The 72,089-nt window shown below is 44.1% G+C and overlaps 1 protein-coding gene across 3 annotated transcripts; it reads right to left on the bottom strand.

The window, feature by feature from the left end:
- Positions 1–11,790: 11,790 nt before the first annotated feature.
- Positions 11,791–57,384, bottom strand: LOC310692613 (parathyroid hormone 2 receptor-like). Of its 3 annotated transcripts, none has more exons than XM_083473556.1 (13): positions 56,792–57,384; positions 50,795–50,900; positions 46,506–46,616; positions 46,293–46,414; positions 45,254–45,351; positions 43,784–43,970; positions 40,081–40,234; positions 35,098–35,158; positions 25,497–25,563; positions 23,424–23,518; positions 18,634–18,772; positions 13,714–13,755; positions 11,791–12,249 (listed from the first exon to the last, which is right to left on the bottom strand). In XM_083473556.1, exons 1-13 carry the CDS (start codon positions 56,855–56,857, stop codon positions 11,830–11,832), a joined length of 1,668 nt encoding a protein of 555 aa, XP_083329682.1. In that variant the 5' UTR covers positions 56,858–57,384; the 3' UTR covers positions 11,791–11,829. The 3 variants fall into 3 exon arrangements, with proteins under 3 accessions (XP_083329682.1, XP_083329683.1, XP_083329684.1); XM_083473557.1 differs by having other exon boundaries at positions 43,784–43,910; XM_083473558.1 differs by lacking the exon at positions 46,506–46,616.
- Between the last annotated feature and the right edge of the window lie 14,705 nt (positions 57,385–72,089).

Raw genomic sequence — 72,089 nt, 5'->3', positions numbered from 1 at the left:
GATAACCAGAGCATGCACCACTCTGGCGAGACAGTCTGCAGGCAGATAGGGTCTCAGCCTACGTACCAGATGGAGCTGGTAAACAGCTGCCCTGGATACAGATTTGACCTGTGCCTCCATGGACAGCTGTGAGTCCAAAATGACTCCCAGGCTGTGCACCTGGTCCTTCAGGGGCACAGTTACCCCATTCAGGACCAGGGAATCCTCCACACCCGCCCGCCTCCTGTCCCCCAAAAACAGTACTTCTGTCTTGTCAGGATTCAACCTCAATCTGTTAGCCGCCATCCATCCTCCAACCGCCTCCAGACACTCACACAGGACCTTCACCGCCTTCACTGGTTCTGATTTAAAAGAGAGGTAGAGCTGGGTATCATCCGCATACTGATGAACACCCAGCCCAGACCTCCTGATGATCTCTCCCTGTGGCTGCATGTAAATGTTGAAAAGCATGGGGGAGAGGACAGAACCCTGAGGCACCCCACAAGTGAGAGCCCAGGGGTCTGAACACTCATCCCCCACCACCACTTTCTGAACACGGCCCAGGAGGAAGGAGCGGAACCACTGTATGACAGTGCCCCCAGCTCCCAGCCCCTCAAGACAGTCCAGAAGGATGTTATGGTCGATGGTATCAAACGCCGCTGAGAGATCCAGCAGAACTAGGAAACAGCTCTCACCTTTGTCCCTAGCCCGCCGGAGATCATCAACCAGTGCGACCAAGGCAGTTTCAGTCCCATGATGAGGCCTGAATCCCGACTGGAAGGGATCCAAATGTTAGGTAGGGACCTCTGACCATTAGGTCCAGTCATGACCGACTCTGGGGTTGCGGCGCTCATCTCGCTTTTATTGGCCGAGGAAGCCGGCATACAGCTTCTGGGTCATGTGGCCAGCATGACTAAGGCACTTCTGGCGAACCAGAGCAGCGCACGGAAACGCCATTTACCTTCCCACCGGAGTGGTACCTATTTATCTACTTGCACTTTGACGTGCTTTCGAACTGCTAGGTTGGCAGGAGCAGGGACCGAGCAACGGGAGCTCACCCCGTCGTGGGAATTCGAACCGCCGACCTTCTGAAGTCCTAGGCTCTGTGGTTTAACCCACAGCGCCACCCGCGTATTGCCCTCCAAATCCTGGCTATGCCCATGTATCCCCCCCCCCCCAAAATGTAGCACTGGGCAACCTCAGCAAAAATGATGCTACTTTCCCTCTGCAGTTGATGCATCTGTAACATATTGATGCTATTCCAGAAGTCATGTGGAACAACTGGACCAGTGTTCTATACTATCTGGGGAAAATCTCGATCAAATTCTGCCTAATGTATGCAGGGAATGACTTTCCTGGTTTAGCCAGCCATATGTTTTCAATCTCGTTCACAGATTTTGTGTCCTCAGTGCATACTCCCAAATGCACCATGAATTGTGGAAACAAGTTTATAGTAATTGTGGATATTAAGCCTTCAAACTATATTAGGGACCTGCATGCCTGCATTTTGAGCCCACCGATAAATGACAGAGCTGGTGAATTTGTGGGCACCCCAGGTCCTTAATTTCTCATGCCTGCTGTCAGTTGTTCAGCACAACCTTCGGTTTAATTTAACTTAGAGTAAATATAGGGGAAGCAAAATGGACAATAGTGTTGTTGAATAATGTTATTTTTCCTGAAATAAAAAGTTCTCCTTTTCTACAAGTACTGCATTCAACTCCTCAAAAGCCTGTTCTTTGTGAGTCTTATTATAGCCTGTGGCCAGATCAACAACTCACTTTGTGACTGCGAGACACAATAACAACACACTTATAAGAGACGCAGGTGCTTTCCAGAGAACTTTAAATCCTTTGTAGACCACAGAGACCCGGGAGATGAAAAGCGAGGTGGGGGGTTGAATTGCAGAGTGGGATAGCAATGGGGATGCAGTTGAGAGAGGCTACTGAAAATATCCACTGGGACCGGATCTGTGGTAATTTTTGTTTTCCATATATATTTTACTACAGGAATTAACCAGCAGGTTATTGATTTTAAAGGGCATAAGGTACAGCAGTTCTCAAACCTTTTTCTCTGGGCCCACTTTCAGAATAAACAATTTCTTGCACCAAATTGATAAATACATTGAAAAACAAAAGGAAACAACTCCTAGCAGTGCTTGCAAGGAGGTGAAGACCCAGAACAAAGGCTTTAGAAATTACCCAACCACTTAGCATCATATAAGCATCACAGAAAGAGGCAGACTACAAAAAAGAATGAGTGCAGCTTGTCTCCTGTTTGAAAAGATACCTGATAATGCTCGCTGACTGCGTTACCTGGCCTATCAATATCCTAGTCTCTGAAATGACTGTCACAGACCTCCCCTAGTCACACACAAAATATGCTCTTTTGACAGGATTTGTAGGTGAAAACAACTACTGGGAAAGGTTTTTCCAAGATACTTCTGCTGCAGAGGAAATATTTGGTAGTCATTAGGAGAGCCAAGTGGATTCAGCACGGACTGGAACAAAGGACAATGATCAGATCTTCCCTCTGGGGGCAGGAAACTGCCAACTCCCCTTTGTCCTCAGGAAATGACTCATGGGGAGGGCGAAAGGAGGGACCAGCCAGGTGACAAGATACTCAGGTTACCTCCACAACTCCTCCCTCAACCCCTCCTTTTTGTGATGTGTCAATGATGTAGTCATGATGTAGTTGTGATGTAGTTCTTGGGGTGTAGTTTGGGAGATAAGTAACTAATAAAAGTTGGGGTCTTCTTTTGTTCTGGGCTTCCATTTTGTTTCACCTGGTGGCAGGTGGGAGTCCTGTCATGACAGTCTTCAATAAAGACCAAGCCTACTGGCTGCTGTTTTGCTCTGGTATTCCTGGCTGGTGTCCTTGGTTGTTGTTGTTGTTGTTGTTGTTGTTGTTTGTCCAAGGGAGCCCTTGGATTTCTCTGTTAACACCATACATCTGGATTTTTCCAGACATTTGTCCGATTTCTGCTCAGACAATGCTGACGAATGTGGTGTTCCAGATATGTCTGAGAAATTCCGGACGTATGGCAAACCCTACATAGCATGCCATGGCATGACTCTTAGCTAAAGACTCAGACATGTGTTCCTTGTATACATATTCCTAGTATTCAAACATTTGGGGAAGGGCATGCAGTGATCCTGAGATGAAGGGCGGTACAGAAATTTAAATGAATAAAATGCAGTAAGAAGGGAATTCAAGCAGATTCACCTATACTGCTTCATTTCCAATCAGTGCAAAAATCCCTTAACTTTTCATACCACAGATGTTCTAGCTGCCTGAATTGCTCATTTTACCCTCCGCCCAGCTATCTTAAACTCTTTTTCCCTCTCATCCTCCAAGTGTCATCCTTGATAATAAGAAGAAAAAAGTCTGCTATCAGAACATAGCTTTGCTGTCATACCAAGTTAGAGCAAAGATTTTGAGTGTCCCTGTGGCTTCATTGGCTCAGGGTAGGGTGTTGAAAATAACAGCAGCAGCAGCAATTTTTTTATTTTGTAATAGTAAAGGAAAATATTGCTCAGAAACAAGATGGGAAAAGATAACAATCCATAAGAGGTGGTTTTCACAGACGACAGCTGCAAACAGATAAGGAATGGAGAGGAGGCAACAGGGAGGCAACACTTAATCAAAGTGAGCTCAAACCGAGTGCAATTCCGCAGGCATGGCAAGACTTTTCTGGACTAATACAGCCTCAACTTCAAAGTTGCTGTCAGGTTTGAAAGGATTCTGAATCGGGAGCCTTCCATGGCCCCCTCCTCTTACCTTAGAAGAGAGTTGCTGACCTTCTTAGGCTCATAGCCACATTTTGATTTTCCGGCAAAAGCTGTGGCTGCTGCCCTCTCTGGTCACTTTTCTCCCCACCCCAGATCAGCCCATGCCCACCGTCCACCACAGAAAGAGCATACGCTTCATTTCCCCCAAGAGATCTGGGGGGAAACACATAGAACGGGTGGAGGAAATGGAGGTGGGAGCCTAATTCTCAAGGGAAAAACAAATAGTCACCTTCTCCACCAAGAGGGAAGTACAGTGGCGTAGCGTGGGTTGTCAGCACCCGGGGCAAGGCAAGTAATTTGCGCCCCCTAACCCATGGATTTGCGCCCCCCAACCCGTGTATTTGCGCCCCCTAACCCTAACCCCCAGATGTTGCGCCCGGTGCGGCCGGCCCCCCCTGCACCCCCCACGCTACGCCACTGGGGAAGTAGAACTCAGAGGTTTCGCAGGCACCAGGGCAAGATCTCAAGGGCACCTGCGCAAGGGCCATGCAGGGAGCCCCTTGCTGAGATGTGCAAGGTGGCAGAGGGCTTTCCCCCTCTTTTTTAAAGTTTAAAAAGAAGAGCTTGCTGCTCCCTCTGTACTCCCCCCGCCCACACTTCAGAGCAAAGTGCTGCTCCAGGGGTACTCTGGGAAGCATAGCAAGAGGGAAGCAGTGTGCCAGAGCCACAACATGGCATTTTGTTATGTACTGAGTTGAATAGGAGCCAAAATGCAACAGTCTGATTGGTCCTAGAGCAACAGGATTCAGAATGCAGCAGTCTGATTGGTCCGCAGGAGCCACCCAATCTAGCTCCAGGTGGAAGGGAATCCGCAACCTGATTGGCCTACAGGTGAATCCCGGAATTAGCCAATCACGTGGGGCCCATTGTGTAAATAATGTATATAAAGCAGACATTCTGGGGGAACTTCCATTCCTCCTCACCACTATGAGTTCAATAAAGAGCATGAAATCCACTCTCGACTCCGAGTATATTTCACATTCTATGGAGCCGCTTTGCCCTGAAGCTTTGCTAGAAAGTAGAGGCAAAAGGGAAGGAGCCTGAGCAGTGCGAGCCCCTTCTAAAACTTTTGAAAAGAAAAAACCCTTGCCCCCCCCCCCCAGTACATCTATGGTTAACTGGAAGCCCCATCTCTCCCTTCCAAAAGGACTGAGCCACTTCGGGGCTTGAGGGCTCCCTGGGTAGTGCAAGGCCTCTTGTCACATACACCTCAACTGCCCCAATTCTCCCATGACGGTCCTGGAATTGGTAAAGCCATCACAGCTTCTGACTCGTAATCAGGACATCCCGATTTCAATACTTTGTCCCTGCCTCTCTGTCCAAACATGGCGACCCACTCCAAACTTGGTGGCATGGCCTGATGACGCCATTCGCCAGAACATCGCCGGAAGCAGAGATGGGGAGGGGGGCATGGTTTGGAAGAGGCCACGGTGCAAATTCATTAACTGCTGCTTTTGAGGCCAGGAAAGTGCCGGCGCAGCCTGTCTCTTACTCCAAATGTTTTTTGAGTCAGACGCAGCTGTGAGTCTCTCATGACATCTGATTTGGTCCTTTGTGTGGTTCTAACTTGACTTTTCAAAGCTCAGTACTTAACTCAGTAAAGGAATGCTCTGGCCATTGTTAAAGAGTGATGCAGAAATACCTACAGCAACTTTGCAAGAGGAGCATGTTATCATCTCATAGAGCAGAGGATCTATTTGATTTTCATAGGTGTCCTCAGGTCAGGAGCAGCATGTTCCATTTCTATCACCTTGTGAGCCCTGTCCCTCAGTCCTGATGGTCAGTAACAATGGTTTTACCCTGTTCCTGATTATTTCCACGTCTTTTAGAAAAATGGACATGCTGTCAGCAGCTCTGGAGGAAGAAGACTGCTTTCAGCACAGAGGTGTTAACAAAGAGATTTAGCAAAAGAAGTAATTTTGACAAACAACAGGTGCTTGCTGTTTCACTTGCGAATGTATTTGTACTTACCATAAGTGAAATCTTCTTAATGATTCTGAATCATACATCTCACATAGGTATGATTCAGAAGGGAAAAAGGGTGTCCAGCTTTTGTATCCGGGTGCTCAAGACAATTTTGTAGTAATAGTTCTATTTGAGAGTGAAACCAACTTTCCACAGAGGGAGCTGCTTTTGTTTATTTATCTATCTATTGCATCCACACACCTCAAGGGAATGTACAAAATGTAATAAAAAACAGCTAACAGGATGAAGCATTCTAAGGGAAGTTTTTAATGTGTGACATTTTAATGTATTTTTAACCTTTGTTGGAAGCTGCCCAAAGTGGCTGGGGTACAAATACTAAATTATTATTATTGTTGTTGTTGTTACATAGAAAGATAGCAATAAATGTGAAAACTCATAGAGTTGGAAGGGGCCACGAGAGTCGTCTAGCCCAAACCCCTGCAATGCTGGAATCTTTTTGCCCAGAAAGGGGCTCAAATTCCAAAAATACACATTACGTTTTGAAAGCAAATGGCAAACTATAATTGGTTTGGTGGATGCTTCTGTTCTTCCCCTGAGCAATGGAATCAAGGATTTGATTTGAAAAGCAGCATAGTATAACATTAAGTTATACTTAATGTTACATCCCTGCTTCTGTTCTACGTCTGTAGAGAATTTGGTTGCCTCCTGACACAATTTTGCCTCCTGACACAAATGCATCAAGTTTGTTTTGCCATCTCTTTAGCTGAAGAGGAGGGATGGGAATAGGCAAAACTTGGGGGGGGGGAGAGTAAGAACTTAGGTAACACAGACATTTTGACCACACCAATCACCCAAGCCAGCTAAGGCTGAGATGTTTCCATTACCTAAGTTCTTGTTGAATGCCTTTATACAGTCCCCTATAGTTTCTAAGTCCCAGTTGCCTTGTCCCTGTGATGAGGCTAATAGCTAAGTACTTAAATCTTCCATGCACTGTGGCAAATGGAGAGGAAACTAGTCACAAGTCTCTTTGAGTGTCGTCTAAATTGATAGGAAGGAGCACGGATTTAGAATAGTTGATTTGCAATCCTGCTACAACTGTGATACGTTTCTGTCATTGTGACTCAAGGGCTGCTGTTGGGTTTTGCAAAAATAAGAGGGTGTTATTTGCAAACATATTCACTTTGTGTACCTTGTTCCGTACGTTGACCCCATCTATAGAAGCATCTACGTAGTTGCATGACTAGTCGCTCTATGACCAACACAAACAACACAATCCAAATTTAAATTTGGATCTAAGTTCTTGCACCTCATTAAGCAACTCTACTCCAAATCAAAGGCAATCATTTCAATCAATGGCTTTGATGCTCAAGCTATAGGTCTCTTAAAGAGCTACAGAGGGCAGCTCTTTAAGAGACCTATAGCTTGAGCATCAAAGCCATTGATTGAAATGATTGCCTTTGATTTGGAGTAGAGTTGCTTAATGAGGTGCAAGAACTTAGATCCAAATTTAAATTTGTTTAGCAGGTGTGTCAAAAACAATGAACCAATATTATCAAAAGCCTTATAGTCATCAAGAGAGAGGAATGAACCAGCTCTTTTCTTTCCATTCGACTCATTTATAATGTTAATAATCAGTAGGTTACACCCTGAACTTGATTGCATGGGTTTTGCCTACACAATTTCAGCTAAGATCACTTCTTGAGAGTCATGCATGAAGGGAGCAATCATGGTGATGAGATCTGAACCAAGGGCTTTACACCTCGGTGTCATTACAGTACAATCGGCTGTGTCTCACCTCCTCTGTCCACTGGGTGCAAGAGCTTAAAGGCTGTGCAACAAAGGAGTCCCAAACTTGATAGGTAACAGCTGATTCTGGCTGCACAATCTGTGGCACAACAATCTTTGGTAATGTTCTTGCACTATTTCTTGTGCAAGAAGTATAACACCAAGTGACTTTAACTTGGTGCTATGCTGCATACAACCCAATCTCTTTCCCTCAAATGATTTTTTTTTTTAAGCAAAGCAGACAGAACTTAAAAACAAAACAAAATTTAATAGATCTTGTGCACCACTTCACAATATTTACACGGTTAAACAGGTTTATCAACTTCAGTATAGCTGCTAACATCAATTAACATTAATTCTCGTGTATTTGAGTAGGCAAATACCTGCTGAAAATACAGGCGGCACCAATTTATAAACCCACAAACATATTAACAAATCAATAAGCAAACAAAGCTTAGTCAGCCAATAGGGAGCAAACATTTTTCCTGGTTTATGTCCAGTGTTGTCACAATGAAGCATTTTGCGTTTGGGTGGACCCTTGGCAACAGACTGGAGATGTGGCAGGAAAGAGTCTTAGCGTTTTCCCTGTACTTTTTCCTGAAGTGAACCAACCATATATTTGGGAACCCAGCTAGGAAAAGCGCTACCAGGTGAGAGAGATGAAAGGGAGAAATTTGTTGTTGTTGTTTAGTCGCTTAGTCGTGTCCGACTCTTCGTGACCCCATGGACCAGAGCACGCCAGGCACTCCTGTCTTCCACTGCCTCCCACAGTTTGGTCAAACTCATGTTAGTAGCTTCGAGAACACTGTCCAACCATCTCGTCCTCTGTCGTCCCCTTCTGCCCTCCATCTTTCCCAACATCAGGGTCTTTTCCAGGGAGTCTTCTCTTCTCATGAGATGGCCAAAGTATTGGAGCCTCAGCTTCACGATCTGTCCTTCCAGTGAGCACTCAGGGCTGATTTCCTTAAGAATGGAGAGGTTTGATCTTCTTGCAGTCTATGGGACTCTCAAGAGTCTCCTCCAGCACCAGAATTCAAAAGCATCAATTCTTCAGCGATCAGCCTTCTTTTTGGTCCAGCTCTCACTTCCATACATCACTACTGGGAAAACCATAGCTTTAACTATACGGACCTTTGTTGGCAAGGTGATGTCTCTGCTTTTAAAGATGCTGTCTAGGTTTGTCATTGCTGAAAGGGAGAAATAGCAGGAGGCAATTGAGTTAAGCACTCCCTGTCCTGACTGCTGCTTTTTTTCTCCAAATCACAACCTTCACTCCTCTCAAGAGTTTGATGGAAACACAGGTTCCAAGACCTGGGCCTGCTGCCAGAGGTCTAGTTTCATGCTCAAGCACATGCCTCCCCCAAAGAAATCAATTAGACATAAACTTACTAAAATCTGGGAGGCTCGTTTCCACTAATGTTCTACAAAAGCACCCCTGACAATGTGAGTCCAAGCTTGTATTTCCCTTTCATTTACGTTCTGCTTTTTCAACAATGTTGTTTCCCCCCCAGTAGCTGTTGTCTTATGTGTATTTTATCTGAAGAACTGTGGTCTTTTACACTTTTCTTTCACCTCTTTTTTTCCAAGCTGATGTTTTCACATTTTTAAAATTTTAAATTACATTTTAAAAATGAGCCGAGGGAGAGAGATAATGTATTTTCAAGTTTCTCCGCTGCAGATCAAAGTCGAATCCTCATCATACTTTTCCTAGAAAGCTTTGTACTTTGTTCTTAGTATGAGGACTGTAGCTCGGTGGAAAAAGCAAACGTCCTACATGCACAAAGCTCCTTAATCAAGTCCAAACATCTCCCAATAGGCCTGGGACAAACTCCTGTCTGAAACCCTGGAAAGGTGATGCTAGATGAATCAACCGTCAGGCTTGCTATAAGGTTGGCTTCTGTGTTCTGATTAGATGTTCTGGGCTGTAGCTCTAGGCTGAAGCAGCTGCTCTGAAGGCAAGGGGTCCCAGGATAGGACAAGTGGTGGATAAGACAAGAAAAATGTTGAACTGTGGCAGCTGTGGAAAATTCCAGGCACATTCCACCATATGTAGTGGGCATGCAAAATAACAAAAGCAATCTGGGAAATGATTTATGAGCTGAAAAATGTTTTAAATAACCTTTGTGGAAAAACCAGAAGCTTTTCTATTGGGCGTTTCTGGTGCAGAAAAACCAAAGGAAAGACTATTTAAGTATACGACAACAGCAGAGTGGATACTTTTGGCTCGGAGATGGAAAGAAGAGAAAGTCCCACTCAGAGATGAATGGCTGATAAAGATGATGGATTACGCCAAAATGGCAAAAATGACCGGGAAGATCAGAAATCAAGAAGACAGAAATTTTAATAAGGAATGGGGAAAATTTGTAAGTTACCTTGGAGAACACTGTAAGCAACTAAAAACTTTGGCAGGACTATAACGATACTTATAATGTAACAAGAACTATGGGGAAATGGGGAATTTTTAAGAAAATGGAGAATCTTATAAGATGCAGTTGAAAAAGGAACCCATAGAGGGGCAGAGGAAAGTCCAAGGAATCAGGGAATCCTTTATGATTATGATTGATTTGAACACAAATGTAAACTGCAAAAACCAATTGTAAAAAACAAAGGAAAAGGCAAATTCCACAATGTGGTTGAATAATGGAAGATGCACGAGAGGCCAAATGGGTTTTTTCCCTTCCAACACAGCACATAAGCTATGGCATTCACCATGAAAAGTGAACAGTGCATAAGGCTATCGACAGCTGCTAGCCATGAAGGCTGTGTATTACCTCCCATACTGCAGGCAGCGGTCTCCAAATACCAGTTGCTTGGCAACAAAGTGGGGAAAGCGCTGCTTGCAGACTCCAATAGGCACCTGGTCAGCCACTAGAAGAACAGGAGAAATTGGGCCTTTGGACAGATCCAGCAGGACTCTTATTATGCTCTTATTTAAGATTTAGGTGTGGCTCTCCAAAGCCCTAATGGTTTTGGATCAGGTTATTTCAAAGACCAGCTTCCCTCTCATCAATTTGCCTGTGCTTTCAGATTAGCACCAGAGGCCATTCACACATGTCCATGACTGAGATTTATCTGGCTTTCATGAGAGACGGGGGCTTTTTGTTTGTAGCCCCATAATGGCGGAAGTCTTTTCAGGGTGTGACATGTGTGATCGCCTCCTCCCTTCTTTTGGGCTGGAAGTGAGTTTTAAAGACCGTCCTATTCTGAATTGCCTTTTCCTAGAAACATGTTGGGATTGAAATGTTAACATTTAAATAGATTCGATGATATTATGCTGGTCTGATACTGTAATTTTTAACGCTGTGGTCATCTTTCATGCTTACTACATGTTATTGTTTTAATGGTGGTTGATATGTCGTTTGTATTTCTGACTTGTGTATTGTATTTTCCTTTTCATGGAATCTGCCTTGTGAGGCCATGCCTACAATTATCACAAATAAACAAACATTTGAGGGGCTGGGGAGACCGACCAGATTCATAACAATGAGAGGAAATGCACATATGATACAGTTAAGGGGGAACATTATGGTCGCACACATCTTTGACTCAGTGCTGACATTTGTTACATGTTGGAAGGGATGTGAACATGAGTTTGGCTTTGCTGCAACATATCTGATTGGCAAGGACTTCTGGCCTCATTAGTGGGGATAGGTATGATGGCTGTGATATTGCATTATTTGGACTTCATATATAAGTTTGTGTGTGTGAATGGTGTGTGAAGCTTCCATTAATCAAAATAATTCTCTTCTGCCTAAACTCCACTGAATTTCGACTTCACTGGTGCCCCTGATGTTTTTAAGGCAGAAAAAACCTCTTGCTAACACAGGGACATCATGCAGTGCATAAATGCTTGTGAGGCTCCTGGGTCATGAAGAGCTCAGTAGAAGATGTGCTTTGCATGCAGAAAACCCCCTGCTCTCTATGGTGAGGAAGCCCTGGTTGCAGCTCTGAGAGAAGCTTTGGCCTGAGGCAGCAAAGAGCCCGTCAATGACAGTGGGCTACACAGATCTGAGTCAGCACATGACATGAGCTGCGTTTGAGGAAGCTTTTGATGAAGATGAGCCAAGATGGCGGGCTCTGATGCAGAGCTTAGTAACTTGGGTAGGAGAAGACGGGCCTGCCCAAGGAGTGTGGTGGAGTCTCCTACTTTGGAGGTCTTTAAGCAGAGGCTTGACAACCATATGTCAGGAGTGCTCTGATGGTGTTTCCTGCTTGGCAGGGGGTTGGACTCGATGGCCCTTGTGGTCTCTTCCAACTCTATGATTCTATGATTCTATGATTCTATGATTCTATGATTCTATGATTCTATTATTTTTAATTCCCGGCCTCTCTTTCATGCCTCTCTGGCTTGCTAAAGTGCTGCCTCTACTTCAGCCCTGCTCTCCGTCACCTCCTTGTTAAGGGAGCCTGCGCAATGGCCCTGTAGTGTAAAGGGTTCCTTGAGAGAAACAGCATCCAGCTTTTTCTCCTCCTCCTCCTCTTCTTTTTCAGCCTCTTCATGAGCCCACCAGTGCACACAGTCCTGTTCAGAGTTGCTCCTAACATACCCGGGCAAAGTTATCTGGGTGTCGTTCTGCCGGGTGACGTTTTTGCCAGCCCTGGTGGAAATTACTACCATGCGGGAACTGGCCGCCATCTGAGACTGGCTGCTGGTGCTGTGCGTCATGTTCATGTGGACAGAGCCATAGCGATAGCTCCCACAAGGAGCCGCCCTCTCCCAGTCCACAGCCAGGTGCCACCTAGCCCAGGTCTTCTTGATCTCAGCCTGCACCTGGAGGGGAAGGAAATGGCCAGATCAAAACGCAAAGGAAGAGTTTTAGGCCAATGTCGCGTCTTCTTCTTTAAAAAATAATTTTGAATATAGGAACAAACATACAGCTCCCCTCTTCCTCACCATAACAACTGCAACTACGTCCAGTTGTGTTAGTAATAATAAAATGAAACATTCATTCAGTTAATATTTGCTTGGACTGCCAAATTAAACTTGGAGCCATGCCTTCTCTTCAGCAGAAGCATTAAGGGGCAAGTGGAAGCTGCGGTGAGTGGGCAAGGTAAAGGTAAAGGGACCCCTGGCCATTAGGTCCAGTCGTGACCGACTCTGGGGTTGCAGCGCTCATCTCGCTTTATGGGCCGAGGGAGCCGGCGTACAGCTTCCGGGTCATGTGGCCAGCATGACTAAGCCGCTTCTGGCAAACCAGAGCAGCACACAGAAACGCCGTTTACCTTCCCGCCGGAGCGGTACCTATTTATCTACTTGCACTTTGACGTGCTTTCGAACTGCTAGGTTGGCAGGAGCAGGGACCGAGCAACGGGGGCTCACCCCGTCACGGGGATTTGAACCGCCGACCTTCTGATCGGCAAGTCCTAGGCTCTGTGGTTTAACCCACAGCGCCACCTGAGTGAGTAGGTAGGAGAGCACAATAATATATGTTTTGGAGGTATATACAGTATATTAAAAAAACTATGCAACAGAAGGACAGAGAGCCACACCAGACACAGAAGCTCTGCTGAAACAACAAGAGCTGGTTATTTATTTATTTAGCTCTTATTTCTAACACCATGAGGTCTAGAAACATTTTTAAAAATAGAGAGATCTTATCTGGAATCTACATCAAATATTAGTTCCAGTCACTGCACAAAACAACGACCTAAAAACATGAAATTTAATTATTGCGTTGCGCTTTGTGGGAACTATTTAAGAGAGGAAAAAGTTATTCAAGTGTTTATATGTCATGGTCATTACTCAAATCTCTCTGTCTCGCCTTCTTTCCCACCCTTAGCAAACTTGAAGAATAATGCCCAGAGGGCAGTAAGTTAATTAAACCAACTAATGAGGTGCAAGAAGAGTCCTTACTGGTTTTTAACAAACTGCACTTTCTTGGACAGAACCCAAGAGTGCCCTACTCAAGAAGTAAAACCAGTGCAATCTCATTGGAAGCATTTTGTAAGAAGAGAAATCAAAATTATAAATAGAAGCTGGGATCCAAAGCAACACGCACAGTCTTCCTCTCATGCTTTACAGGTCATTTCAATCACACATATATAATTATGTGTTTCTTTATACCTAAACATCTGCCTTATTAAAAATGTGTGTGTGTGTGTGTGTGGCTTGGAACAGGTAGCAACTTCTTAAAATCTCGTTCACTGTCCCAAATGCACCTGCTGACTAGGCCATGCCCCCCCCCCCATTTCACAGCTAGGAAGGCCACCTGTCCCAATTCATCTAGTGACTTACCTCTCCATTACAGTAGCAGTAGAGGATGGAGACAAAGAAACCCTGCAGGAGAATAAAGAACAATGAAAGAATATCAGTCATTTCACCATCTCCACTTTGAAGCAAGAATTACACATGGATGCAGCTGAACTGAAATTTGTGAACGAGGGGCTAAAAAGTGAGATGCCATATTTTAATATTTCAGTAATAAGTACTATACAGTGGTGCCTCGCAAGGCGAAATTAATTCGTTCCGCAAGTTTTTTCTTCTTGCGAGTTTTTCGTCTTGCGAAGCACGGTTTCCCATAGGAATGCATTGAAAATCAATCAATGCGTTCCTATGGAGACCGTCCGGGGACAGAGGGGAAGCGCCGCGCGCCTTCCCCTCTGTCCCTGGACCTGTTTAAAGCAAGGGGCGGCGGGGAGAAGATTGCTAAAGTGGTACCTCAGGTTAAGAACAGTTTCAGGTTAAATACGGACCTCCGGAACGAATTAAGTACTTAACCCGAGGTACCACTGTACACATTTAAATCATTTTCAATTTGTACACATCTGAGATTACTTAAATCCCTGGACTCCCCCCCCCCCGCCCCCATGGTTTCCAATTTTTTCTATTCGTTCTATTGCATCTAATTACATTTTTCAATTTCATGTTTATCCTTTTTTAACTTAAGTCATATTACATTATAAGTGGTATTACAATTCTGCTAGCATTTTTAGATATCTACAGTGGTCTTTAAGATACTCTATAAAAAAATTCCATTCTTGACTATTTTTTTATCATCTTGGTGTCTGCTCTTCAGTTATCTTCGCCATTCAGCTTAGTCCACCATCTTGGTTATCAAATTCTTCTTTGGCTGGGACTTTCTCGTTTTTTGGTTCGGTGCTCTGGTGCGAGTGGGAGATTTTGTTTCAAAGAACTGGTGATGTATTCTTGCACCCCCGGTAGGGTGCTGATTCCATGGGAAAGGCTCCAGCTCTGTTGCTGAGTCCTTCAAGTATTCTCCTGGGTGCAAGAGCCAGTCATGGAGAAGCGGCTCCTGTGCCAGGCCATTGGGGGCATCAGCTAATAGGGCATCTGAGTATCTTCCTTGCTTATGGTGTCAATTGGCTTAGGGCCAGCAGACATACAGGAGCTGCCGTTTGGCTCAAAGGATGCTTATATATATACAGTGGTGCCCCGCAAGACGAACGCCTCGGAAGACGAAAAATTCGCTAGACGAAGGAGTTTTTCGTTTTCTTAGCCGCTTCGCAAGACGCATTTCCCTATGGGCTTGCTTCGCAAAACGAAGCTTGCCCCGCAAGCTCCAGGGATAGCGGGGAAGTGCAGCGCATCTTCCCCGCTGTCCCCGGACCTCTTTTGAACCAAGGGGCAGCAACGGGGAGAGGCGATTCTCCCCGCTGCCCCTTCCCTTGCTTTAAAACAGGTCCGTAACCTGAAGCGTATGTAACCTGAGGTACCACTGTATGAACATTGTTATAAAAAAAACAAAAATAAAGTATTAAAAAACAAAAGCAAAAGACGAGACATTCCAGGATCAAATCAGAAGCTGGGAATGGCTTCCATGATCTGGGATGTCTCACTAAAAATGGGGCAATTGGCAGGTTTGTGCAAATCAGCCCCAGTCCACATGTGGATGGGTGATTTAAATGTTGCCGCAGCCATGTAAGAGCGATTCACAACAAACGAGTGGGCTAAATCCAATGGGTTACAAAAAAACCCACAACAACCCACAAACCCTGTTGTCATTAACACATTTGTGATAATAGCATTTTCTAAACAAACAAGTTGGAGAGAAGACAAATTTTGGGAACTGGTGGCCGGGGTTTAAATGAAGTGAGATCATCACAGGAAGTCTCAATTCCTGCCTCTGATTGGGTTAAATATTTCTCCAATATACGTGGTGGTCAGTCTGTGTGTAATGCCAGTAGTGTGTAATGATTTTTCAAACATTCCTAAAACACAACTAAACTCCTGTATGAGACAAAGGCCCTTATTTCCTGCCTGAAATCGAAGAAAACTCCTGGATAATATTTGCTTCCCTCTGAGCTCTACAAGGATTGCATTTAATGGTGGAGACCTATCCTGGCTGACTTATTTACCTGCATAAACAGCCCAGGCTAAATGCACTGGATGCAAAATGGCATCGTTATTCATGTAGAACAAGCGGGCTTCAAAGGACTGAACAATGTTTTACTCTGAACCATATTGTAAGGAAATACACAAAGAAGACGAAACTTTATGCAGCTTCCATTGATCTTTCTGCTGCATTCAATTCTATTTATCGAAAGAGAATGGGGGAGAAATTTCAAATTGCCAACGCTGACTGTAGATTTCTGCTATTGATTCAAGAACTATACAGGAACACAGGAAATACAAACAAGTCATCTCTTCTATTATATTGTAACTTAAAAAAACAACCTGATGCTTATTGTTGTAATCATCTCAAGTGATCTGCTTTGTGAGTTTCACCTGAGGCTGCGTTTGGACCGCACATTTAAAACGCATGGCGCAGGAGTAAACTGCAGCCCATCAGCGGAAGCCCTAGTCAAGGACTTCTATTTTCCCACCTCTCCTCCATCTGTGCCTCCAGAAATTCCCAGCATCCTTGGCATACCACAGTTCCCAGAATTCTTTGAGTCATGCCAGGCACATCAAATGTATTATGATGTGTATGCCGCATGAAAAGAGGTATGCAAGAGCCTTAAATAAACAAAAACTTGAGCAATGCATTGATCTTACTCTATTTCCATGGTGTTGCCACTCTTTTTTTAAAAAAAATATATTTTATTAAGGATTTTCTTGTTTTACAGAAGTGTAGTGCCTCGTATTATTTTTTTCATGTAACATTTTTACAAATCCGTTTCATTTGTTGAGGCATTGGGGGAGAAGAAAAAAAAAGAAAAGAAAAAAGAAAGGGGGGGTGGAGAGAAGGAAGATGGATAGGGATGGGGTCGGGTGGCGGTGTTTCTATTATGTTTAATGTATGTAGAGTTTGGTGTCAGCGTTGCTTGTGTTGTTCACTTGTATTCCTTTGGTGGTGAGAGAGGTTGGGGTTGGCCTAGGGTGTGATTGTTTGCTTGTGATTGGTTGTGGTGATCTTTGTTTTCGTGTGTGGGTGAGGTGGGTGGGTGTTTTGGATCAGGTTAGCCAGCTTGATTTGTATGCTGTTGGTGGATTATTGTCATTGTCCTGTTGGGCTGTGTATGTGATAAAGGGGAGCCATACCGGGGTGAAGGCGTCTTCTTCTGTTTGTCCCCGTGTCAGTTTCAGTTTATTAGTTAATTTTTCTAGTAGGGCTGTTTCCCATACTATTTGGTACCATTGGTCCATGCTTACTCCTGACAGGTCTCTCCAGTGTCTAACACCAGAAACCAAAAGAATCCCAGACTGATGGGAAAAGGGAGCAGGTTTTATAAGAGACAAACAGAATCAGAGGGGTAGATTGTCACAGGGCCTTCCTGTGGCAATCCACAAAGAAAACAAGAAAACAACGGAAGAGTTTTGCAGCACCTACTTTGAAGGACATCTTTGCTGCAAATGAACACATACAGCTGCAGCTGAGTTAGGATGATCAAAGGCTGGCTCCTTCAGCACTTTACAAAAAAACAAAACCAGACTCACAGGAAACAAACACGGGGCTTATATAATAGCTTTAAACATGTGTCACTTTAGCAGAGAGCAAAAGAGAAGGAAGGAAGAAGATGCAATGTTTGGATTCATATTCATTTTGTCTTCCCTCTTCTGCATCTGTTAAAAATTTCAAGGTGCATTTAAAGCACAAGTGCTGACCCAGTGGCCTTTCAGAGGTTGTTGAACTCCAATTTGAATCTGCTCCAGCCAACATGGCCAATGGGTGAGGGTGATAGGAGTTGAAGCCCAGCAACCTCTGGAGCTAGACACGCCACTCATCCCCGCAAAAATCAGTGAAAACTGGTTGCATGAGTTTGCAGCAGAAGCCTGCTCTGCACAGCACTGATTGGCTAAATCTTCCTCCAGTTCCTGCAGCAGTTTTGCGCAACATTATTACAATGGGGAGCACTTTTTCTTTTTTTAAATCACTTTATTGCTTTATAATTGGGAAAAATCAATAAAATACCAATTAAAAAACCCCAAAACAACAGGTAGCACTTCTTGTTTTAAAATGGTGGCAAATGAGCGTTTTATGGGAAACTTTAAAACATTTCTGAAGGAAGCCACCAAGCCAGCCTAAACTGGGAAGGGCTGATGATGGGGCAGGCATGGAGAGAGAAAGAGAGACCAGTCACTAAATCAGCACTGGAATCGTTGGTATTTACACCTGCCTTCTGCATAGTAAAAGATGCTGAGCTCACCCTGCAAAGCGGGGGGGGGGGGGAGCACAGCAAATGCAAACTCTTAAAGTTAACCTAGGCACAAGATTAATTGCATGGATGCAATTAAAATGCATCTTTCTTTAAAGGTAAAGATGCAGACGTAAATAGCAGCTGCAGGCAAGGAGGCCTTATGAAGGTGTGGGACTGTGGGAATGGGAAAGGCCGACACCGTCTTGGCAGAAATCTTTCTGCAAGCTGCTATTTGCATCAGAAGGGAAATACCTATTTCCAAATGCAAATAGCAGATTTTGGGGGGAGGTGCAATTTTTACCAGGACCACAGCAAGAAAGAGAGGCGATGTCCCCCCCCCCCCCCAGTCCCAGTCTTGTTCAGCCCCTCCTGCAGTTGCTATTTAGGTTTAAAGAAGCACAAACGTCCCAATTAAGTTTGGCACTCTCCCAAAATGGTTCCAGTTCTCCAGCCCTCGGAGGTACACGAGGTCTCCTTGCATATTCCAGAGTCTTGGACAAATACCTTCTTGCCATATTCAGCTGCCTGTGAAGGATTTACTGCCTCCCAGCAACAACCTCCTCTCCAGTTAGCATAAGTGAACAGTTACGGCTTATAAGCACCAACATCAGCACACCTGGAATGAGTTGAAGAAGAGCTCGCAGTGCATACGGATCTCCCAGCCCAGCCCGGTGAACGTGTGAGGCAGGCATGCGAAGACAAAGTAATGCACGCCAAAGACAAGGACCAAGATCAAGGTGGATTTGGCTAGTTTTCTAGAAGAGTGAAGAGAAGTTGTTGCCGTTATCATCATCATCAACCTTTATTACGGTCCAGAGACCCAACAAATCATTACAAAGCAGTACACAATTCATACAGCCTACCTCCAGGTTAAACAAGCATTTTGTTTAGAATATAGGTATCATTTGTTCTTGCAACCACCGATAAAAACTTTGCCATTGCTAATGTTCTAGCATTTGTCTGGTCTTTCTCTGATTTTCCTGGGAAAGGTACCAGCAAGGGTAGTATCAGTTCAGCCCTGGCTTGCTCATATTTTGCACAATGCAACAAAATATGTTTTATGGAATCAATGTCTTGAGCACACGAGCAAAGTCTGTCCTGGTAGGGAACTCCTCTCAACCTGCCATCCAACACTGCAGAAGGAAAGACATTTAGTCTGGCTTTGGTGAAAAGCCTTCGATAGTTTGGTACTGTCAGGTTTTTAACGTAAGATGTTAACTTAAAGACATACCCATATTGTACTCCTACTGCCAGCGGACTACAGAAGAAGAAGAAAAAGAGTTTGGATTTGATATCCCGCCTTTCACTCCCCTTCAGGAGTCTCAAAGCGGCTAACATTCTCCTTTCCCTTCCTCCCCCACAACAAACACTCTGTGAGGTGAGTGAGGCTGAGAGACTTCAGAGAAGTGTGACTGGCCCAAGGTCACCCAGCAGCTGCATGTGGAGGAGCGGAGATGCGAACCCGGTTCCCCAGATTACGTGACTACCGCTCTTAACCACTACACCACACTGGCTCTGCGTGTGATCGAGATCGCAAGTCACTGTGTGCATTTTCCCATAATCTTTGCTTTAACATCTTTTGGGCACCTTCATAACCCAGGTAATACAGTGGGGGGGGGGGAGGGAGACAGACCAATAGAGGTGGCTTTTTTAGCCATGGTTTTCTGCCATTTGCTGACCAATTCCTCATTGGTCAGGTGTTGGTACAAACCCTTCCCTAGATTAAACACTGAAATCCTGAGCCAATGTTTTAGGGCAGTCCACCGTTATCACCATCAGTCATTCCGACAAAGTGCTAGATGCTGCACAGAAAAGTGTCATAGCCTACAATCCCTGAAGCTGCCTAAATCTCCTTGAGCAGAATAGGATATAATCAGCCTAGCTCTCAACAGAATTGCAGACATGCAATCTTATTCAGTAGGAGTTGCCCAAGGACCATAGCATACTCCAGTCCCCTGGAATTTCATCGCCTGTGAAAACTGGAGGGTTTCTTGGTGCCCTTGGGCTTCTTTTTCGTTCCTTGTGTTTCTGACTGTCCGACAAGAGCCCCTTAGACGTTCCCTGTCCCTAGAACCAATTCTTCTATCTGCTCTGGAGATCAGAGGCCTACTTTCTCACATAAGTACTGGGCGCCTGTAGATCCTATCAGCAACAATGGCTCCCACTATCCTTGGAAGCTCAAAGCCCTGATGATCTACAGCGATTATCTTTCCTTCCTGCTGCCTGTGCACAGGGAAGGCTAAGAGAAACTCACTGACTCACTGGTTCTTGAGAGAGCACGTCCCACAAAGAGCAAGGCTTTTTTTCACCAGAACTCAGTTCCAGCACCTCTCAGGTGGGTGCCACTGCCTTAATAAGAAAACAAGGGAGATGTTTGTGCTGAGCTCCTGCACCTCTTTCTAGAAAAATTGCACTGATATACACATATACATATACATATGCACATACATCTCTCTTTTGTGCTGCAGAAACAAAGCTGATTTCTCCCTGCCTCCTTCTGCTTTCCTTTCTGCTTCTCAACCATCATCTTTAGTATGAAGAAGAGGTCTGAAATAATGTACTGAAATAACTCAGTACATTCCCAGAGACACCAACAGCTTATTACAGCGCAGTACAGAAAAACTACGTTCTGCTTGGCTCTCTCTTCCAAATAAGAACAGTGGATTTGTAACTGGCTGACTGACCGAACCCAAAGGGTGCTCATCAATGGTTCCTCTACATCCTGGAGAAGAGTGACTAGTGGGGTGCCACAGGGTTCTGTCTTGGGCCCGGTCTTATTCAACATCTTTATCAACGACTTGGATGATGGACTCAAGGGCATCCGGATCAAATTTGCAGATGACACCAAACTGGGAGGGGTGGCTAACACCCCAGAGGACAGGATCACACTTCAAAACGACCTTGACAGATTAGAGAACTGGGCCAAAACAAACAAGATGAACTTTAACAGGGAGAAATGTAAAGTATTGCACTTGGGCAAAAAAAATGAGAGGCACAAATACAAGATGGGTGACACCTGGCTTGAGAGCAGTACATGTGAAAAGGATCTAGGAGTCTTGGTTGACCACAAACTTGACATGAGCCAACAGTGTGACGCGGCAGCTAAAAAAGCCACTGCAATTCTGGGCTGCATCAATAGGAGTATAGCATCTAGATCAAGGGAAGTAATAGTGCCACTGTATTCTGCTCTGGTCAGACCTCATCTGAAGTACTGTGTCCAGTTCTGGGCACCACAGTTCAAGAAGGACACTGACAAACTGGAACGTGTCCAGAGGAGGGCAACCAAAATGGTCAAAGGCCTGGAAACGATGCCTTATGAGGAACGGCTAAGGGAGCTGGGCATGTTTAGCCTGGAGAAGAGGAGGTTAAGGGGTGATATGATAGCCATGTTCAAATATATAAAAGGATGTCACATAGAGGAGGGAGAAAGGTTGTTTTCTGCTGCTCCAGAGAAGTGGACACGGAGCAATGGATCCAAACTACAAGAAAGAAGATTCCACCTAAACATTAGGAAGAACTTCCTGACAGTAAGAGCTGTTCGACAGTGGAATTTGCTGCCAAGGAGTGTGGTGGAGTCTCCTACTTTGGAGGTCTTTAAGCAGAGGCTTGACAACCATATGTCAGGAGTGCTCTGATGGTGTTTCCTGCTTGGCAGGGGGTTGGACTCGATGGCCCTTGTGGTCTCTTCCAACTCTATGATTCTATGATTCTATGACTGCAGATGAAGCTGTCTCTGCAGTTATTGTAGGCTCTCTCAATTAGTATGGCTACTTCAACGAGAAAACAGAAGGATACACTTTGAGTTGTTGCTCACAGTGGCGAAGAGGGAGGTTTGAAGGGGGAGGGGTCCCAGAGACACAAAGTCCATTTGCTAATTGAATCGCAGTCCCCTAGGGTGCATTTTAAAGAGATCAGTGCCAAATTAGGAGTCCAAGTACGGGTCAGCTTTATTCTTGCCCCCCCCCCCACTTTCTTTCCTTCCATTTATATCCCACCTTCCCTCCAATAAACAAAGCAGCATACCTGGTACTTCCTCCCCCTTTTACTCTCACAGCAATCCTGTGAGGGAGGTTTGGCTGATAGATGGTTTGAGGCCACCTCAGTGAGCCTCATGGCTGAGTGAAGATTTGAACCCGAGTCTTCCCACTTCTAGTCAGGCACATGGTAACTATACCATTTTGTTAAGGCTGAATGTTAAGGCTGGATCTCTATGTGAGCATCCTGGCATCCTGAATAAGGCCACCAGCTTGGACCAGCTTCGGCCCACCTGAAGCTGATACAGGCTCGTCTTATCTTGAGCCCAAGCAGAGTAGTCCACACAGCAGAAGGATAAGCAGTATGTGCCACATTCTTAACTTTATTTCCACTCTATGCTGAGAAAATACAAACATGCATCTTGCCTCTGTGAGAGCAGAGAAGCAACTGTCTCTCTAACAAAGAAACAAAGTCCCGAGAGAACAAACAGGAAATCAGTGAACGTCACATCCAGTCTCCCATTCCCGTGGGAATCCAACAGTAACTTGGACTGCGGAATGCAAAACAATGCCTTGTGACTGCAGTTGCTGCTCAGTGAGGGAAATAGAAACCAACACATCTTATAATCAAACCTTGGCCTTTAAGTCTTACCAGCCATTGCAGGCAGCCATCTTTGAAAGCACCAACGAACCAAGAATGCCCCCATGATATAGAACAAGGCAGTGTCATTCCCACGGGGCCATTCTCAATTAGAGACACTGCAGGGCTGTCTTTTTGTTGCAGTTCAGCCACCACCTGAACCTCTGGCAAATCCCTTTTTCATCAGTAAAAAGAAAGGCTCGCCACCTCTAAAAGTGACAGATATCTATAGAAGCTATTCCCTCCCTCTCCAAGAAAGGTCAGAGCTGAATACTTCAGCCCAGGATAACACTCACATTAAGGAGTTTATGCTCAGGGAGGCTTGCAATGCTTAAGATGAGTGGAGAAGTATTCTATCTTAAAAATGCTTCTAGCCAATTTTTAAACAGCTCTCCTTTTTCAGCCTTCTTGAAATCTGCCTCACATCAGAAGTATACAGCTGACAAATATTGATTATATTCCTAATTCATACTTGAAAATCTTCATATAAATATATATGCATCTGATTTAAAATTATGATAAGTGATGTTTGAGAGCCACTCTTGGAGCTGGATGCCTCTGGGAATGATGAAATCAATTAGCATATAAGTTACATTAATATATACATTGAAGAAGTGAATTATTCATATGGGGAGTTGGCAAAACTAGTATTTTCTCTGGGGATGTTTTCAGCATAAGAAATAAGTTATAGCCCTTGACGTATTCAGAAGTAGTATTGCATTCTGACAGTTCCTCAGCTCTCTGAGGGGCAACTGGAAAACAAAGACACAACTTAATTTAGTAGAGGCTTACCTATATTGCTTCCTTACGTCGTAGCCAACAGCATTTGTCTCCCAAATTTTTGTCGCCAGAGCCCGTACAGTATTGAGGAACAGAATAAAGTTTAGCTGTAAAACAGTTTACAGGTGTGTGTTATTATTCCCACTATCCCTTTAGAAATATCAACTGCTTGCCTCTATAACAGCGGAGGCAGACTTTGGTCTTCAGTCTTTCAAGTTTCAGCGGTGCCCTGTGCAAGGTCAAAATTTGCCCCCCCCCCCATGCCTTCTATTTTACACCTGCACTAAGTCATAGTTGTGGTGCCCTGTAGCGCTGTGCCCCCCCCCCAGCAGCTTGGCACCCAGTGTGGGGAACTGACTGTGCTGCCCTAAATCTGCCTCTGATAACTGGAAGGTTTTGAGGGCATCGTGCATCTGGAATTTAGGAGCAGGAAATGATTCCCCATTCATTTCCATTTCTGTTGAGATGATTACATCGTTAAGCCAATCCAGGCTGACAAGCCCAGGCTCCAAACTGCCCAGTTCCCGACATTACTGCACTTAACCTTCCCCAGTTTCTTCCCAGTCCACCCCCCTTCCATTGACTTGGCATCATGCCCATGGGCTAATGTGTGAAGTGGAAAACTGGAATGAGCAGCACAGAAACTCAATGAAGCATTTGAGTGAGAATACGCCTCTCCAACAGATGCAGTTAGGGACGCTCCCTGGGTGGCATCCGTTAATATTCCAGGATCATAGCTGTCAACTTACAGATTTGAAAATAAGGGACCAGCAGCCTCAAAAATATGGGATCAGCAGCCAAAATAAGGGATTTTAGTCAACCACCTCCTTTCCCCCATAACAGTCAATCGAAGGAGCCTCCAAAACAAATCCAAAAGCTCCCCCCACAAGATCGCCACCCGCCATTGTACTCAACCAGCTCCTTTCCTTTTCCCCCACCATGTGCCCCCGCTCTAGACAAACCTTTTCCCCTGCAAGGGTGAGTGGGCCGTCGATGACGTATCCATCCGATTCCGAGCACAGGTATGTTCAACTTCTGAGCCCCTCCAAGCCAAAGGCAGAAAGCCCAGCCAGCAGCCAAACGAAGCCTCAAGTGGTGGTTCCCACAGCGCAGCAACCCAGCAAAGGGGATGCAGCAAGGAAAACCACCATCACCTCTCCACTGGGAAGTGCTGAGCAAAGGTGAGTCCCCAGGCAACGCAGCCGATTTGATTGGCACAAGGCATGCAAGCTCCACCCCCCCCAGTCGTTCTTAGACTCCTTATTGGGTGAGCAACACAGCCAAGCAACACAGTTGGAGCCTCCCTCCTCCCTGGCTGGCCAGCAGGGAGGGAGGGAGAGGAGCTGCTTCCTTTGAAGCCCAGGAAATTTAAGGGACATCATCAATAAGGGACAGCAGCGGGAAACGGCGCTGGAATAAGGGAGTTTCCCGCCAAATAAGGGATGGTTGACCGCTATGTCCAGGATGCAAGTCCAGATTGTAGCCTAAAAGCAAATGGCAGGTCAGGGCCAACATAATCCAAGCTACAAATATTCTGCAACCAGATATTAACACACCTGCAGCTCAGTCCTGCCAAAACAGACCACAGCGAGCCTCAAGCAAGCGGCCATTCAAGCTGGCCCGGCCTGTTCCCATAACAAGGACACATTGCCCTTGCTAGTATTGCTATTGACCATAGCAGGGCAGAGATCAGCAGATGAAGCTTTTGCTGGCCATGGCGGTGCAGTGAACCAGGAGAAATCTCTTCCTGTTTGCTCCACCACCACCTGTGTAACTTCTAGAGCAATGACTTAAAGAAACCTTTCTCAAGTTCCCTTTAAGAAACAACACCAAAAAGGGAGAAGAGTAAGGATTTCAATGAGTCTTCCCTCATCAGGACCCTGGGATGGTGGGATGTCATCCCCCCCACCCCCACTGAACCCTCATAGTCAGTAAGAATGATAGGAAGATGCAGAAATTGCTTGGCTCCCTATCTATTCTTTGTACTGGTTGTTTACATCACCCCTGAACTACTGCCATCAATTACGGATAGACAGAGGCTATTTTCAATGTTCACTAAAAATAAATACATATGAATAATCCTACCCCAATCGCTACTAAAACTGGAGCTTGGTAAATCCATTTTATATCTCCAGCACTGAGTTCCCAGCACCTGCGAAATCAAGAACATTTCTACATCAATCAACAGAGCAGGAATAAGTGGCCAAACAGTATATTCTTTCCATAGTTGGGTAAGGCTCTATTAATTATGGAGGGTGCACAGAAAAAGCATTTCAGGCTTTTTAAAAAATCGGCTTTAAGATTCTTCACTATTAACAAACAAATGCAGATTTTGGGGAGCAGTAACAAATGAGTATCACACAGGGTGGAAATTGCCACTCTCATTACAATTCAAGGCAACCCATTGAATAATTAAAGATTATGAAGATGAGGCCCAGTTCTTGGAAACAGCAAAATGGTGTAAATGGCCCCCCACTCTGACTATGCCACTTGAATTATAAAGCAATAAAGCCCAGTAACATGCTGCTCACACCATCTTTTTCGTGAGAACTAGGCTTAATCATAGTCTTCTGAGCCTAAATGCCACATTCAATTCATTGTGTTGGGTTTTCTATTTTTATATTTCAAACATTTATGTCCTGCCTTTCAGTGACCGGTCAGCATTCCCAGGACAACTCATTAAATAGTTTGTTTCTTTGTTTTGTAATACAAAAAAAGGACAAAGAAAAGAGCAGCTTAAAATAATTTCGAAGGTTGGCAGAATAATTTCAAAGGTTGTCAAGCCTTTAAAATAAAGAGGTATTTGCCTTGTCCTGAAGTCCTAGCAAAGAAGGCAGCAGGCCTAGAAGCAAGGCTCAGGAGTTTGGCAACCAAGAAGCAGATGCAAACATCACAAGCTTGTAGAGCAAAACCCAAGGTGGAAAAGATTTCCGGGCTGGCCCGCCCTTCACAAAGATGTCCTCAAATAAACTGAGGCCTGCTCCCTGCAAGGGATCTCGTCCAAAAGCAAGCTTTTACTTCCAATTTAATTTTTCCTGGGATCATGTCTTCAAAGCAGTACCCTAGCAGAAAGAAACACCCCCATTTCTCAGCTACGAGACTGCTTTGAAGATCCGTCCCAGGACAGAAATGGGAAGCCTGCAACCCTAGATGTTATCAAACTACAATTCCCACAATCCCCAGCCACCGGACACGCTGTTTGGGGAAGATGGGAGGTGGAGTCCAATCTGAATGGCTACTGTTATGTACTGAAGTTCTCACCCTGGGCCAGCAGGGGGATACTGTAGATAGTTTTCACTCAGGTCCACATATGCAAATAAGGGATTGAAAGTGATGTTCAGTGTTTGGATAGTTACAGAAAATGGTTACTGTTGCGTTCTAGTGGAGCTCTATATAAGCAGGCTGGCTGAAGCCTTCAGTTCAGTTCTGTTCTGGCCTGTGAATAAACAAGATCTGTTTGAAGAATCGCTGTGTCGTCTGATATGTTCACCCACAACTTAACAGCTACAGGCTCCCCATTCCAGATTTCCAACATAGCACAGGAGCGCAGAGCACACAACAGGGTCTCATATTGACAGGAAACGAATCCCCGACTCAAAAATTCATTTCTGTTCAAATGTGAAAAATGCTAAAAGAAAGTTCCCTTTTAAAATCATTTGCTGCAAAACCCCTGGGTGACTTCCAGCCATTGTGGCAAACTTGATTGTCATATACAGAGGAGCAGCATCGGTTGGCTGGCTCAGGGATCTCACTGGATCGGTTTCCCATTGAAATGCTGGCATTCTCCAAGTGCTTAGTGGAGCAGAAAAGAGGCATTTTGCAGCTGAAAACAGAACTTTTGTTTTAACCCAATCCAACACCTGTAGCAAAAGGCTGAACAAATGGAACTTGGCTTTTTTTTAGGGATGGTGTGGGTGTTTGAGAGTGCATGTGCTCAGAAAGGTGAGCCTCTTTGCTTACTGAATCATTAAAATAGCCCCAATCCAAGATGGGCAAGCCTCTTTCAGCACATTCTTACTCACATTGTAACCTGCACCCACCTCCAGTGTTTGCAAATGGAGATCACGAGGCTAGAAAGCGCTTACAGCTCCAGGCTGCAAATGGCAGCCAGCTCCACACATTAAGGTCCAATAATGGCATACTAGAACCAGCCCTGTAAAATCAAATACAGAGGCAAAAGACTGAAACCTGCTCTCTTGCCAAGCTCTGGCAATCGCCTTAGCAAATTAAAGTTTTCACCTGTGGTTGAAACTGCCCAAGGAAGGAGCAAATTTAATGATCTGGAGGTGGGTGTTCCAAAGGATAGGTGCCACAGCAGAGAAGGCCCTGATGACCTTCTCTAAAGACTAACCACAAATAAATGGAGAATAAGCTTTTTGAGATATGGAAGATGTTGGCTGGTTAGGGCTTTAAAGTTAAGAGCCAGGACTTCGAACTGGGTCTGGAAGCTAATGGATTATGAATCCAGACATATAAATACTAGAGCAATATACAGTGGTACCTTGGTTCTCAAACAACTTGGAACCCAAACACTGCAAACCTGGAAGAAAGTGTTCCGGTTTGCGAACTTTCTTCAGAAGCCAAATGTGCTCCCGTTTTGAGTGTTACATTTCCGTTTTGAGTGTTACACTTCTGATTTGAGTGCCACGCTTCCGTTTTGAGTGTTACGCTGAGGTCTGTCTGTTTTTGCTATTTATTTTGCGCTTTCGTTTTTGTGACTGTGTGAAACCCAGTTCAGCTACTGATTGATTGATTTTGTGACTGCAGTGCATTGTTTATTGCTTTCATTTCATGGATCAATGTTGTGGTTCGAGGACCCGACCCCCGCAATGTGAAATGAATATGCAAGGACATGTGATATAAGGTTAATGGGCAAGAAAAGGCCACAACTTTATTGATTACAGCAGTGAAAAGGTATTGGCTTAGGCATTGGATGTCTAAAACAAGTGGGTTTATTCACCAGTAGGTGGAGCCTGTTGATGCTAATCCAACTATAGGCTCTCCCCTGATGTCACCGAGGGTCGTGCCATGGCCTCCCGCCAATCAAGCATCGGACAGAACACACGACCGCCAGATTCCTTTAACGGAATACCCAAAAATTGAAGGCATAGGCGATGGCCACACCTAGCCCTTCGACACACCACAACACATTATTCCAATGCCTAACCTACCCACCAATACCACGAAAGTTGTGACGATTGCTACAAGGTAGGCGAAAAAACCAAAAAAGCCTAATGCCAAATGGAAAAATTCCTACTAGGCCCCCTAGACAACCAGGGCGACCAACCTAAGGTCCATAGCAAGGCCAATGAACTAAACCCTGAGCTCAAAGGGAGTGGAGGGTGGGTGACTCGCGACGAGATGACGGCAAAGAATGAGGCCGAGGAGAGGCTGGCGCCGCCGCAAAAGGCTGCTGAACACGCCCCCTCGGAGGCACCTGGTTGGGTGTCTGCCAAGGGGCGTGGGCGCGAGCCAGGTGAGAGGAGGAGGCAGGGGGCTAATGCCCCCTGCTAGGGGCGGAGCTCGGGCTCCCGCCCACAACCACTCCCCTCTCTTCCAGGGAGGAGAGTCTGTCTCATTAGATAGTAAAATTCATGTGAAATTGCTGTTTTTGGGGTTGTTTTTAAAAGTCTGGAACAGATTAATCCATTTTGCATTACTTTCTATGGGAAAGCATGCCTTGGTTTTGGAACGGACTTCCAGAACACATTAAGTTTGAGAACCAAGGTACCACTGTAGTTTCTCTTACGTATACCAGCCGTGCCCTGGGAGAACAACTTCTGTGTGATCATGCCCTTCTCTTTCACAGAAGGAGAGAGAACAAATATAGCAGGCCTGCAACCCGCCTGCAATGACTGAATTTTGTGCCCGCTGACTTGTGGTAGCTGAACATTTCAGAGCAATTTAAAAGCCTGAAACATTTCTTTTTAAGCAAACAGCATTTAGTTTAAACCTCAACAGGTGAAAGAGGCGAAAGATTCATATGATCTGAAGAGAGAGGTTGTTTCAGCAAGGAAATGCAACACTTTCTTCACATAATGAAGAAGAAATTGAGGACACATCACATCCACTGGCTAGTAATTGCTCATTAGGGGTGAGTTGTCTGATTAATAATTTTGTATAAGGTTAAGCTTTTCTAGCATAGTTCTGTCTCCAGAGGTACCTTTGGGGCACTGTAATAGCGAGGAGAACTATTATTACTGTTAAAGGAATACTCTTGCTCATAATGTATTCTTGTATTCTTATAATTTCCTTCCCCAGGATGCATTGATACTCTGCAAGAAAACATTTAACAGGGGCATGATCCAATGCTGGAGGTGAAGCGGGAAGGTGCTGCCCTGGTCAGACAGTGTGCACAGTGCTCACCCCCACTTGCCACCCCCAACCAAGTTTTACTTATTGGAGAACATAGGCAAGATTTCCACTGTGGGTGCCCGGCGGGTGGACAGGCAGCCCAAGAGCCCTACATCGGAGGGGTGTTCCTGTTCCAGGAAGCTGGTGCCTGGGCACACATCTGGAGGATTTGGGGAGGGGGGAGTAAGTGACGTGCACCAGGCTGGCTGCCCATCAGCACCCACCTAGCTGCCCAGATGTCAGCCACCGGAGCTGCAGCCATCACACACACTCAATGAGCACCCACAATATTGGACAGAGCCCTGGCACTCCTGCTGGGGACAAACAGCTGCAGCTTCTGGGTTCTGGTGCAACCTCACAACAGCCTTCGTGGGCACACAGATTGGGAGATCCCAGTGGGAGCAATGGGGTAGGGGCATGACCGCAGAAGCACCCTTGGATTCTGCCACCTGAGGCAACTGCCTAATGGAACACTCCTGCAGGCCCCACGGCCTCTCTGGCAACTGGAACAGCTACGCAGCATTCTTGGGAAGGGGTCCTGGTGTTCTGGGACTCACAGCTGCTCTCTTGTGAGCACCCGGTCTTAGCATAGTAAATGTTATGTACTGAAGTTCTCACCCTGGGCCAGCAGGGGGGTGTTGTAGATAGTTATGCAAATGAAGGATCGAAAGTGACATTCAGTGATTGGATAGTTTGTATGCAAATGAAGGATCGAAAGTGACGTTCAGTGATTGGATAGTTTTAGAAAGTTGTTACAGTAACGAGGTACTGGAGCTCTATATAAGCAGGCTGACTGAGCCCTTCAGTTCAGTTCTGTTCTGGCCTCCGAATAAAGAAGAGCTGTTTGAAGAATCGCTGTGTCGTCTGATATGTTCACCCACCACTTAACAGTAAAGCAGCCCAGATGCCTCCTCACCTCCTCATAATGTTTATTAAGTTCTTTAATCTGTAATTAGTAGAAATATTAAGATTAAAGAACATAAAAAGCACGTCTGAAAGGAGCAGCCCTCATACAGAAATCCTGTCTCGTCGCAAGACAGAGCAGAAAGAAAAAGTACAATAGTACCAGAGATGGAAGTCACACAGACAGGCTTCCTTTCTCACAGAACAGAAAGTAAACAAGAGGATCAGATGATCCTTGCAATGGGAGGAGTGAAATACTAACACTGCCTTGGTCTGCCTTGTGGCAACAGGTATCTGCAACGGGACAGTCAGGGGCTTTCCATTTTCTATCTACTTGGGCACATACCATCTGCTGTCAGCAGCTGACATCCCTGGGCACTGCCAGTGCCCCTAAGTCCCAAAGCCCATCGTTGATGCCTGCCCTGGCCCTTCCTGGTAAATGCTAGCTGGTACTCTGAGCAACATAGGGCTGCTGGGTGTAGTCCTGTCGCACTATGCTTCTCAGTGCTGTCCCAGACTTCTCCACCTTGCAGGGCTTTTGGATCCATGGAAGGCCCAAAACAGCCAGAGATCATGTGCCAATGCCACATCCCAGACAGGAGGCGGTTGGCCCCTCGCTCAGCTTTCGCCCCATTCTCTTTCGGCAACTCCTCTTTCTCCACCTCCTCACCGTTTCCCTTTAGTAAGCGATCGGGTAAATTTCCAGCAGTGGGAAATAAATGGAGAGGAGGAATGACTACCATGTGCAAATTAGTTAATGGGTGCTTTAAAGGAAAAGGAAAAGAGGGGATTTATATCAGCTGCTTGTTAGCCGCTGCTGGAGCTCAGGAAGTGGGAAAGGAGACAAAAAACACCTTTCTGAGTGCCGAGAACAGTGAATGGCTGGCTGATTTAAATCCCCTTTTTTATTTTCTTTTTTGATAAACCACCAGCTAATTTGCACACAATGTTCATTAAGTGTAGCATATGGGCGAGCCTGCTCTTTCAACTCAAAAATCACTGCAATGGAATATATGGAACAGGAGAAGTAGAACTGGGTGGGTTACTTGGTGCAGGGAAAAGCGGGGGGGAGGGGAATGTGTGTACTACAGCCCTAAACTCAGATTATTCCTCCACCACCACCACCCTTTCGAAGTGATGTATGGAAGTGAGAGCTGGACCATAAAGAAGGCTGATCGCCAAAGAATGGATGCTTTTGAATTATGGTGCTGGAGGAGACTCTTGAGAGTCCCATGGACTGCAAGAAGATCAAACCTATCCATTCTGAAGGAAATCAGCCCTGAGTGCTCACTGGAAGGACAGATCGTGAAGCTGAGGCTCCAATACTTTGGCCACCTCATGAGAAGAGAAGACTCCCTGGAACAGACCCTGATGTTGGGAAAGATGGAGGGCACAAGGAGAAGGGGACGACAGAGGACGAGATGGTGGGACAGTGTTCTCGAAGCTACCAGCATGAGTTTGACCAAACTGTGGGAGGGAGTGGAAGACAGGAGTGCCTAGCGTGCTCTGGTCCATGGGGTTACGAAGAGTCGGACATGACTAAACGACTAAACAACAACAACAAAATGTGTGCACAGCAGTCATTTCCCTTAAAAAATAACCTTAAATACAAAAAGGGGCGGTGGAGGGGGTAGAAATCATTTTCCCCTGAGGTTAGGAAGGCCCACAGAAGGAAAACTAGTAGGAGCAATCAGAGCAATTGTGACTTTTTAATGTTAACTGGTGACAAAGTGAGAACAAGCAAGCCGAGCAGGAATCTATTTATTTAAACATACAAGGGGGCTTATGCCCATTGTTTGCATCCCTGGCCAGTGTGTGAAGGGGCTCTCTGCACGTACTTCAATAATACGCATGCTGGCTGAGAGCACAGGGGTGTGTTCCTGCAGCACAAAGCAGCAGGCGACAAGGCTGCCTTCTCTTCAGGCTGGGCTCAACTCTTGATTCCGACCTTCCCCTCTAGTCGGAGGACCAGAGGCAAGGAACAAAACTGCTAGCACATTTGCAAAGCTAAGCAGGGTCTGGTGTGGTTTCACATTGGATGGGAGACTGTGTGCTGAGATTTCCTGCATTGCAGGGGGTTAGACTAGATGACCCACAGGGTCCCTTCCAACTCTACCATTCTGTGGTTCAATGATTCTAAGCTATTTGTCCTCAGATTGGCTTCTGAAACCTCAGCTGCTGATAGATAACAGCATCTGTCTGTAGCTTGCAACTCACTCTAGAAGGCTGTCCAAGCAAGGAGCATGGCCTGTGAAAAAGAATTAATTGTCCTTATAACCAGTTATCTTGCTCTCTTTTTAAAGAGAGAAATAAAAAGTTTTCAATTACCTTTTCCTTCTCAAAGCAATCCAGTCTAGCAAGTGCCAATTTTTTATATCAGCAGGACTCCTGACTGATCATACGTGGCATGTCTGATCCTTAGGGAGCTTACTATAATTTTCTCCAGATATTTGCTAATTTATTATTTCAGTGAGGCAAATTTGAGAGAGAGAACGAATGGACTTGGACACATTACAGCCCTAATGAAGCACTGTTAGGCACCATTGATTTAGGTGGGAGAGGTTTAAGTATGGGATCCTTAAATTTTGTATTTTCATCAATGGTCTCATGGCCTTCCAGCAAACGATGCAACAGCCTTTCTGACTCTAAGTAGCTCCGGGTGTGACTAGTCCTAGACAGGAACATGCTCAGGAATCCTCAAGGTACAGAATCTTCAGTCACACAGCAGAGAAAAAGAGGGATATAAATGAAGTAAGGTGGCATTTCATATTGCTTAACTCTGGCTGGATTGCACCTTTGATAGCTACCTCGCGGAATATAATGGCAAACAAAAAACTGCCTCAAAGCCCCACCTTTTTGGCTCCTGATCTAGGTAGGATGATATGCTTGCCCTCTTTTTGTGTGGTCTTCAGCTGGATCAGGAGCCACAAGTTTCCCCCACATGTTAAGCGGGTGGTGGTGGTAAACAAGAAAACTTAGTGTCAGCAATAAGCGGTTGCTGAGGAGAAGTGGGGGGCAAGGGGTGTGTGACTGGGATAATTTTCCCCAGTATAAGGGCTCTACGCTTCCACTTGCCCCATGCCTAGAAAGCAGGGGTGTGAGGGGTTTTGCCTCTGCCCCACTGCTTTCCTCGGGAAAATCCACTCTTTGGTGCTAAATCAGAACAAACAGCAATCCATGGAAACCTTGCCAAAGAGCAGTTTTCCTGAGGGGGAAAGCAGCCGGGGAAGAGGAAGTTTGGATAAGCCCCCAGTCGAGGCAATTCAAGCCAAGTGCATTCAGAAAGCACCACTGCTCAAAGATCTGTCTGAGGGGTTGGAAAGAAACAAGTCTGCAATAAGTGAAATATATCTCACTGCTCCAAATGAGATAAACATATATCGATATCGCTGTGACATTTAAATACGGTGTTCCAGATGCAAAAGAAGAGAGGGCTTTTGCAACCTTAACAGAAGAGGGAATTTCAGCCTCTGTGTCTTGAAAGGCAAGCCAAGCCTGCCTGGAGTTCTCTCCGACACAACCGTGAAAGGTGAAGGAGCCCCTTCCCCGTTCAACGTTCAGAACAGAACAGGGGAAGAATTAAATTTTAAAAACCGGGCTACAGTTTTCAAAAAGCCAGCTTGAAAAAAACATTTAGTAAAATTACTATAAATTTGTTTTATAGTGCCATTGTTCTCCGTAGCTACCTGCAATTTGGTTTTTGAAGGGATCAGAATTAACAAAAAACTTATAGCAATTACGTAGTTGTCAGCAGTTCGAAAGCACGTCAAAGTGCAAGTAGATAAATCGGTACCACTACGGTGGGAAGGTAAACGGTGTTTCTGTGCGCTGCTCTGGTTCGCCAGAAGTGGCTTAGTCATGCTGGACACATGACTCCCTCGGACAATAAAGCGAGATGAGCGCCGCAACCCCAGAGTCTTCCGCGACTGGACCTAATGGTCAGGGGTCCCTTTACCCTTTGCCAAATGATTCCAGGGTAGTTCACACTGATACATGAGCCAACATCAAATATGGACAGTTTACAATGGAACATATATGTAATAATAATAATGTTGACATTTATATGCCACTTATCTTGTCAGTGGATTGCCCAAGCCACTCTTGTAAACCGCTTCGATACACTCTTTTACAATCAAGCAGTGAATAAATTGCACGAAATAAATAACATTACAAAATACTTGCCTGTTTAAAACTTTTATAAATGGAGGCAATGTGGGAGGCCTGGTCTAAACAGGGACCTTGAGCATATTTTCCATTAACAGTCTCAGAAGGGTGCACTGCAGATCTATTTTCTTCAAACCGCTACCTTTGGTTCTATGTCAGTGTATACTCAAAATATATGCAGAACTTGAATGGCAGTGTGCCAGTCATCCATCGATTAAAAAAAAAAGGAAAGCTCAAGTAAACTCTCTTGACAGTGTTCCCTTACCTTGCATCTGCCACGGTTGCCCGGACCACTCCCCAGGCCACCACAAAAACAGCCGGAAACCCTACAAATATGAAAAATTCATTGCCAACTGTTAGAACAGATTTCTCTTGAGGAACAAAAGAATAATTTATAATGCTTTTCTGCTCACTCAGAGGATATTAACTGAAGCGTTTAGAAAGAGCAGGCACAAAAAAACCCAGACAGTGCCCTTTCCCCATGAACAAAGCAGAATGTCTGAAAGGTCACGATCCACAGCAAGCAAAAAAACCTTCAATTTCTGCTGATGACAAACTGCAGCTAGCCTGAAGCTCACCTGCTTCCCATCCCATCTCCTCCTCCACTAAGTTCACATTTCAATGACCGGTAACCAGTTTATATCATCATGCAAAGCCTAAACTATGGTCCGTTTTAACTAGGGTTTATTTAAAGAAGCCAGCTTCCTGACACCTGCTCTAGTGCAGATGAACGATTCGGATTAAAGTACACTACTTTATACTATCTGAATTAGATCTATAAAATCAGTTTTGGCCTTATACATCCCACTTAAGATATTTTGGGTATTCTGATCAATGCACTTTGGAGTAACAAAAAATTCCGGATTACGTGATGCTAAGAATTAATGAACTGTGAGATGGCTATGGAGGTTTCATTCAGAGGTTTGGGTGGGGGAAGCCTAAGGTATGTTTTATTTACAAAACATAAAAATACAAGAAAAGTGTTTATATCAAATGGATTGTAAAAAAACCCCAAAACCAAACCAAAAAAAAAACCAAACACATCCAAGAAATATGGCAATAAAAACCCATACATATCAGATTCAAAAATGCTATAAAATTATTACTTTAAGAGTTATAATGCTATCAAAAAAGGAGAAGAAGGCATGTGACCTAACATGATCATCTTCATCATCATCATGTTTATTGCAGTGCTTGAAGAACTCACCTTTTCAGGTAACTCTAAACTTAAGGGATATAACCATGTCCTACTTTGAAACAGACCCCTTGTACTTCTCTTTCCACTTTTTGAGCACTTGGTTGAAAGAATGTGGTCCATTTCTGAATAATGCTGTTTTGCACGGTATCTCCTCTCTGAACAGATAAGATATGTACCTTCACATCATTATAGCTACTGTATATAACCACTCTGGCACTGAAGGAGGAAGAGGTTTTTCCCCAATAATGAGCAATTGTCACCTTAGTGCCTACTGAATAAATTTATCGCTTCTTCCAAATCCGTGTCACTTAGCACTTGATGATTTAATAACACACCTACTGAATTCAGAGCAATTTCATAACCTGTAATTTGATGAATATAACACAGAACGGTTTTCCAATATTATTTTATCTTCAAACATTCCCAAAATAAATGTGAGTTTGTCCAAAGCTTATTTATTTTGGGACCCACACACCTCAGCAATTATTTTCTACATATTTTAGCTGTTGTTGGCATCTGTAAGAGTGTTATTATATTAGGATTTTATTATTATATAATTCCATTAGCTAATATTGAAACTCCCCCAACATAATAACCAGAGCTCCTTCAAATTAAACTCTAGCAATGAGATTTTGCAAGCACATGAAATATACCTAAATGAGTTCTAGTGGACATTGTTTGGTGCGTGGTTTGATCCTAGTAGTCTACTTGGAAATAAGTTCAATTTATTTCAATAGGACATATTTCCTAGTAAGGTATTTATAACCAGCCTAGAATAATATAATAATAGTGTTTATTTTAAAAGATCTTCTGCCAACATTAAATTGACTTAAAAGAGAGCTTGAGAGTAAAAAAGCGGCCATCTTTTAGCTCTTGAATCAGAACTTTGTGGCTTTAATAGCTCCAAGCTTAAGGGAAAATGCATTTAAAATTTGTCTTTAATGAAATCTGCCTCCAGGCAAATTGAAATTAATCTGTTGTTTCTGGTCGAACAAGAACTTGCAGGTTATGTTAGTGCTTCAGAGTCTCTCAGAAGTATTAAGCAGAGGCAATAGTCAGAAGCAAGGAATGTGATGATCAAATAAACATCTATCCTGCTAGATTCAAACACTATTTTGATTCGGTCTGATTCAGTGTAAGCCAGTTTCACATTATTATGTGTACCTCACCTCCCCAAACAGTGAAAGAACCAGGTGAATTTGGCATTTCGCTTTCAAAGGAATTAAAACTTATAGTTAGTCACGGTCCCTGCTTCACATCATTTTTGGAAACTCCTAGCCTTGCATCCTGACAAAATATAGCAGCCTTAGTTCTGATGGGAGCTTGTTAACGTAAATCACTCGGGGTCTAAGTTGTGCACAGAAACTTCCCTCACATCAAGGCTGCACACAGAAGCACTGACACAGCAGAGACAGGGAGTGGGCTGCCTCCCGCCTTAAGTGTCTCATTATCTAGACAGCTATTCAAGCACAAGCGAGAACTGCGACATGCGCGGAGGCATGGATAGAACAGAGAACAAGGCAGACAGAGGCCAAACAATCCTTTATGAGACACGGATGCTGCTAGCAAACTACAGACCAACAGACTCCTCATTTTCACTTGATGGTGGTAAAGCTGTGTCTGGACTGAACCATTTCAGGCAGCGCCCGAGGTCTCACATGACGGAATGGTCCTGAACTAAACGTAAGGAAGAAAAGGTCCAGGGTTCTCCTAGACATGGCAGGCTTCTCTAGGTGCTTTTCTGCGAAGCAGCATACCATCCTGTGAGCCTCTTGTCTTCAGTGGCAAGTCCACAAAAGGGATTTCACACCACAATGAGAGACCAGAGGGTTGCGGCAGCAGAGGTGGGCTTGAATCCTAAGACAGTTAACTCAAGGAAGTTCACAGAGGGAAGGGATGTTTCTTTTCTTCCCTTCAGACACTTGTGTCCCTAAAGCCTTTCTGCAAGGCTGTGGGCCGTCCTGCACAGGAGATGAGGAAGAGGGAGTTGCTGGACAATGGGTGATTTGCCACAAATCAGATTTGGATCCTGATATACATTATAAAGTCTCCCATCTGATGATTTTTTGGGTTGATTTTTAAAAAAAGATTTGGGCATTGCCATTGTAGCAAAAATGACAAATTATATATGACTCTGAGACTGCAAGGCGGTGCAAAAGATCAAAGATTTCTCACTAAAGTTTGTGTTACGTTGGAACAATAAATAATGTTAACGTTTTGCTCCTATTCACTATTTCTTGAGTACAATGATTATCTGATTAGAAGTTTTAGCATTTGGGAGACATTCTTTTGTGAAATATTCATGAAATAAATTTGTATCTAGGCTAAGGCTGCAATCCTAATTACATGGAAGTAAATCCTATTGCAGTGAGAGATTTTACCTTCTTGGGCTCCATGATCACTGCAGATGGTGACAGCAGTCACGAAATTAAAAGATGCCTGCTTCTTGGGAGAAAAACAACGACAAACCTAGACAGCATCTTAAAAAGTAGAGACATCACCTTGCCAACAAAGGTCCGTATAGTAAAATCTATGGTTTTCCCAGTAGTGATGTATGGAAGTGAGAGCTGGACCGTAAAGAAGGCTGATCGCCGAAGAATTGATGCTTTTGAATTATGGTGCTGGAGGAGACTCTTGAGAGTCCCATGGACTGCAAGAAGAACAAACCTATCCATTCTGAAGGAAATCAGCCCTGAGTGCTCACTGGAAGGACAGATCCTGAAGCTGAGGCGCCAAGACTTTGGCCACCTCATGAGAAGAGAAGACTCCCTGGAAAAGACCCTGATGTTGGGAAAGATGGAGGGTACAAGGAGAAGGGGACAACAGAGGACAATATGGTTGGACAGTGTTCTTGAAGCTACCAGCATGAGTTTGACCAAACTGCGGGAGGCAGTGGAAGACAGGAGTGCCTGGTGAGCTCTGGTCCATGGGGTCACGAAGAGTCGGACACGACTAAACAACAACAAAAATCCTATTGAACTTCTGAGTAAGCGTGCATACAATTGCACTGCATGTTCGTTCCACTTAAGTCCTGTTGAAATCATTGTGACTTAAGTCACAGCACCATCAGTCCTGCACGTCCTGTAAATCTGCTCTGGAGGGTTGAGGGAACTCCCCCAGAACAAATTTAGGGTGTGTGCAGGGAGAGGAGAGTGTTAGAATATTCCGTTCCACCTGAAGAGGAACAGGCATGACTGTTGTGTGTCACATGCCTGTTTACACTCCAGCACAGCTTGCTGGGAACTTCCGTTTGTGTGTATAGCTTTTGCCCTTTTGCTTGGGCACAAAGGAGAGCAGACATGTTTTTCCTTTGTCCTGATGCTGAATAAAATGCCTGTAAATACGCTTTACACAGCCTCTCTCTGCCCTTCCGTTGCGAAGAGTTCTTATCTCTCCTGGCTTGCGTGCCCAGCTTCTGGTGGCTTTTGAAGCTTGGGTCGCAGTTACATGCTGATCCAAGGTTTCGTGACAGCAGTCACGAAATTCGCACGGCTGCCGGCCGGTGGGCTGGAGCCAGATGGGGGCCTGCCAATTGCCCCTGTTCCCTTGGACGCATCCCAACAGAGAGGTAGGGAGTTCCAGTGCACAGCTAGAACTCCTTAGAATCATAGAATCATAGAGATGGAAGGGACCCCGGGAGTCATCCAGTCCACCCCCCCTGCAGTGCAGGAATCTCAGCTAAAGCATCCATGACAGATGGCTATCCTTGCAGTAGCAAAACCGATAAGCTGGGTATCACCCATACCAATTTTACTAGGACCTACCCGAAACTTATTTTGGCTGCAATCCTTGCACGCTTACCTGGGGAAATGTTCTGCAGAACACAGTGGGGCTTCTTCTTCAGTAAGCACCCTCAGCATTGCACTGCCAGTTTGGACCTAACTCACAAAACTGAGAAAATACGTAAACCACCCCCTTCTGATTTTGTGGTTTGCAAAAAGAATTTAAAATAAAAAATAGAAAAGCATTGCCCAAGAGTTAATGTTAGAATGGACAGCACTAATCTAGCTTTAAATGGAAAGATTTCAATGAGAGACAAATGTATCTTACCCCAGCCTGTTAAGATGAAACCCCACAGGTACTGGGTATCCGAAAAGAAAGCCACAAATATTAAGCTGTGCAGATAGAGGCCTTCAACCAGGATCCAGTAGTAGTTGGTCGTCAAGAAGTAAATAAACATCACCACAGTAATCTTGCACCAGACCTGTCAATCGGTTCAAAATAAAGCAGCACAGTTGTGGTGGTCAGGGAAACAGTTAAATGTAGTAGTATACTTGCATATTTATCCTAGTCTTCCAGTTTCAGTGGCCTTATTAATTTGGCATCAAGGCCAAGGCCAAGGCTATGACTCATGTTAACTAACGTTGTTCAGTAAGTTTTACTGTTCTTTGTCGTCCCCACACAAAGAATTGTTTCAATTCTGTATTAAATTGTGAGTCATATGTAATGGTTGTGAAAATAACGGGAGTCTGTTATGTGCTTTAAAAGCTACACAGTTATTGCCAGCTACTTAAAAACAGTCTCTTCCACCAGATCGACACTTTTGCAGCCGTTGTGCTGCCCACCAGTGCCACAATCAGTGTTTACGCAGTGACACAAAAGCTGTGAATTGAAGGCGTGCTTCCTCACATACCCAGACAGACCCATCAGGAAGCTGCAGCTCATTAAGGGCTTCTGTCCATGCCGTATGTGTCTTTATACACACAGCATATTGGTGGTGGTCAGCAGAAAGGGCTGGGCCAATAGTCAAGCTGCTTCCTAGACACTCCCTGTGGACATTTGCTCATGTGGAAGACCTTTGAGGGACCACCCTGAATGCTCTCAATGGATCAGAACTTCTCTATCTATTCTATCACCAATACTGAATGGTGGCAGCTGTTTACCAGCTCCATCTGGTACGTAGGCTGAGACCCTATCTGCCTGCAGACTGTCTCGCCAGAGTGGTGCATGCTCTGGTTATCTCCCGCTTGGACTATTGCAATGCGCTCTACGTGGGGCTACCTTTGAAGGTGACCCGGAAACCACAACTAATCCAGAATGCGGCAGCTAGACTGATGACTGGGAGCGGCCGCCGAGACCATATAACACTGGTCTTGAAAGACCTACATTGGCTCCCAGTATGTTTCCGAGCACAATTCAAAGTGTTGGTGCTGACCTGTAAAGCCCTAAACGGCCTCGGTCCAGTATACCTGAAGGAGCGTCTCCACCTCCATCGTTCTACCCGGACACTGAGGTCCAGCTCCGAGGGCCTTCTGGCGGTTCCCTCACTGCGAGTGGCCAAGTTACAGGGAACCAGGCAGAGGGCCTTCTCAGTAGTGGCGCCCACCCTGTGGAACGCCCTCCCATCAGATGTCAAAGCGATAAACAACTACCCGACATTCAGAAGACATCTGAAGGCTGTTCAGGGAAGTTTTTAATATGTGACATTTTAGTGTATTTTTCATCTTTGTTGGAAGCCGCCCAGAGTGGCTGGGGAAACCCAGCCAGATGGGCGGGGTACAAATAATAAATTATTATTATTATTATTATTATTATTATTATTATTATTATTACTACTACTGCTGCTGCTCACTCATTCAAGGAAAGAGCCATAGCTCAGAGGTAGAATAACCACTTTGCATGCAGAAGATCTCAGGTTCCATCTCCGACATTAGGGATGGGAGAGACCCTCACCTGGAGTCCTGGAGAAGCACTGCCAATCATTGAAGACAAATATGGCACTAGGTGGGCCACTTGTCTGACTTCCTAGTTCCTAGTCTGCAATTCTGTGCTCCAATCAGCTAAAGTAGACCCCTCACAGTCTGGTTTCAGAATCAGCCTTTCTTGTCTTCTAGTGCCAACATAAAATAAATGTAGCAGGGTAGATACCGGAGTCACAAAAATGGCTTTCCCAGGGTGAGGCTCATCCATTGATGAAACAGGTGTGCTGATCTCTGCAATTTACCCAAATGCGGTAAACTCAGCTGCGTAATTTGTGGTAGGCCTTTAAAACTGGGGTGGGGGTGGTTTTCGTTTGTTATTATGGTATGTGTTTTTGTGTTTTTATACAGTGGTACCTCAGGTTAAGAACTTAATTCATTCTGGAGGTCCATTCTTAACCTGAAACTGTTCTTAACCTGAAGCACCACTTTAGCTAATGGGGCCTCCTGCTGCCGCTGCACCACCGCTACACGATTTCTGTTCTCATCCTGAAGCAAAGTTCTTAACCCAAGGTAATGTTAGAGGAGTCTGTAACCTGAAGTGTCTGTAACCTAAGGTACCAATGTATTGTAAAACACAATATACACAGTGTTGCCCTGTGATCTTTGGGTGAAATTTAATTAAGGATAACAGTAGTAGTAGTAGCAGCAATACGTGGTATTGACTGGTCACACTGAAACGTATACAATTATTCCTAAGATATTTTTTCACAGTTCTGCTGAAGCTGGGAAGCAACACTGCAAATAAATTGGCTTAAATGACAGTATTCTTTACTGAACTGTATTCTTTTCAGTATTATTTACTGAATTTCTATCCCAGGATCTCGAAGGAACCCAGGATCCAAGTATGGAATGTATTTATTTATATATATTTACTTTTTCAGCATGTACTGGCTGACTCCTGTGGGGTGACTTGGGCCCATTCTGAACCAGCTGAAATGCAACTCTTTCGGGAGTCCAGCACTGAAGTTTGAGCAACTAGGAAGGCTCAGGGACCATCACTGAAATCAGTAGATTTGGATGCCCGGGAAATATTAATGGCTTCCTGCTACCAACCATAAGGGGCGAGACTCAACGAAGGTGTTGCATGCATATGATGAGTTCCACTCCTGTAACGGAATGAGGTCCCCCTGTGCCATAAATATGCTCTGGAGGGTTGGAGGAATCCCCAGAACAGGTTTATTCCCCCCCCCAATACTTTTTATTGCTTTTTTGTAACAACAACAAATAAAACAAATACTCTTACATTCAAAAATTTGTATGTCTTCTTATTATTGCGCCTGGACTTCCTTCCATCCCTTCAACGGTTTTCATATCTCAAATCTTTTCTTACAGTTTCTTATTTACACTCCGTCCACATCACAAGATTTACATTAATCCTGCTACAGTTTTTAAATTCTTACAATTACTCCGTGTATATTCAACAAATTTACTCCAATCCTTTTCTAACTTTACTTCTTTTCTTTTCGTTCTGAATCTTATAAGTCAATTTCGCCAATTCTATGTATTCAAACATTTTTGTCTGCCACTCCATTAAAGTTGGGATTTCCATTTCTGAGCCACTAAAATTCTAGCAGCAGTCGTTGCGTACATGAATAGTTTGTAATCTTCCTTTTTTAATTCATCCCCTGTTATCCCTAGCAAAAATGCTTCTGGTTTCTTTGGGAAAGTGTATTTAAATAGTTTTTTTCATTTCGTTATACATCATGTCCCAATATTTTTTCATTTTTTCACAAGTCCACCACATGTGAAAAAATTCACCATCTTTTGTTTGACATTTCCAACACAATTTATTACTTACTCTATACATTTTTGCTAGTCCCCAGAACAGGTTTAGAGGGTCCACAGGGGAAGGAGAAGGGAAAGGTCCCACCGGGCATGCTCCACTAAGCGCTACGCTGAATTTCACTCACAGTCTCTGCCTGCTGGGTCACTTTGGCTTCAGCTGCGTGATAGTATTCTCAGATGCGGATTGGGCGCAAGAGAATATTGAACAGTGATTCTGTTAGGTAACGATGGATGAACTTTAGCAAGAGGAGGGGAGAAGTACTTACGTACTGGGACTTGTCCGGGGCTGGAGCCGCTATGATATTTTGCAGGTCACCCATGAGCAGCGAGTCAAGCTCTTTGACTCCGATATGAGCATGAACTACACTGTCTTTTATAAATATGCTGGTACCTCTGAGCATGAAAGAAACAAACAGATGCAGGTGTATATAATTCCGGGTGCAGTGAAGTCTCCTGTGTGCAAGGGGGGAAAACCTAATTAAAGGGAGCATAAGAACTCAGGAAGAGCCCTGCTGAATCAGACCCAGTCCTGCACTCTTGAAAAGCTCTTGAATTTACCGCGTCAGAAAAGGAAACCTCCAGTTGTTTCAAGAGCATCACTGGCGGCAGATATCAGGTGAGCATGCTGCCTGAACAGCAGGTTACAATGGTCTACCAATTGCACAGGTAAGCATTCTAAAATGTGACAGCAATAGGATGGTTTCATTTGTGAAATAAGCGCAGGCCCTTAAGGAGGCGTCGCTGCATGTTAAACATAGCTCCAGTGTATTATGTTCCCTTCAAGTGTCATAACAAAGAGAGAGGCAAACTAAACATTGCATGCAAATGAGTGAAAAGGGGCTCAAACAGTTTTTAAAAAAAAATGAGAAAGAACTTGGGATGCTAACATTTTTAGTAGAGAAGCAGCTCTGTGGGAACTACTTAATCCTTTCTCCACCGGTTGTTTTTCTGCTCAGAATTAAGTCCTCCAGCATCTTTCCCCCACTGGGATTCTAGATGTGTATCTGCCATCATAAATATAGATGCGGCCAGCAGGGAAAAAATTAATCATTTTTCTCCATGCCCTTTCTTGGCTCAAATCTCAGCCTGCTGAGGCAGCTTTTAATGTAATACATATATAAAGGCCTGGGCTTTGTTACTCACAATTGTGTACAATGTTCAGTTTCCCCAATGATATTGACTGGATTCAGGTGTTCAGCCCATGAAAGCCACTCCATTTTATACTGCAATTAAATTTATCCACTTGCCATTGTGAGGGAAAGAATGTGAGTGGCAAGGCATTATGAAATTGCAGACATTATGTCATCTTAAAGTAAAGGTAAAGGGACCCCTGACCATGAGGTCCAGTCGTGACCGACTCTGGGGTTGCAGCGCTCATCTCGCTTTATTGGCCGAGGGAGCCGGCGTACAGCTTCCAGGACATGTGGCCAGCATGACTAAGCCACTTCTGGTGAACCAGAGCAGCGCATGGAAACGCCGTTTACCTTCCCACCGTAGTGGTACCTATTTATCTACTTGCACTTTGACGTGTTTTCGAACTGCTAGGGTGGCAGGAGCAGGGACCGAGCAACGGGAGCTCACCCCGTCGCGGGGATTCAAACCACCAACCTTCTGATCGGCAAGCCCTAGGCTCAGTGGTTTAACCCACAGCGCCACCCGTGTCCCTTATGTCGTCTTAGGACTGGCTAAAAGGTTTAAGAGAGGACGGACAGATTCTAGAGGTGTGATTTACTCACCTGAAGTAGCCCATGATGAAGATCGCCACAGCCAGAGAGCAGAATGAGATGGAATACCCAACGGTGTACATGACATAGAGGCGTTCAAAGAATTCCCTCTGGAGGAAACAGAAGATTTTCTCCTTCAGCGCACAATTGAGAAGTTCTAAAATACGTCCTTTAAGAGAATCCAGTCTGGAGCTAAACTGTTGCCATTTACAGACCAACACAATCCTATTCTGCATGGAGGTAAAGCCAGGATTGTACCTGCAACCCCATTGTGTTACCCATTCTGGGAAGGTATGCTCCAATCTGTACGGCTGTTGTATGATGCTAAACACTTTCTATGCATTGTTTTGGGGTGACCAACATTTCTTCTGAGTGCCCCCTCCCTCACGGTGGTGTTGGAGATTTGCCATGTCCTGGAGAATGACTGAAAGGTGACGTTTCTCAAGTCATTGTAGTTTCTGGGACAGTTTACAATATTTAATCGTTATCAAGATGTATGCACCTTCTCCTTATAGTGCAATCTAATTGCAAGAATTAAGACTAAAATAGACTGAGCTCTTCCCACCCTCTAATTTATGGATTAAAGGGACCCCTGACCGTTAGGTCCAGTTGCGGACGACTCTGGGGTTGCGGCGCTCATTTCGCTTTACTGGCCGAGGGAGCAGACGTTTGTCCGCAGACAGTTTTCCCGGGTCATGTGGCCAGCATGACTAAGCTGCTTCTGGCAAACCAGAGCAGCGCATGGAAACGCCGTTTACCTTCCCGCCGGAGCAGTACCTATTTATCTACTTGCACTTTGTGCTTTCGAACTGCTAGCGTGGCAGGAGCTGGGACCGAGCAACAGGAGCTCACCCTGTCGCGGGGATTCGAACCGCTGACCTTCTGATTGGCAAGCCCTAGGCTCTGTGGTTTAACCCACAGCGCCACCCACATCCCTTAAAATTATGGATTAATTAGTAATAAAAGCCAGTTAGGTTCCCCAACACTCTCAGCACTAAAACACCCTCAAGCACCCACAGCTCTGCTCCTTTGCTGGTGAAAGAGCATGTACCTTTCCTGGGCTGTTTTCTGCTCGCAGGAAGTCAAAGCATTCTGAATAATTAGACCATGTCCGGTTCAAACTTTGCACAGAGACCCACGTTCCATTTGAGCTACAGTGTCGGAAAGCCAGGCCTGCAAGAGACAAGAGGTGCTTCCATGAGAAGCTTCTCCCCAGCTAGGTTTTGTGTAAGATAAAATCCAACGTGAAGCATGTTGCTGGTACCTTTGTGATTGAAGTCATATACATATGGAGGGCACGGGACAGCTAATGTTTTCCCCACAGACCCCCTGGGCCAGCAGATCAGACCATCCCATTCTGGGAAGCAGTTGCCTTCTGTAGGGAGAAAGCAGAAATAAACTGCAAATGAAGAACATGAGAAAAAGCAGGAAAGAGCACAGTGTGTGATCCTCTGGGGTTTTTTTAATGCTTTCAAAATTACTTCCCTCCAAATGAGGCAAGAACAGAGCATTTTCTGCCTAAACGGAAGCTAAAAATATTCTCCAATTTGTCAAAATAAAAAATTCCTTCCAGTAGCACCTTAAAGACCAACTAAGTTAGTTCTTGGTATGAGCTTTCGTGTGCATGCACACTTCTTCAGATACACTGAAACAGAAGTTGCCAGATCCTTCTATATAGTGAGAAGGTGGGGAGGGGTGTTACTCAGAAGGATGGTGGGAATGGGAGATAGGCAGATAGCTGGGAGAGCCTGTTGACGACTCTTAACGACTGTAATAGGTCTTACAGGAAAAGGCAAGGGGTGGGAAGGTGAGAAATGGTTTAGTTATGTATAGTGAGATAAGAATCCAATGTCTTTGTTAAGCCCAGGTCTTTTCATGGTTTTAAGTTTGGTAATGAGTTGTAATTCAGCAGCTTCTCTTTCCAGTCTATTTCTGAAATTCCTTTGTAGTAAAACAGCTACTTTGAGATCTTGTATAGAATGCCCTGGGAGATTGAAGTGTTCTCCTACTGGTTTCTCTGTTCTGTGATTCTTGATGTCAGATTTATGTCCGTTTATTCTTTGGCGTAAGGTTTGGCCTGTTTGTCCAATATAGAGAGCTGAAGGACACTGTTGGCATTTGATGGCATACACAATGTTAGACGATGAGCAATTAAATAGTCCCGAGATGGTATGTGTGATGTTGTTGGGGCCAGTAATGGTGTTGTCCGGGTGTATGTGGCAGCAAAGTTGGCATCTGGGTTTATTGCAGGCTCTGGTGCCAGTGTCTGTGTTAAGTCTGGTTGTAGTATTATTGTGGGTTAGGAGTTGTTTAAGATTGGGTGGCTGTCTGTAGGCAATGAAAGGTCTTCCTCCCAGAGCTTGAGAAAGAGAACTGTCATTGTCCAGGAGAGGTTGTAGATCTCTGATGATGCGTTGTACTGTTTTAACTTGGGAGCTGTATGTGATGACTAGAGGTGTTCTGTTATTTTCTTTTTTGGGTCTGTCTTGCAGCAAGTTCTCTCTGGGTATCAGTCTGGCTCTGTTGATCTGTTGTCTAACTTCATCTGCTGGGTATTTTAGTTCTGAGAAGGTTTGCTGTAGATCCCTTAGGTGAGAGTCTCTGTCTGTAGAATTGGAACAGATGCGGCTGTAACGTAGTGCCTGGCTATATACAATGGACTGTTTGGTATGTTTGGGATGGTAGCTAGAGGCATGTAGATATGTTTGTCGGTCAGTTGGTTTGCGGTATAAGGTGGTGTTTATGCGCCCATCCTGTATTTTTATAGTAGTGTCCAAAAAATGTATTTCTTGCATAGATTGATTCATTGTAAGGTTGATTGTGGGGTGAAAATCATTAAATTTCTGGTGAAAGGTGTCCAGGGTCTGTTGACCATGTGTCCAGATGATAAAAATATCATCAATGTATCGCAGGTACAAGAGAGGTTTGAGTGGGTAGGAGTTCAGGAAACGTTGTTCTAAATCTGCCATGAAGATGTTGGCATACTGTGGGGCCATGCGGGTGCCCATTGCTGTGCCGCTGATCTGAAGAAACAGGTCATCACCGAATTTGAAGTTGTTGTGGGTAAGGACAAATTGGCAGAGTTTGGTGGCAAGGTCCGCTGTGGTTTTATCTGATATGGTGTTCCTTATGGCTTGTAAACCATCGTTGTGTGGGATGTTGGTGTACAGAGATTCCACATCCATAGTAGCTAGTATAGTGCTGTTGGGAAGATTATTTAAAGATTGTATTTTCCTCAGAAAATCTGTGGTGTCACGTACATAGCTGGGAGCATTGATGGCATATGGTTTCAGAACAGAGTCCATATAACCGGAGATCTGGGTATCAGTCTGGCTCTGTTGATCTGTTGTCTAACTTCATCTGCTGGGTATTTTAGTTCTGAGAAGGTTTGCTGTAGATCCCTTAGGTGAGAGTCTCTGTCTGTAGAATTGGAACAGATGCGGCTGTAACGTAGTGCCTGGCTATATACAATGGACTGTTTGGTATGTTTGGGATGGTAGCTAGAGGCATGTAGATATGTTTGTCGGTCACTCTCCAATTTGTGTCAGAATCAATGTGAGCATTCAAGCAGCTCCGATTTACAAAGAAGCAACTTTTCATATTTCATGCAGTTACAACAGCACATATCTTTGGGTCATCTTATTTTGTTCTATGGCAATTTAACAACTGGTCCCTGGACCCTGCAATTATCATCTGAGGCAGCAACACAAGAATGGGCCTTTTCTGTGGTGGCTCCCCACTAGTGGAACGCTCTCTCCACCTTCATTGCATATTTTTCAGCACCAGGCGAAAGCACTTTGGCTAATTAAACAATCTATGGCCTTTTAAACTGGAGGAGTTGTTGTTGTGTGTTTCTATGTTATGTATTTTTGTGTTTTTATATTGTAAACCTCCTTGTGATCCTTGGATGAAGGATGGTAAAGCAATTCAAATAATTAACAAACAAACAAATTAGTCAGAGTGAACACAAATTCCAAGAATGGTCTCAAATGCTTCTAGGTTGATAGTGCCCCCAGAAAATTGCTGTTTCCCCTGGAATTAAGTAAGTTGATATACATTTTCAGTGGACTGAACCAACACCGTTGCCTCAGGATAGTGAACAGAGACCTGGAACAGACTGACTGCCGTTATGCATTTTGTTAACAAAAGCCTCAGCGAAGAGAAATATAAAACAGTTTCAAGATATAGATAAGGAAAAAAATATATTCTGCAGACTCTCTCTCTCTCTCTCCATGCGTCCCTCTGTTTCTTCTGCCAAATATTCCCCTCCAATTGATTCTCACTCTTTCCATTTCTTCCAATTGTTAAGCTGATGCTCCTTCTTTCTATTCCTCTAGCTTCTCCTCATCAAGTCTTTGCCCAGTTGTAGACAATGAAGTTGCTGATTGCTCTTCTGTCCCCTGTCTCCCAGCCTGCCTTTCTCTGAACACCTTCCTCCTCCTCCTCCTCCTCCTCCTCCTTCTGTTATCATTATTTCTTGCACTCTAATGGTAATCGAAGCTATAATGGTATTTTCCCATCCAACCTTAAATCTGCTTTAGAGTTTCTTCCTTTTAGGGAGGGGGAAAGCTCTTAAAGCTTGTTTTGGCTAGCTATCATCTCCCATTTCCTTTATTTTAATTTGAAAATGTAGTTTTATCTCGGTGTTTGGAATTTATTATTATTTCACAGTGCAGTCTTGTGTGTGATTACACAGAACCACACTCTGTTATATTCATTGGGGTTCGCTCCCAGTTTGCATAGGAATGTAGTCTTACTCTCAGGTCCTATTTATGTATGCGACGACAGCGGCAAGAATGTTATATGCCCAGGGATGGAAGGAGAAAGAACCACATCGAAATAAGAATGGATATTGAAACTGATGAACTATGCCAAAATGGCGAAATTGACTGGGAAGATTAGACACCAAGAGGACAATAAATTTAGAAATGAATGGATTAACTTTATAGAATATATGAAGGAGCATTGTAAACATTTAAAAACGTTAGCAGGATTGGATTAGCACTTGTAATATATTCTGATAAAGGGTATTGAAAAAGGAGATTTAATAGATTGGATAAAAGAATTTAGTCGCAGAAAAGAGAAGAGACAATTATTAGAATGGGGGGGAAGACCGGGGGTCGGAAGAACCCCTATAAAGATATGGAATTTGTTATGAATTAATGCAAATAATACCGTATGCTTATAATATATATATATATATATATATATATATATATATATATATGTGTGTATATGTGTGTGTGTGTGTGTATGTATATGTATATGTATATGTATATGTATATGTATATGTATATGTATATAATAAAAAGGAATGTGGTTTTACTCTCTTTTGATCTTCATTGGATTGAAGGTGATTGGGGGGAAGCACCTCAAACTGCAGTTTTTGTCAAGAAACGCTAGGCATGTTGTGGCTAACATGGTGTGTATGAGGCTTTGGAAACTAGCAGTGGGAGCACATTGGATGCAGAGTAAGCAAGAATGTGAACAAGACCTTAGAAATGCTGCCTGGAACGGGACGGGAAAAGAAAACAAGTTATTTAGAAACGCCACCTCCTTCTTCCTGTAGCAGAGACGTGATATTTAGTTCGCACTGAAGTTTGGCCTCCAGGAGAAGATAAATCTGGTCCTCCATTGTAACGGTGTCATCGAAATCATCCTGTCAAACACAAACCCAGACAGAAATAAGGTTGGTGAAGAAGGATCTTCTTTTAGGAGAGAAAAGAAGGTAAACAAGCGAAGCTTTCATATTTCATCGTGGCTGCACTTTCATTCTGAAGTATTTGACACATTTTAAAGTAATAAATACCCAGAGCTTTGGCCGTGGTTAAGACACCAGGACTTTACATAACCTGATCTGCCTTTGATTGTGTCACCTCAGGTTTCCTAGTAACAGTTCCCAAATTTATGAAGAGGCAGACATTTCAGCTTGTTCCAGCAGAGCCAGTTACTTAAGAATCTGCTTCATGTGTTTTCTGCTCTGCAACATCAAAGCAGTGCCAGATCTACACAGTGCCAGATCCCAGTACGCTTCTGAGCACAATTCAAAGTGTTGGTGCTGACCTTTAAAGCCCTAAACGGCCTCGGTCCAGTATACCTGAAGGAGCGTCTCCACCCCCATCGTTCAGCCCGGACACTGAGATCCAGCGCCGAGGGCCTTCTGGCAGTTCCCTCATTGCGAGAAGTGAGGCTACAGGGAACCAGGCAGAGGGCCTTCTCGGTAGTGGCGCCTGCCCTGTGGAACGCCCTCCCATCAGATGTCAAAGAGATAAATAATTACCTGACATTCAGAAGACATCTGAAGGCAGCCCTGTTCAGGGAAGTTTTTAATATGTAACGCTGTACTGTTTTTAACACTGATTGGGAGCCGCCCAGTGTGGCTGGGGAAACTCAGCCAGATGGGCAGGCTATTATTAATAATAATAATAATAATAATAATAATAATAATTGTTATTATTATTATTTTGCTATAGTGGGCAAAGGCCTGCTGTGACAACTCCCTCTCTTACAGGTCTGTGTGCCCCTACACTGTCCCCCCCCCCAATCTGCCAATTGGGACACAGCAAGCCCGGGGTGGTGGGGGTCCTTGTCATCTGGGCAGCCCAGGACCTCCACTCTCATTGCCCAGACTTGTGCTCCGGGGAGGTCACTTTGATTTGACTTCCCGCCATCCATGCCTGCTCACCATGGGCCTGAGCTGCTCTGCCGCCTTCGCCAGGGAGGGGTGGGGATCCCTGTGGAAGGCTGCGCCTGCATGGGGGCTCCTGGTTGTGCCCCTCAGAATTTGGTATCCAGGGCCATGACCCCCCCCCAGCCCCCTGCTAAGCTACTGCTCAACAAATGTTACTATTGCTAAATGGGAAGAAGCGGAAGGATTCTTATTGAAAAAAAGACTTCTTGTTTTGGATAATGAACAGAGATGCCTGCCTGACCCTCCACTTAAAGGGTAAAGGGACCCCTGACCATTAGGTCCAGTCGTGGCCGACTCTGGGATTGCGGCGCTCATCTCGCTTTATTGGTTGAGGGAGCCAGCGTACAGCTTCCGGGTCATGTGGCCAGCATGACTAAGCCGCTTCTGGTGAACCAGAGTAGCGCACGGAAACGCTGTTTACCTTCCCGCCGGAACGGTACCTATTTATCTACTTGCACTGGTGTGCTTTCGAACTGCTAGGTTGGCAGGAGCAGGGACCGAGCAACGGGAGCTCACCCCGTTGTGGGGATTTGAACCGCCGACCTTCTGATTGGCAAGTCCTAGGCTCTGTGATTTAACCCACAGCACCACCCACATCCCCAACCCTCCACTTACAGTACTGCAATAAATGAGGACAGCAAGGTGGATCTGAGCTTTCTGAAGCAGTGGGGAGAAGACCCTTCACTTTGAAGAAACCTGGTAGTGATAGATTATTATTGCAGTTTATTTTGAGCTAATCCTAGGAGGAGATGGAAGACGCTTTTGAATGTAAAAAGGGCATTCCCACCAGCCTTTCATTTTGGTATGGACAGGTTAGCCTTTGGAGACTTCCACAGGCAATATACCGTTATCAAGTCATTATGGAAAGGGCAGTTTCCTTCTGACAGCAAGCAGAAAACACAACACCTTCCTCCAAAACTGCCTGTGAGATCATGTTTCCACATCACACACCCCACCCCCCACCCCGGCTTTCTATTCTAGATTTAGGCTTCATCCTCATTGGGGATGGATGAGTCAGCCGACTGCCAGATTGTAATTATTGAAAGGTTTGGGCAACTGTTTCCCTTCCTGAATTTACAGGTCATGGTTGGACTGCCCACAAACTCTGCAGGGGCCCTCTTAATATAAACAATGCTTCTAAAATATTTGTTGGAGAAAGTCTCTTAATGGAGTCAGGCTTCCTGGTTTCTTAAGTCCCAGGGAAAACGAACTGCTTGACCTTCTGCTTGCCAGCCTGGAGCTGCTAGCTGGAAAGCACAATAAGCACTGCGGATCTGCCCAGGCCAACAGAGCTGTCCTCTGACTCCAACACTGGCAAAAATCAATACTGTATTAAGCAAAGGCTGCCAAGGCATAGGTTAAATACTTGCAGACAGCAAGATAAGGCAGAGGAGGAAAAACGGCCCAGAACAGACTCATGTTCCTATGAAATTCTCTTGATTTATAGCACCTGTCACAAAGCAATTTAAATAATGCCACAGAGATAGAGAGATATTTACATGCATAGGGGTTGTGAGTTCAGCCACAGTCACTGCAGGGCCTCTGCTAATAAAATATCAAGGGGTGGGGAGCTGACTGGAGTTGTTAGCTTCATACAAAAAAATGACGCCTTTGTCTGATGTGAATTAATCTAAAATAACTACCTTGGTTTCATGCTCCATCGCTAACCTAGATTAGAACTTTCCATCCCCCTCAAGCACCAACTCACTAATGGGGAAGAAGCACCCATTTACAGTGGTACCTCGGGTTACATACGCTTCAGGTTACAGACTCCGCTAACCCAGAAATATTACCTCGGGTTAAGAACTTTGCTTCAGGATGAGAACAGAAATCGCGCAGCAGCGGTGCGGCGGCAGAGGGAGGCCCCATTAGCTAAAGTGGTACTTCAGGTTAAGAACAGTTTCAGGTTAAGAACGGACCTCCGGAACGAATTAAGTACTTAACCCGAGGTACCACTGTATCAGCTAAGTGATTCTGAGTAAGCACTATAAGAGTAAAACACCTTTTACTTCTGGAATGTGCAGCCGGTGAGTTTTACTGTATTCGTGCAACTTGGAAGGAGAAGATAACCACCAGGATGAGTACAGAGTGGCCTTTCATGATGACAAATCAGTGGCGCCTCCCAGCTGCTGTGATCAAGTTAAGCATGCTGCTAACTCAGCCACCCAGTTCCCTTATTTATTTTTTTTATAAATATTTATTAAAGATTTTAAACAATTTTCATCACCAAACATATATAAAACCATCACCAAAATACAATTAACAAAGAAAAACACAAAAGAAAAAGATTAAGACACAGTAGAGAAAAATAAAAGAAAGAGTATACAAGCAACAAAATCCATTATTTAAAAACCAAACTTTCTTCAATTTTTGGACTTCCTCGCATCTCTCGTTCCTGCGTTCCCTATTATAAATTTTGAACAGCAAATTATCACCTTGTTTCAAATCTAATTTTGTGCTTTCCCAATATTATGTCTCTAACTTTGCATATTTTTTTATCAACAACATAAGTTCTTAAATTTAGACACAATATTAATCCAGAGTTTATCTTTTTTCTCAAATTTTCCATATTCTCATTGTCCTTTCATACAGTTTGCTAGTGCCATGTTGTTATCAGTCCTGCATCCTTCTTAGCACTCATACAGTTTACAATGTTTTTGTAGATAGTCCTTAAATTCTCAGCCACCCAGTTCCCTTAAAGGGAGGCACCACCACCCCTCACCTGGGAGACCAGGAGCCCCTCTTTATCTAGACCCTTCATGTATCACTCTGGTCTGCTTCTAATGGGATCAGCATACTAGGAGGTGGAGGGGGGAGGAGTGCAGTATGGGGTTGAGCTAGATGACCCTTGTGGTCCCTTCTGACTCTACAATTCTGTGGTTTTATAAGGTGTGGAGGGGACTCCATTTAGACTCCTTTCTTTAGTCATTTGGACTCTATATGTATACTGCTTCAAATGGATGTTTCTAAGGGCACATCCAAACTTCCTGGACCCACGCCAGCAGCAAAACACACAAGGCGCCTGGCTAATTTCTAACACTGCAGATCAGTGGCCAGCGGTGGACCTCAAATTTCAGCAGCGCCCTGTGTGAAGCCAAAATTTGGTGCCCCTCCCTGCCTCTTGCCTTCCATTCTACATAATAGCTGCAGCACCCCAGAGGCTTCACACCCAGTGCGACCAAACCGGTCACACTCCCCTAAATCGGCCTCTGCTGTGGCCTTCCTGACATTGTTCCCACCGGTCCCAGCCGGCAGCATCAATAGCTAAGGGTGACAGAAATTCAAGTTCAGCAACATCTGGAGGGACACAAGTTCCCCATGGCTGCATTAAATGCAACTCTGGGCCTCTCTCCCCCCTCGGCAAATTTCAGTAAGGCTCCTATGGGAGGAGATAGCAATTCATGCTGGTAACTGGGCAGGACCCCTAAGTGTCAAATGGGGCATGAGATTCATCCTTCACACACTTGGAACAGCCCTTGGATGGGGCAGGGGAGACTTTCACTGGCAACCATGAATATTCCTGCGTTTGTAGGTTACAAGCTGTTTTCTTAACACGCTTATTAAAAGATGCCTGCCTGCCCCACATTCACTTTTTCAGGTATCAGAATTGCGAGCAGTGCCTTCAAAACACATCAAAATCTGAAATTTGTTTCATGTGAGTAGCCCACAACATCCAGGCTCCTACAGGCGTCTGAGATGGAGACAATTTGCCTTCCATCTGGCCTCAAGGCCAACAATCCAATTCAGTGCCAGACAAGCTACAGGTGGGACAGAAAGGGCCAAATTCTAAACCAGCCTCAGTGCAGTATAGAGCTGCTTACATGAACAGCAGCCAAGAATATCTTAAATCTTGCATGGTTCTTTAAATGCTTTTTAAAGGAAAAGAAAATCTCACCTTGAGTGCACATGCAATCCTCTAGGAAAGACTGATTTACACTTAATGGTTAAAAAAAAAACAGATGGCAAAGTATAGCACAGAATACCAGCCAGCATTCCAGCAAAACAGCAAGTCAAGCTCCCTTTCCGACAGAAGCCGGAGCTGAATCACTCTTGGCTCAGAAGAGGAGGAGGAGGACTGACAGTAGCAACCGACAACATCTGGCCAAAACGGGACAAGCCACCGATGCAACAGAAATGAGGATTCCCAAGGAATCTCGCTCAAACTAGCAGAATCCTATTTACCAACAGCATCAGTTTACAAATTTTGCTGCCTGAAAGGGGTTTTTCGGTCCCCCATTCCTTGGCTGAAAATCCGTGTAATGAAAACTAACATAGCTGTGAGCGCCTCCTGGAGGCGTTTCAAATAACCCACAAACTTTCAGCCAGAATACTGATTTGGAAGGATTCCGAGACCCGTTTAAGGATTCAACCGCACAGCAAAACATCGAGAGGTGTATTTTCTATGAAACTAATGCTAGGGGTCTAAGCAAGTTCCTATCGCGTTTTCTTATAGCCCCATCCTTGGACGGGATCGAATCCTGCGCTGTTCCAATGCAAAGGTTGGCTTTGCGCGTGGCTCAACTTGAGGATTCGCTTGGAGTGAATGTCCGACCCCGCTGGAAGTTGCAAACGCTCAATGCGGCAAAGCTCGCTCGGATCTGGAAGGTGGAACTACCCAAACCGTCGGTTCCCTCTCTTCCCACCCGCAGCCGGGCAAGTAATGGGGGAAAGTGCGCAAAGTTGGGAAACCCAGACCTTTGGCTAATGAAGCTTTTAAGCGGTGTGTCGGGTGCGGGGGGGTTGTTTTTGTTTGGTGTGTCTTTTTGTGCTTTTATATTGTGAACCGCCCTGTGATCCTCGGGTGGCGGGAGATGTGGGAATTTAATAAATAGTAATAGTAATTATGATAATAATAATACCTGTGCCGATGCAGCCATAGCCAGAAAGCAGCCGCTCACCGCCAGGAGTCCCCAGGAGCCTGGCATCCTGCGCGCCACCGGAGAGCAAAGTTGGAGACGCTTCGAGCTCCGAGCAAAAGTCACGTCGAATAAAAGGAAAGCGCCGAGGAAACCCGATGGCTAAGATGGGGAACCCCGGAGGCAAGTTGCTAGTCCCTCCCAAGGCCGATCCCACGAGCAGGTCGGGGCTTCTTCTGCGGGGAAGAATCGGCGCAGCAAAGAAACGAGACCCTCCGGCTGCGGCGGCTTCGGGTCCTTCCAGTCTTTCTCCTCCGGTCGAAAGAAAATGCTGCTGCTGCTGCCCAAAGCCTAGCCAAGGGAGACGCACAGGTGCGTTCAAGATGCTGCCCGCCGAGGCGCGCAAGTGCGCTCAGCGCCAGCAACGCGCGTCCGGCAAGCGGGAGGCGGCTGCGGATGCGCGCGTTGCCTCTCCGGCTTTCCCCTTTCCTAGACCGGGGGCGGGAAATCCGGGTTTAGGATCCCCCCGCGGCGGGTTTTCCTCTGCTAGCAATTAGCCAGCCTCCCGGGAGAAGAAAGGCGACCCTGTCCGGGATCGGAAAAGCCCTGGCCGAGGAGTGCCGAGTAAACGTAGAAGTCAAAGGATACGACCTAAGAGGATGGCAGCGCGCACCGTGGAGAGGCGCGTAAAGACGCAGGCTCCCCTGCAAGGAGCCCGCTGGATATCACATGGGCAAGGCTGCCTCTCCACCATCCCTTTGGGGGGTACTATGGGGTCGTGGGTCTCTGCGAAGGCGGGCAAAGCTGGAGTGGAGGGTGGGCAACACAGGAGTCCTAGAAAAAGGAGCACAGGAGCAAAACAAGTGCAAAATGACTGCGCACTGGGGCAGGGGAAAACGCGAGCTTGTGTGTGTGTGTGTGTGTGTGTGTGTGTGTGAGAGAGAGAGAGAGAGAGAGAGAGAGATTTTGTTTTATGGCAGTGCCGGATTTACCTATAAGCTAAACAAGCTGCAGCTTAGGGCCCCACTCTCCTGGGGGCCCCCCAAAAAAAATAAAGGGGAAAAACTGGATGTACATTTCCAAAATATAAGATAAAATAAATATTACTTTGCTAAAATACATATTTTGTGATGTGCAAATGGCTTTAGATACCTATCAGGTCCATAAATTACCATATAGCATATATTCAACACAAAAAACAGTGACAATTTGTTGTTGACAAAGGACAGCTGGACATATGAAGGTCCCATTACCTTCAGTTGCTTAGGGCCTCATCAAACCTAAATCTGGCCCTGGTTATGGGGTCAGAAGTGGTTAACAGACCAGGAAAGAGATCTTGGAGTCTCCCTAGATGGCTCAGTTTAAACACGTGGCACCTGTGAAAAGGGTATATTACATATTAATGTAATTTACAGCCAACTTGCTTCTCCAGCATTCATCCTGATGGGCTTGTACAGAGCTTACGTGGTGCTTAGCCTAGGTCCAGTCCTTGCTTAACTGGTTCATATGACACTGAGCATTCAGCCGGATTTGGTTGTGAGGTGTTTACACTTCTTCCTGCTACCCATCACATGCTTTGCAATGCATTTCTTCATTACGTTCCAAACCACAAAAAGTCCAGGAATTTTATTTTTTTATGTTGGGCTTTCAGCACTAGGTCGATAGAACGCTTTGATCCACTTCAAAAGTACAAACCTTCCAGTATACGCTTGAATCCCTCTTGCAAAATCGTTTACAATCTGGAGTCACCCTAGGAACGGTATTGCTGCACCTCCAGAAGGTATGGTAGAGTTTTAACAGGTGCATAGAATGGCAACTAAAATGGAACAAGTCCCTTATGGGAAAATTTAAAAGGGTTTAGAACTTCTTAGTTTGGTGGCATACAAAAGATGAACAAGTTAAATCTGTAATGAAACACTGGGTGAGAGAGATCTGTGGCATAATATTCAATTTTCAGATTGGGAAAAGTTATGGAAAACTGACTTAAAATTCATGGCTTGTTATACACTGAAATAAAATTATATGGAAATGATGTACCAGTGGTATTTGACCCCTAGCAAAAAGGGACGCGGGTGGCGCTGTGGTCTAAACCACTGAGCCTTGGGCTTGCCAATCAAAAGGTTGGCATTTCGAATCCCCGCAATGGGGTGAACTCCCGTTGCTCAGTCCCAGGTCCTACCAACTTAGCAGTTCAAAAGCATGCCAAAAAGTGCAAGTAGATTAATAGGTACTGCTCCGGCAGAAAGGTAAACAGCGTTTCCGTGCACTGCTCTGGTGTCGGTGTTCTGTTGCACCAGAAGCGGCTTTGTCATGCTGGCCACATGACCCGGAAAAACTGTCTGTGGAGTGGACAAACGCCGGCTCTCTCGGCCTGTAAAGCGAGATGAGCGCTGCAACCCCAGAGACATTCGCGATTGGACTTAACTGTAAGGGGTCCCTTTACCTTTACCTTTTAAGCTACCAAAAATGTATAAGAGAAGTACAAATACTTGCTGGAAATATAAAGAAAAAGGAGGTGCCTTTTATCATATGTGGTGGTCATGTAAGGTAATAAAAGCATTCTTATATAATGAACTGACAATAATGTTTAAAATAACTTTTGTAAAAAACAACACCAGAAGGTTTATTATTAGGAATTATAGGTACCGATATACCAAAGGAACAGAAAAGACTTATGTACGTGACAACAGCCGCATGGATGTTATTAGCCCAAAGATGGAAAGAAGAGGAGGAATGTCAGAGAGGAATGGCAAATTAAGCTGTTGGGAGTCCGCCAAAATGGCAGAACTCAGGAAACCAAGACAACAAAAACTTTAAGAATGGGAAAAATTTAAAATTGACCTACGAGACCACTGCAAGCACATAATGGCATTAGCAGGATTTTAATAACACTTGTAACATAACCAACGCTGTGGTTAATATGAAGAGATACAGTACATGGATTGTGAAATAATATGCAGATGAAGATGTTGACAATTGGACTCATGGAGGGAAGAACCAGGAAGTTGGGAGATTCAGAGAAATCTCAATATAAGGTCATATATTTGGTATTGTTATAACATTTTGTTTGTAAAAAAAAATAAAAATATTTCCAAAAAAAGAGAGAACTTCTTAGTTTGGGGAAAAAGCAGGGAAGGGCATCATAAAGTCTTAAATTATGTATGGTCTGGAAAAAGGAGAGCTGATAAGTTTTCCTCCCTTATAATATCCCCTGGAGTCATCCAATAAAGATGAATTTTTGGGAGATCCAGGACAGGAAGTGCAGTACATCGCCACACAACACAGTTAAGATGAAATTTGTGACCACAAAGATGTAGCGATGGCTGCCATATTACTTCAAAAGGAAATTAGACAAATCCATGGAGAATAAGACTCTTAATGGCTTCTAGGCATGATGGTTATCACAGAGGGAGACCATGGGCCTCTGAATACCTGCTGCCAGGAAGTACAAGCAGGGAGAGTGATATTGCCTAGCCCCCAATTTCCTAGAGGCATCTTTTGGATCACAGTGGGGAAAAAGAATGCCAGACTAGATAAGCCTTTCACCTGATCCTGCAAGGCTCTTTATCTTCTCCTACCTCAAGGTAAAATTATATCCCTGCTTCAACTGCAAGCCAACCTCTTAAGATGGAAAGATCATTATAGAGTCACCTAATTAGTGGCATACATTCCAACAGAAGGTTGACTCCTTATTAATGCAAAAGATGAATGTTTAATGCAAAAGTCTCTGCAAACTTCAAAGGTGTCTGTGACATGAATTTCCAGAGGGGGGTCATGCAAAGTTTCCTAGGCTCTGATTTTGACTTTGGAGTGAAAATGGTATATGAGATCAAGCGACATCAGAGGCTTTAGAATACATATATCTGCACATTCTGCTACCGGAAACCTTCCTAATTCAAGTGAAAATAAAGGTCACCCTCAAGCATATTGCTAGGGATGCAGGTGGCGCTGTGAGTTAAACCACAGAGCCTAGGACTTGCCTATCAGAAGGTCAGGGTTCGAATCCCCATTGCTCCCGTTGCTTGGTCCCTGCTCCTGCCCACCTAGCAGTTCAAAAGCACATCAAAGTGCAAGTAGATAAATAGGTACCACTCCGGCGGGAAGGTAAATGGCGTTTCCGTGCGCTGCTGTGGTTCGCCAGAAGCGGCTTAGTCATGCTGGCCACATGACCCGGAAGCTGTACGCCAGCTCCCTCAGCCAGTAAAGCAAGATGAGTGCCACAACCCCAGAGTCGATCACGACTGGACCTAATGGTCCAACATCTGGAGAGTCAAAGGTTCCCCACAATTGTTTCAAAATCCACATTTAGGAACCCTAGAGCAGTTGTCTGTAAAGAAAACTCCCACTGGCTTTTTGTTCCCAATGTTGATGCTACACACACACACACACACACACACACACACGTGATTTTTCATTACAGTCACTAAGACTTAAGATACGTTAAGGGCAGAATGGAAAAGTTGAGATTTTGTAATATACAGTGGTACCTCCGGTTATGAACGGGATCCGTTCCAGATGCCCAACCATATCCTGAAATCTTCACTTGTTCTGTGCATGCATGCATGCGGTGCTGTAGAGCGCTTCCGTGCATGCGCACAGAGCACTTTTTGCGCATGCGGCAAATCCACTTCTGCGCATTTGCAACCCAAACGTCCACTGTAATGGTTAGGGTTTTTAGTGCACACCAAAGAAAAGTAAATTAGAAAGAATCTGCTTATATATTCAATATGCTAGTTTGCAGACATGCGAATGGCTCCAAGTATCAAACGTCCAGCATCAAAGTACAGCTTTTTTCTGGAAATCATGGCTCAGAATTACCTGGCACTTCCGACATTTGCACATTGGTGAAGAGCATGCAGCTATGGCAACATCGAATGTCAAGTCCTAAAGCTCAGTGGTGGCTTCTGTCCAGAAGATGAGGCGGTGGCATAAACAATCCATACAGATGCATGAACATTTACATAAAAAAAATGCATATAGACATTTCCAAAATATGTTTACACATTTGAACACAGAAATGAAAGAAAACAGTATAAAATATAATGGTTGACTTAGTGCCTTTGCACACATCTGCAGTGGAGTTCTTCAAACATCCCTTGCTTTGTTCACCGGCGTCCATCTTAAGTGAATTGTTAGTAGGTTCAGTTGGTATGGCAAATACATCGTTGGGACGTTCCATCGACTGTGGGCATCCTTCAGCAAAAGTTTGATGAGCAATTAAAAGAGCTCAGACAGATGAAATGGTGAATTTTGAAAGTGGACCAGAGAAGGATGAAATGGGAAGTGGAATTAAAGAGGACACAGAGACTTCGGAGAAAAATTGGGACAAAGGATTGCCACAACAAGAGCGTGAAATGGCAGCGCTGGTGGCAACAGATTGGGAAATTCAAGTGTCCTTTGCTTGTGTCATAGATACTAGAGAAAAATAGATTTGACGTCTGTATACTAGTGCCTAACATAGGATTTACCAACCTGGTGGCCTCTCCAGATGTTTTGGAATACAATTCCCACCTGACTGGAGAAGGTTGGCTTAATGCAAAAATTAACTTTGTGTCAGGAAAGCACTTAAGGCTAGATTCTTAGAAAGATTTTGACTAAATCAAAAGATATTAATATTTATTTATTTATTTATTTATTTATTTGTTGCTGTTATTATTCTATTATTTATTGTTATTGTTATTTATTACAATCTATTCCAGTATTATTTGTTCAAATAATTACCACTGTAAGTAGAATTAATTGATGATGCTATCAATTGTCTACCATAACTAATGATGATATGAAATAATTACTCTTCACTTGACTGTTTGGTTTGTATTTGCCTATAAATTTATTTATTTGCCACCAAGCAAAGGGTCAGGCAGATAGACACAGCTAAATAACTCACAAGCATATAGGGATGGAACAATAGGCGGCCCCCACACTGCAATCAAATGGAATCAAAGAAAATCGCTCTCTGGGAAATGTCCCTTTAACTAACAGTTTGAAAAACAAAAGGTTATGCTGGAGGCCCCAGCAGAAGGAAAATGCTGCCAAAGACAATGTATCCTTGATTGGCCATCCGCCAGGTACCTGAATTAACAATGTACCACAAACTGCCTGTCTTTAAGCGACAATGTATCCTGCCTGGAAGCTGGGACAATTGTGAAGGGATTTCTTAAGCTAGGCAGCAGAATGATTCAGACTGAAAGAAGGAAATAAAACTCTTCTGCAGGCTGAGGGGAGGGGGATGCTGTTTTTTGTTTTTTAAATGTAATGTAATTAATTAATTAAATTTATATATTTATATTATTATTATTATTTATTATTATTATCTTTCTTAAAATATTATTATTATTAATTTTATTAATTATTAGTTATTTTTATTGTTTTTATTTTTTTGTTAATTATTATTATTATTATTTATTTTAAATTATTAATATTATTATTTTAAGTAATTATTATTTATTTATTTAATCAGTAAATATATTGCTAATAATTGATTCACTAATTCTCAATAAATTATTACAATGTAATTAATGTTACTATAAAGCCGCTATCAATTTACACTAGCTATTGCTACTGGTTAATTAGCACCCTATTGTGTCAAATAAACTGGTCAAATTCAGACTTTATTCAAGCATCTCAAATCAGTTAAAATAATATAAAATTAATGTAATCCCCAGTTAGTAAAATCTCAAGCCTCTTAAATTAGACTCTAATCAATTACGGAATATGTTGCTGCAAATCAAATGGCTTGATCAAATTACCTGATTGATATTTTAAAATAGATGTAAATAATATGTTGCAGATATTAATTAGGAAATTGAGACCACCGCTGACCACTAGATATCAGATAGTAAGGAACCTGCCTCCACCAGGGGGCCTGCTTCAATTAATCTGCAATATATCTGGCAAACTGAATTTCAACAACTACTGATACTATCAGCAATTATATTGAGGTGACTCAATTGCTGTGAGCAATGGGCGGAGACGACTGCAGGTAAAGCAGCCCCGCCCGGAGACAAAGGGGATGCAAGGGGGTGGCAGTAAAGGTGTTACTAGAACAACAAAAGAGAACTGGTTCTGCAGCTAAAGCATAAGCTGCCTTCTGTAAGACCAGGAGGCTGTTAATTGCCCAGCTATTTGGTGCTTAAGGGAAAACAAAGCAACCCTGGCCGGTGATCAAAGGACAATGCGAGGGGAAGGGGAGTGGGGGGGTAGTGGAGGGTGAAGAATAATGGGGGGATCATCTTTGTGACTGCACAGAATCATAGAATTGTAGAGTTTGAATGGGCCACAAGGGTCATCTAGTCCAACCCCCTGCAATGCACAAATATTTTGCCCAATGTGGGGCTCGAACCCACATCCCTGAGGTTAAGAGTATCATGCTCTACCAACTGTGCTATCCAACTGCAGGGGGGGGGGGATTGCAAGTCCGGTGCACAGGAAAAGTTTTAAAACTAAAGGGGATAAAGAAACACCCAGCGATAGCTTTTATTACTATGGGGCAACAGCGGGAGAGAAACACCAGGCAGACCCAGAAATACTATCCGCTTTTAAACCAAGCGGGGGGGGGGGGGGTGGAGTGAGGGAGCTCCAGGAAGGGTTTAAGGTAAAGCAATAAGCAGCAAAATGGGACAATAGCAAAATTGGGGCAATGCAGTTGTCTGAAAGAAGTTTCTAAATGGAGCTGCCGCCCCCTGAAATCGCGGAGGCGTGGGGGAGCAACACCAAAGGGAGAAGGCAGCACGTGGGGAGAGGGGGAGGAAGGGCTCCAAGCCAAACCACGGAGCCTGCTAGTGAAGGCTCAGATTTCCCCCCTTCCAAGCACGCTGAGATGCTGCCCGCAAAGACACAGAGAGTGTCTGTTTTGAAGCCTGAAGAGCAGCACACACACACAGAGTGACTGATTTAAAGTCGGAGAAGTACACACACACAGAGTAAAGGCTTCGGGATCAGAGATGAAATTAGGAACAATTAGGAGGTATTTGGAGAAAAGTAAAGAGGGAATTAAAGGTGGAGAGTTGGGTGGGGGGATTAAAGTAAAGGTAAAAGGCAAAGTAAAGGGGGTAAAGTAAAGGAAAGGTAAAAGCAAAGGAGGAATTAAAGGCTTCCCTTTCTCAGAAGTCCTCTTCCAAGTTAGCTCCACGTGGCCGCTTCTCGCTGCAGGAACACTGAAGAGAGAGTATCCTCCTGACTCGCACAGGACGACAAAGAGAAATGAGGCCAGGGAGAGGCTGGCACTACAGCATAAAGGCTGCTGGACACGCCCCCCCCATGGCACCTGGTTGGACGGCCTCCGGGGGGGGGGGCGTGAGCGCCAGCCAGGTGAGCTGGAGGCAGGGGGCTTTGCCGTAGCGGACGACCCTTTTCTGCGGAGCCCCTCTTCACAGCGCGAAGAGGACCGCCATTGCCGTTTCGCGCCGCCTCCGGAAGTCCAGTTTGGCACCATTTTTGAGTGAATTGGAGAATTTCAGATTTTTGCTGAAATTGTGACCCCGGGGCTTAGAAATTTTTTTTCCCCACAGGTAAAGTTGTCGAGGGCTGATTTTATATCCTATGATAAAAGGCCTTCTGTTTCCACCTCCAAACCTTTCAGGGGAGAATTTGCAACAGTTTGGCACCATTTCTGAGAGAATTGGAGAATTTCAGATTTTTGCTGAAATTGTGACCCCGGGGCTTAGAATTTTTTTTTTCACAGGTTAAGTTGTCGAGGGCTGATTTCTTGGCCTATGATTAAAAAGCCTTCTGTTTCCACCGCCAAAGCTATCAGGGGAGAATTTGCAACAGTTTGGCACCATTTTTTGAGAGAATTGGAGAATTTCAGATTTTTGCTGAAATTGTGACCCCGGGGCTTAGAAAAATGTTTTTCCACAGGTTTTGTCTTCGAGGGCTGATTTCATTTCCTATGATAAAAAGGCTTCTGTTTCCACCGCCAAACCTTTCAGGGGAGAATTTGCAACTGTTTGGCACCATTTTTGAGTGAATTGGAGAATTTCAGTTTTGTGCTGAAATTGTGACCCCGGGGCTTAGAAAAATTTTTCCTCCACAGGTTTTGTCTTCGATGGCTGATCTCATTTCCTATGACAAAAAGGCTTCTGTTTCCACCTCCAAACCTTTCAGGGGAGAATTTTCAACAGTTTAGCTCCATTTTTGAGAGAATTGGAGAATGTCAGATTTTTGCTGAAATTGTGACCCCGGGGCTTAGAAAAATTTTTTTTCACAGGTTTTGTCTTCGAGGGCTGATTTCATTTCCTATGACAAAAAACCTTCTTTTTCCACCGCCAAACCTTTCAGTGGAGAATTTGCAACAGTTTGGCACCATTTTTGAGTGAATAGGAGAATTTCAGATTTATGTTGAAATTGTAGGGAAAAAAAATTCCACAGGTTTTGTCTTCGAGGGCTGATCTCATTTCCCGTGACAAAAAGGCTTCTGTTTCCACAGCCAAAGCTTTCAGGGGAGAATTTGCAACAGTTTGGCACCATTTGTGAGAGAATTGGAGAATTTCAGATTTATGTTGAAATTGTAGGGGGAAAAAATTGCACAGGTTTTGTCTTCGAGGGCTGATTTAATTTCATATGACAAAAAGGCTTCTGTTTCCACCGCCATAACTTTCAGGGGAGAATTTGCAACAGTTTGGGACCATTTTTGAGTGAACTGGAGAATTTCAGATTTTTGCTGAAATTGTGACCCCGGGGTTTAGAAAAATTTTTTTTCACAGGTTTTGTCTTCGAGGGCTGATTTCATTTCTTATGACAAAAAGGCTTCTGTTTCCACCGCCAAACCTTTCAGGGGAGAATTTGCAAGAGTTTGGCACCATTTTTTAGTGTACTGGAGAATTTCAGATTTTTGCTGAAATTGTGACTCCGGGGCTAAGAATTTTTTTTTTCACAGGTAAAGTTGTCGAGGGCTGATTTCTTGGCCTATGATAAAAAGCCTTCTGTTTCCACCGCCAAACTTTTCAGGGGAGAATTTGCAACAGTTTGGCACCATTTTGGAGTGAATTGGAGAATCTCAGATTTTTTTTTGAAATTGTGACCCCGGGGCTTAGGAAAATTTTTTTCCACAGGTTTTGTCATCAAGGGCTGATTTTATTTCCTATGATTAAAAGCCTTATGTTTCCACCGCCAAATCTTTCACGGGAGAATTTGCAAGAGTTTGGCACCATTTTTGAGTGAATTGGAGAATTTCAGATTTTTGCTGAAATTGTGACTCCGGGGCTTAGAAATTTTTTTTTCACAGGTAAAGTTGTCGAGGGCTGATTTCTTGGCCTATGATAAAAAGCCTTCTGTTTCCACCGCCAAACCTTTCAGGGGAGAATTTGCAACAGTTTGGCACCATTTTTGAGTGAATAGGAGAATTTCAGATTTATGTTGAAATTGTAGGGGAAAAAAATTCCACAGGTTTTGTCTTCGAGGGCTGATCTCATTTCCTATGACAAAAACGCTTCTGTTTCCACAGCCAAACCTTTCAGGGGAGAATTTGCAACAGTTTGGCAGCATTTGTGAGAGAATTGGAGAATTTCAGATTTTTGCTGAAATTGTGACCGCGGGGCTGAGAAAAAGTTTTTCACAGGTTTTGTCTTCGAGGGCTGATTTCATTTCCTATGACAAAAAGGCTTCTGTTTCAACTGCCATAACTTTCAGGGGAGAATTTGCAACAGTTTGGCACCATTTTTGAGGGAACTGGAGAATTTCAGATTTTTGCTGAAATTGTGACCCCGGGGCTTAGAAAAAATTTTTCCCACAGGTTTTGTCTTCGAGGGCTGATTTCTTGGCCTATGATAAAAAGCCTTCTGTTTCCACCGCCAAACCTTTCAGGGGAGAATTTGCAACAGTTTCGCACCATTTTTGAGTGAATAGGAGAATTTCAGATTTATGTTGAAATTGTAGAAAAAAAAATTCCACAGGTTTTGTCTTCGAGGGCTGATCTCATTTCCTATGATAAAAAATGCTTCTGTTTCCACAGCCAAACCTTTCAGGGGAGAATTTGCAACAGTTTGGCACCATTTGTGAGAGAATTGAAGAATTTCAGATTTATGTTGAAGTTGTAGAAAAAAAATATTCCACAGGTTTTGTCTTCGAGGGCTGATTTCATTTAGAATGACAAAAACCCTTCTGTTTCCACAGCCAAACCTTTCAGGGGAGAATTTGCAACAGTTTGGCACCATTTTTGAGTGAATTGGAGAATTTCAGATTTTTGCTAAAATTGTGACCCCGGGGCTTAGGAAATTTTTTTTTCACAGGTCAAGTTGTCGAGGGCTGATTTCTTGGCCTATGATAAAAAGACTTCTGTTTCCACCGCCAAACCTTTCAGGGGAGAATTTGCAACAGTTTGGCACCATTTTTGAGTGAATAGGAGAATTTCAGTTTTTTGCTGAAATTGTGACCCCGGGGCTTAGAAAATATTTTTCCCACAGGTTTTGTCTTCGAGGGCTGATTTATTGGCCGATGATAAAAAGGCTTCTGTTTCCACCGCGAAACCTTTCAGGGGAGAATTTGCAACAGTTTGGCACCATTTCTGAGAGAATTGGAGAATTTCAGATTTTTGCTGAAATTGTGACCCCGTGGCTTAGAAATTTTTTTTTTCACAGGTTTTGTCTTCGAGGGCTGATTTCATTTCCTATGACAAAAAACCTTCTTTTTCCACCGCCAAACCTTTCAGTGGAGAATTTGCAACAGTTTGGCACCATTTTTTGAGAGAATTGGAGAATTTCAGATTTTTGCTGAAATTGTGTCCCCGGGGGTTAGAATTTTTTTCCCCCACAGGTTTTGTCTTCAAGGGCTGATTTCATTTCCTATGATAAAAAGCCTTATGTTTCCACTGCGAAACCTTTCAGGGGAGAATTTGCAACAGTTTGGCACCATTTTTGAGTGAACTGGAGAATTTTAGATTTTTGCTGAAATTGTGACCCCGGGGCTTAGAAAAAAATTTTCCCACAGGTTTTGTCTTCGAGGGCTGATTTCTTGGCCTATGATAAAAAGCCTTCTGTTTCCACCGCCAAACCTTTCAGGGGAGAATTTGCAACAGTTTGGCACCATTTTTGAGTGAATAGGAGAATTTCAGTTTTTTGCTGAAATTGTGACCCCGGGGCTTAGAAAATATTTTTCCCACAGGTTTTGTCTTCGAGGGCTGATTTATTGGCCGATGATAAAAAGGCTTCTGTTTCCACCGCCAAACCTTTCAGGGGAGAATTTACAACAGTTTGGCACCATTTTTGAGTGAATAGGAGAATTTCAGATTTATGTTGAAATTGTAGAAAAAAAAAATTCCACAGGTTTTGTCTTCGAGGGCTGATTTCATTTCCGATGACAAAAAGGCTTCTGTTTCCACCGCCATAACTTTCAGGGGAGAATTTGCAACAGTTTGGCACCATTTTTGAGTGAACTGGAGAATTTTAGATTTTTGCTGAAATTGTGACCCCGGGGCTTAGAAAAAAATTTTCCCACAGGTTTTGTCTTCGAGGGCTGATTTCTTGGCCTATGATAAAAAGCCTTCTGTTTCCACCGCCAAACCTTTCAGGGGAGAATTTGCAACACTTTGGCACCATTTTTGAGTGAATAGGAGAATTTCAGATTTATGTTGAAATTGTAGGGGAAAAAAAATTCCACAGGTTTTGTCTTCGAGGGCTGATTTCATTTAGAATGACAAAAACCCTTCTGTTTCCACAGCCAAACCTTTCAGGGGAGAATTTGCAACAGTTTGGCACCATTTTTGAGTGAATTGGAGAATTTCAGATTTTTGCTGAAATTGTGACCCCGGGGCTTAGGAATTTTTTTTTTCACAGGTCAAGTTGTCCAGGGCTGATTTCTTGGCCTATGATAAAAATGCTTCTGTTTCCCCCGCCAAACCTTTCAGGGGAGAATTTGCAACAGTTTGGCACCATTTTTGAGTGAATAGGAGAATTTCAGTTTTTTGCTGAAATTGTGACCCCGGGGCTTAGAAAATATTTTTCCCACAGGTTTTGTCTTCGAGGGCTGATTTATTGGCCGATGATAAAAAGGCTTCTGTTTCCACCGCGAAACCTTTCAGGGGAGAATTTACAACAGTTTGGCACCATTTTTGAGTGAATAGGAGAATTTCAGATTTATGTTGAAATTGTAGAAAAAAAAAATTCCACAGGTTTTGTCTTCGAGGGCTGATTTCATTTCCGATGACAAAAAGGCTTCTGTTTCCACCGCCATAACTTTCAGGGGAGAATTTGCAACAGTTTGGCACCATTTTTGAGTGAACTGGAGAATTTCAGATTTTTGCTGAAATTGTGACCCCGGGGCTTAGAATTTTTTTTTTTCACAGGTAAAGTTATCGAGGGCTGATCTCATTTCCTATGACAAAAAGACTTCTGTTTCCACCGCCATAACTTTCAGGGGAGAATTTGCAACAGTTTGGCACCATTTTTGAGTGAACTGGAAAATTTCAGATTTTTGCTGAAATTGTGACCCCGGGGCTTACAAATTTTTTTTTCACAGGTCAAGTTGTCGAGGGCTGATTTCTTGGCCTATGATAAAAAGCCTTCTGTTTCCACCGCCAAACCTTTCAGGGGAGAATTTGCAACACTTTGGCACCATTTTTGAGTGAATAGGAGAATTTCAGATTTATGTTGAAATTGTAGGGGGAAAAAAATTCCACAGGTTTTGTCTTCGAGGGCTGATTTCATTTAGAATGACAAAAACCCTTCTGTTTCCACAGCCAAACCTTTCAGGGGAGAATTTGCAACAGTTTGGCACCATTTTTGAGTGAATTGGAGAATTTCAGATTTTTGCTGAAATTGTGACCCCGGGGCTTAGGAATTTTTTTTTTCACAGGTCAAGTTGTCCAGGGCTGATTTCTTGGCCTATGATAAAAAGGCTTCTGTTTCCCCCGCCAAACCTTTCAGGGGAGAATTTGCAACAGTTTGGCACCATTTTTGAGTGAATAGGAGAATTTCAGTTTTTTGCTGAAATTGTGACCCCGGGGCTTAGAAAATATTTTTCCCACAGGTTTTGTCTTCGAGGGCTGATTTATTGGCCGATGATAAAAAGGCTTCTGTTTCCACCGCGAAACCTTTCAGGGGAGAATTTACAACAGTTTGGCACCATTTTTGAGTGAATAGGAGAATTTCAGATTTATGTTGAAATTGTAGAAAAAAAAAATTCTACAGGTTTTGTCTTCGAGGGCTGATTTCATTTCCGATGACAAAAAGGCTTCTGTTTCCACCGCCATAACTTTCAGGGGAGAATTTGCAACAGTTTGACACCATTTTTGAGTGAACTGGAGAATTTCAGATTTTTGCTGAAATTGTGACCCCGGGGCTTAGAATTTTTTTTTTTCACAGGTAAAGTTATCGAGGGCTGATCTCATTTCCTATGACAAAAAGACTTCTGTTTCCACCGCCATAACTTTCAGGGGAGACTTTGCAACAGTTTGGCACCATTTTTGAGTGAATTGGAGAATTTCAGATTTTTGCTGAAATTGTGACCCCGGGGCTTACAAATTTTTTTTTCACAGGTCAAGTTGTCGAGGGCTGATTTCTTGGCCTATGATAAAAAGCCTTCTGTTTCCCCCGCCAAACCTTTCAGGGAAGAATTTGCAACAGTTTGGCACCATTTTTGAGTGAATAGGAGAATTTCAGTTTTTTGCTGAAATTGTGACCCCGGGGCTTAGAAAATATTTTTCCCACAGGTTTTGTCTTCGAGGGCTGATTTATTGGCCGATGATAAAAAGGCTTCTGTTTCCACCGCGAAACCTTTCAGGGGAGAATTTGCAACAGTTTGGCACCATTTCTGAGAGAATTGGAGAATTTCAGATTTTTGCTGAAATTGTGACCCCGTGGCTTAGAAATTTTTTTTTTCACAGGTTTTGTCTTCGAGGGCTGATTTCATTTCCTATGACAAAAAACCTTCTTTTTCCACCGCCAAACCTTTCAGTGGAGAATTTGCAACAGTTTGGCACCATTTTTTGAGAGAATTGGAGAATTTCAGATTTTTGCTGAAATTGTGTCCCCGGGGGTTAGAATTTTTTTCCCCCACAGGTTTTGTCTTCAAGGGCTGATTTCATTTCCTATGATAAAAAGCCTTATGTTTCCACTGCGAAACCTTTCAGGGGAGAATTTGCAACAGTTTGGCACCATTTTTGAGTGAACTGGAGAATTTTAGATTTTTGCTGAAATTGTGACCCCGGGGCTTAGAAAAAAATTTTCCCACAGGTTTTGTCTTCGAGGGCTGATTTCTTGGCCTATGATAAAAAGCCTTCTGTTTCCACCGCCAAACCTTTCAGGGGAGAATTTGCAACAGTTTGGCACCATTTTTGAGTGAATAGGAGAATTTCAGTTTTTTGCTG

The sequence above is a fragment of the Podarcis liolepis genome (genome assembly GCF_965112155.1).
Source record: "Podarcis liolepis genome assembly, chromosome: 1".
Classification (NCBI taxonomy): Eukaryota; Metazoa; Chordata; class Lepidosauria; order Squamata; family Lacertidae; genus Podarcis; species Podarcis liolepis.
The sequence above is the reverse complement of the archived record's forward strand: the minus strand, read 5'-3'. Positions and strand labels throughout refer to the sequence as shown.

Bases quoted from the DNA above. Each gene is read 5' to 3' on its own strand.
- LOC310692613 (XM_083473556.1), bottom strand. From the start codon at position 56,857: ATGCCAGGCTCCTGGGGACTCCTGGCGGTGAGCGGCTGCTTTCTGGCT. The intron at 46,415-46,505 runs GTACCAGCAACA...TGTCTCTTGCAG, and splicing joins ATATGACTTCAATCACAAAG to GCCTGGCTTTCCGACACTGT. The intron at 25,564-35,097 runs GTAAGGGAACAC...TTGATTTCGCAG, and splicing joins GCAACCGTGGCAGATGCAAG to GTGCTGGGAACTCAGTGCTG.